We start from the raw sequence: 60,948 nt of genomic DNA on the forward strand, positions 1-60,948 counted from the left end.
TTATGTTACAAAGTATTGAGTTGTATTTTTGTTATTGACCAAATACTTATTTTCCACCCTGATTTACGAATAAATTCTTTACAAATCCTACCATGTGGATTCATGGATTTTTTTTTCACATTCTGTCTCTCACAGTTGAAGTGTACCTCTAGTGCAAATTACTGACCTCTGTCATCATGTTAGGTGGGGGAACTTGCACAATCGGTGGCTGACTAAATACTTTTTTGCCCCACTGTATCTTAGGGCACTTTGTCCCATTCTTCTTTGCAGAACATCAGGTTGAATGTGGAGCGTCTGTGCACAGCCATTTTCAGATCTGTCCTGCAGTATTCAGTGTGGTTCAAGTCTGGGCTCTGGCTGGGCCACTCAAAGACGATCACAGAGTTGTCCCAAAGCCACTCCTTTGATATCTTGGCTGTGGGTTCAGAGTTATTGTCCTGTTGGAAGATGAACCTTTGTCCCAGTTTGAGATCCAGACAGGGGTTTCACTTGAGACTTAAAGTCATGTTTTTATTTATTTATTTGATGACTTACACTACTGCTTTGTGGACAGTTGCTTTGAAAACAATTGGAAACCAAAATGATGACATCACTGCCTGCAAGTATGAGCTCCAAGGCCTCAGAATGATGAACTGTCCATTTATTATCATCACACTTTGCTTGGCTTTTAGTGGCTGTCACACTGATGATACAGACCCTCTGCAACCACGGAGTGTATTTCAGTATACAGAGAGACGTTTCGTTTTTGTAACAAATTAGCCACTTGAGTAAACAGTTCATTTAAGTCCCACGGCAGAAATATGGAGACGTCAAACAGTTTATGAATCTCCATTCTTTCACTGTGCCCGCAAGAGTGAGAGAACAGAAGCAAAGGGAGGAACTCCTCGTGGAGATCACTGAAAAAGGAGCTGTTTATCAGTTTGAGGAGTGCCTGGATGAAACCGAGTCAAACAGGAATGGCAAATAATTCTTAAGTAATTCTTTGTTTAAACTTACTTGAATTATCAGATGATTTAGTCAAACTTAAATAAGTAGTTGATTATCAAATGCTGTACAAAGCTGACGTTAAATTTGTGTCTTGAGATTGCATATTCTTTATGACCAGTATTATATCATCTGATGACAAAATAGATACAGTCTAGTGAAACTACTGGCAGCAGTGGATTGGCTACAGGGGCAAAGTCATGTGAATTTATCATGTCCTTTCTTAAATTTGGTAAACTTTGGTTGAAATTTCACATTGATCAACATTAAGTTGCTTTGACACTGGTGTCACTCAAGTCAAAATAGACTCTTAATAGAGTGCTACTTGAGAGGGGAATTGTTTGCTGACAGTTGGTTGGTGTCTACAACTGTGGAAACTTGTTACAATGTCAGTTATTTTACATGAGAGACAGGCAATTTGTATTTGGAGTCATGAACACACTCAAAGCAGTGTATAGGTCTAGGCTACGGGGGGCTCCCATGGTGTATTGTTTCTTCTTCACTCACTATGTGTTTATACACCACTTTGCATTTGATCATTAGTTATTATTAATGTGTGTTTTTTTCACACCCCTCACCTCTAACTGGTCACGGCAGGCTTCATGTTGTTGTGATTTAGCGCCATATAAATAAAACTGAATTGAGATAAATTGAATTGAATGTTGTTAGTTTTCACACTTTGGAAACATCCCGTGCTACCAAAGCAGTCATTAGTTTACATGAACAACTGAGTGTAGCTGTTCACATTTGCACTAATGTAAGGTGCTTGATATAAGAGGGTAGATTTCAAGATAGCATCCACTGAAGGCTTTGCTAATGTAACTCATACATAGACACAGGAGGAAGTCACCATTTAAACAGAAGTGGCAAATGTCTAACATATGCTATTTATGATACTGTTCAAATTTAGCAATCGAGACCATAACAACTTGAAAACATATGTCTAGAGTAGACTGACTTTCTTTGACAAACTGATACATCCATGTTGCCCACAGTTGTGAATACAGTGGCTGAGACAGACATTGACGTTTTCTGTGTCTGGCTAGAGACTGGCCACATAGGTACTAAGTTACATTAAATTTAAAGATCACAAATAGCTCTTTCAAACTGTATATGACCATTTAACATTTTTACATGTACATTTCCATCATCTCTACCACTGCTCTGTCTACTCCCTCATTTCCACCTGCTCCTCATCTTCTCTTCCTGAAATGAAATCAGGAAACACGCATAAATGTGGTTATGTGTTACAGTGTGTTACAGTTATCACAGTTGTGAGCAGATAAAACATGTTCTCTGCAGACAGTTGACATTAAGTCAACTAAACAACAACAGCCGGTTATAAGCTAACATTATGCCAGCTGATGTCAGGCTCGAGCAGAGATGGGCAGTAACGCGTTACTGTAATCCGATTACTTTTTTCAAGTAACGAGTAGAGTAAGGGATTACTATTGCAAAAACCTACTGAGCTTTCCCTGCTGCAAAGTAAGTACTGACCTTACTTTGAGTTTGATTCCATAAAAAGTGACAAAAACATTAGTGTCCGTTGTGCGTGGGAAGAAAACTTCTTTTACAGCTAAAAAAAAAACCCCCTAAACTTCCAAGCAAGCACCGAGTGCGCTACGACGGAATGGGAAATTCACAGAGAAACTCGCGGATTCTGCCACTGACCGCTGCGGCACACCTGCACCAGGGTAAACCTCTGCCTACCCCACTCCTGCTTTACAGGTGAAAATAGAGCAAAAGGACCGCTGGTCTTTGACTTTATTTATTTTCTGCTGTGTTTTACTTGCATCTATTTGAAAGAGTGAGTGTAAACACACAAAAAAAATTATTTTATGTGCTGGAATGTGCAGAAAATAGGTTTAAATGTTAAACAAATTTCTTCCAATCAGAGAATGTTGCATATAATTAAATTTTTGCTTGATGCATAAAGTTAAAAGATTAAAACTAATAAAACAAGTTTTAAAAAGAGACTTTTCCATTTGATTACATTTTGTATGATGGATTATGTAGAAAAAGTAGAATTGGGCTGAAAGACCTATCGCTTTATCACCTATTCAGGTTGTAAATCGTGTTTTTAAAAAGTAACTAAGTAACTAAGTAACTAAGTAATTAATTACTTTTGAAAATAAGTAATCAGTAAAGTAACGGGATTACTTTTTTGGGGAAGTAATCAGTAATTAGTTACTGATTACTTTTTTCAAGTAACTTGACCAACACTGGGCTCGAGTGTCCTAAAAGTCCCACTTTCCCTCTGATAAACAGTTCGATTACATTCTCACACTCAGCAAGTATATGTTGTCTGAGTGTAACAATGTTAGATCCACTTCAAAGAAAGCAGATAACAGCAGCAAAAACAGAAAAGTTCAGACGGAAGTAAAGACCACCAGGCATGCAGCATGCTTTAACAAACAGGTAACGTTTTCTTTTTATCCTTCTCAATTAAAGTCTATTAAATAAAATAATTTCTATTTCTTAGAAGATAAAGGTGAAAAGGGTGTAAACCCAGAAAGCTTGACAAAGACTAGCATGTACAAATGTTGGTTCGCTAACCTAGCAGTTCAGTATTTAGTTCTTGCCTTGCAAGAAAATGAGTTTCATATATATTATGAAGACGTATAAAGGGACTGTTACTGAAACATGACACCGGCCAAGAAGCCTTGGTTGTCCATCACAATTATGCAAACCATCTGCACCAATTGACACTGATCTCCCAAAACTATCAGTTCACCTAACAGACAATATTTCTTTTAGAATATGAGTTCATGAGGTTCCCAACCCTTCACAACACTAAAACCAACTCTTTGTTACAATGGAAGACAGCAACAGCAGACAGCTGTATTAAACAATGCCACCCACTCACTGTAGAACTTTTACAGACTCACTCATTAGTGGTCACTGTTTGCTGGAGATTGGGAGTGTGTAGGGGTAATAATAACCTGAAAGGGCCTCCTCTTCTTCTTCTCCTCCTCCTCTGCTTTTTACTTTGCACTCTCTGTATGTCTGTCTCTCCCGCTCTCTCCCTCCCTGCTGGGTTTTATCAGTGGTTCTGGTCAATGTCCTACTGTCATGTCTTGATGTGATTTATGCCACAGGCAGTGATGTTGACTTATCTCCCTACCTCTCCCCTGTTCTCGTCCCCTCCCCCTCTCCACCCTCCTCATCTCCTCCACCCTACAGAGACTTGGCTCCCTCTGTCTCAGCCAGTCTGGCTCCTCTAACAGAGACTGGGAGGAGATTTTTTTCTGTGTGTGTGTGTGTGTGGGGGGGGGGGGGGGGGGGGGGGGGGCGTTAGTGGAGGTGTGAAAGAAAAATTCCCTCCCAAGCAACCACCTGTCACCTAAATTAGGATCTATATGGGCACTTGGTTCAAGTATATTGTTTTCTGTGTCAAAAACAGGTCAAGTCTGCAGATGACTTTCACTAAAAGAGCAAAAGAAAAGCATTCTGAAAGAACATTTGCATATAAATTATATGAACAGTTGGGTGGGCAATCCTTAAATTTTCACACTGCACTATATAAGTTATAGGTAATAGTAAATGGACTAGTATTCATCAAAGCACTTTCTTCTACAAATCTCATTCACCCATACACTACTGTTATGTATACCTAAGAAACTGTATCCGACATTCGCTTAAACACACACACAAACACACTCTCCGATGGATTCATTGAGGATAACTCCAGACTGGTGATGACCCGCTCTCCCGCCTGGTCCACAGCCATCCCAAGGTGATGTCTTTGTATTTCTATACAAGTGTACTGTATTCTTAATTATGTTACATAGGAAAAAAACGTTTTCCTTAATCAGTAGCTATATTATCTAGTGGTATGACATTTTTTCTGAAAGTTCACCTATGTCATATTGGCAGGCCTTAGTGCTTTTTGTCGTAATGTTTAGTTACTTCTGTTTTAGTCTTTGGCTTAAGTTATTGTTTAGTTAGTTATATTTAGGAAAGTACGTAGGGTTCAAATTCACTTTATCACAATGTCAGTCACATGTTATTCATTACACTCCATTTTCTGTTATTAGGCATATGAGTTTGTGCCTGAAAATTAGCAAAATAGTTACAATACTTATAGTGTGGAGGAAAAAAAAACATTATTTATCTCCAGCAGACAATATAAATAACACTATTGGTGCCATCATTAGAACTTTTACAGCCTGATACAAAGAATGATGTGGGGTGAAGAGCAACACCTGCCTGAGATAGAACGTTAAAGGTGTGGCTTCTTTGACTGAAAGGTGTTTTCAGTCAAAGAAGCCACACCTTTAACTTTAAGCCTTACCACAATGCAAAGTGGTGACTTCACCTCTTTGGATACTGGATACTTTCATAATGTTATGAAAACTATCCTTGGAGGCCAAACTTTTTTTACCAGGCTGCAAACATGTTTTTTAATCTTGGCCATTTTGATGTGGGAGTCTGTAGGCTCTGACTCATTCTTGCAGTGGCCTCAAGTGGCCATAGAAGAACTGAAGTTTTTTGGCACTAACATGTGTGCATTTGTCAGGCCAGGACGTTGCTGCTTAGTTAGATCCTCACAGTATGTCAATTACTCAGTCCTGCAAATGACTGTTTGCATCATTTGCACAGGGACAGCTTTTAGCCCGATGAGGATAGGTTGAATGCTGGCTAGTTGAAAAGTAAAGTAGGCTTGAACAGGGGAGAGAGCAACAGTGGGCTTTATCATGAAGAGGGAGAAGCACAAAAACATATATATCAACGTGTCTGTGAAGGTTCTCAGTCATCCAGGTCATCGTAGTCAAAGGAGCTTGCAAAGAATGGCGTCTGGACTTCTTTAAGTTGCTTGAAGACGTTTCACCTCTCATCTGAGAAGCTTCTTCAGTTCAACATTTGATTGTGAGACTACCCCCTGGTGAAAGCTAACAGCCAAAGCATGTTTAAAGCTTCTCAGTTTTCTTGATTATAAGGCTGATGAGTTGTGTCTATGTAGGTAACACTCTACATAGCACACAACCATGTGGGTCCCTTAAGTCAATAAATGTCTTTGTTGAATGACTTTTAGTATTACACAGATGTGGCTGAGGTGGCTGTAGCTCAGGAGATAGAACAGGGCATCTACTGATCGGAAGGTTAGTGGTTCGATCCCTGGCTTCTCCAGTTTGCATGCTAGGTATCCTTGGGTAGGACGTTAACCAAAAGATGCATCCATCGGAAAATGAATGTCTGTCAGGAAACACTGAAAAGGGGATTTGGCTTTCAGTACTCCAGAAGAGTAGAGAAGTGCTATCCAAGGATCAGGCCATTTACCATGTGTTATTATTTGATACTATTCAATAATTTAGTGTCTGATATTTTTGGTTGAATATATTAGTTACCTCCTCAGTACATGGTGCCTTCTCTTTTCCATGTTTATAGGAAATGAAAGGGAATTGGGGTGTTTTTCTCACACTGCTATGATGAACTTGTGGTGCTCTGTTACCTTAAAAACTTTCACATGCTCTTCTTTTCAAAGTGAGTCTGGCGAAATTTGTGGTTAGTTTGCTAACAGCAGGTGTAATTGAGTACTGCAGCAGAACTCACTGAGAAGTTCCTTTGTCAGAAACAATGGTTTTAATAAAGTATGAGAAGTAATATTCAGTGTTCCATCATTAACTTTCAACATATCCATCCCCTCAGCATTGACTCTGGTTCCAAATACATTATAATTTGGCTTTTTCACAATAAAAGCTTCCCTGTTTTTCATCAGTTTAACTAACTTTCTAATATGAAACAATGGCAGTAGTAAAAATTCCACTACCAGTAATGAATATAGCTGATATGGCTGCAGAGTGTGAACAGTAAACACTGACGCTGATATCACTGAGATAAAACTCACTTGTCTTTAGAGAGCCAATCTGAATACAACACGCCTCTACCAATAAAATCAACTCATTAAGAGATCATTATTAATGTACATATAATGCAAAAGTGCTGACTATCTTTGATGCATTTCACATGCTTGTGATTTTCAGTTTATATCTGCACGTGTGTGTATCTTCTACCATCTACCTTTCCCCATCCTCATGCCTCTCCTTTCTGTGGCCTTTGATGTGCTTTCAAAGTGGTCCATACTCACTCTGCTTTCCCTCTCACTTGACAATTGTTTATTAGATTTGAAATGGTCTTTGAGGGCCATATGTGTCTCTCAATGGCATATTTTAAGAGAGAATAACTGGCTTTGAAACAAAGAAAGTCAAAAGATAGGAAGTGGTGGGGAGGCAAAAAAAAATGAAGAAAACTGTTTACGACTTTTATCTTGATTCTTCAGTTGAGGTTTGCTAGCTGGAGAGGCACGTTTCTCAAAGAAATAGCAAAATGTGAGGAACAGAGAGCAAGAGAAGAGAGAATAGAGAGAAAGCAGTGGAAGAGTGTGAAAGAGAGAAGCACTGATGAACAGCAGAAGAGGAAAAGAAAGACATACAAGGAGAGAATGAGTGAGAGAGATGCCTGCAGACCACCCAGGCTCCTCACTGCAGTCAGATGAATGATTTTTGGTTCACTGCCGACTTCAGATTTTCTCCTGTGAGTCAGCGTATAGAACCGTGACACTGCATATAAAAACTTCAAATCAGATGAATGACATGCATTTGCTCCTTCATAAAGAGGCATGCTTTCTATTCATTTTCCTACACTGAATTATGTGATTTCTACAGCAACCTTCAATTAACAAAATCAGCATGTGGAGCCCTGCCACAGTGCCTTGTTTTCAGCTATCTGAATGAAATCTTGTAGTTTTATCTTCTTTCTTCCCCTTATTTTAATTTTGCAGTTGCAGTTGTTTGCATAGGAATCACTAAAGCTGACAGTCAATGCCAATGATTCAACTAAAGTATTTATAAGAACTAAGAACTGTTTACACCTGGCAGTGTGTTTGAAATACACTTGCAGTAAAGCCACTTCTCCTTTGTTTCACAAAGGGTCTATATTGACTTGGCTTGGGAACTTCATCAGGATACATCCTGGGCACTGCAGGGTCCCCACAATGACAGAGTATTGTTTTATGAGGTTTGTCCATAAAAAGCCTTTACATCTCAACTGAATCCAACTGGAGCGGCTGGAAAAGACTGCTGGGGAGACCAGGATCTGGATTACCTTCCATAGTGTTCAACCACCATAACTCAACTTCCATAAGAAAATAGTAGTATGTACAGTAAGTTGCTAATAACCCTCAGAAAGCAAAACTACATCAGGCCTTTAGCATTTAACCTTTCATTCTGTCCCTTCTACTCCGGTTACTTTACCCTGTCACACCCTCTCTGAACTCTAGCACTCATTTTCCTTTCTTTTTAATACTTCTCCCCTCTTCTTTCGCGTTTGTCCTTTTTAATTCTCTTAAACCTCTCTATCATCCAGCCTTTCTCTATCCTTCTCTTCCCATTCTTCTTCTCTGCCATCCTCTGTGCCTTGGCTGCGGCCGTCTCTTATCGGCTCTCAAAGAGGCTAAGAAAACAGTGTGATGTGGGATCCTTATAGGACTAGATGGTGTAATTGCCTAATTGCTTTTTTTCCCTCCCTTCAAGGGGTTCTGCTTTCTGTCAGCCAGGCAGGAGCCCATAAACACAGTCCAGCTATTCCCAGCATCTCCCTCAATGTCACCGCTTTGTGCTGTGTGATTGGCTTAACTCAGAGTCTGAGCCTATAGCTCATTGGCTTCTCCCAGTATGAATGGCCCCGCTGACAGCCAATGGGGCCAAAGCAGGGTGAGAAGGGTGAGTGAGAGAGTAAACAGCATATTTCTGGAGTCAGGGACACGCAGGGATCTCTTTGTTGGGAATTCCAAGTAATGTTTCTAGTTTGGGTTCCCAGGAGACCTAAAGGTGTTTGGAATTGTAACTGAGTCACACAATGGTTAATCATTAATCTCTGCAATCCTCAAGATTTTAACTATTTGCACACAGTTTCTACAATTTGATGTAGAAACATATGAGACGATTCATATGGTTTAGGGCATTTTAAGTAAAAATGACTTCACAGACAACAGGGAGATTAGAAGCTGTATGGTGGTAGATGAAGGCCGTGGCCTAGAAACAGAGCATGAATCAGGGTAAAAGTCTTTGCTTCTCTCCTCCAACGCTCCCACTACTCAAGCACGCTCACTCCATCCAAGGCCAAGCAATCTGTCTGCAGAGGCAGAGAGGCCTGGGTGATAGAGGTGTCTTCTGTATCAAGTGGAAGAAAAATTTGACAAAAGCATGCCTAGTATTCTCAAAACCATCCTTTATGCCCCCTCCTTCTGAGCCAATCAATCTTCAGTCCACTTGTCAGCTGCTGTTATAGATGTCCTATATATCTCTCAGGCCCTCTGTCCTCTGTCCATCTCTATCAACTTCAATGAAGATAGATGTGAAGATTGTATATGTTCCAAGAGCCATCAATTTCAAAGCATTTTATTGACATCAATGTGCTAGTATGTCCTAAAAACTGCATTACGAGAACATGGAAAACAGAAATAGACTTGGACAGTACCATTTTATCAACAGAGCCACACACTAATCCAGGGGAGGAAGCTCGTAGGCGTCCTGTCATAGAAGCATACAGGAAACAGGCTGGTACAGAAAGGAAGTTAGCAGCAACACAACAACCAGGTTCACACAGTCCTGAAACAACTCTGAACTAAACAAGTCTAAGCTCCTGACACACAAACAGTATATGTACAGTACAGATCATACAGGTAACACTGAATAAACAACTCTGATTTATTTACAGATTTATTTATAGTGCGTACCTCAACATTGGTCCATGCCTAGCAGTAACACCTTTAGTGCTGAAAAGTTAAGCTCACAAGGAAGTGTCAAAAACTGCACACAAGTCCCCACACACTCCCATCTTCGGTTAAAATGCCCAACTACACCCATGAAAAAACATGAACATACCAATGAAATACTTTTAGTCTCTATAGCTAGTTGCAATGTTGATAACAACCATTTTAAGGCTATCCCATGGGCAAAATGTTGATACCGAGTCTTGAAAGTGCAAAGTATAGGAAATAATTGGTGACGTGCATCTTTTATATACAGTCTATATCAGTCTATGGGTCTTGCTGAGGTGAAAGGTTTTCTCTCTATATATATTGTCCCTAATCCTTTACAATGTGAAAGCACAAGCAATGAGCTACGCAAAAGGTTACCAACTGGTAACCATAAGCCAGCCTTTAGACTGCTGGCACAAGTGTGTGTGTGTTTGTGTGTGTGTGTTAAATAGATGGAGCACAAGGAGAGACCTTGAGACATCCTCAAACTCTTTGGTTCTTTCCTGTATTTCTACTGTATACACAGAACCTGATAGCTAGATATGATAAAAACAAATATCAGTCTCAGACACACATAAACAAATATGCACACCTACATAGTGAATGGCATGTCAACACCTGTGGTATTGTGCCATAAAACCCTGGAGACACCCTCTAAAATACACACAGCCATACACTCACACGTATTTATAAAAGGTTCACCACACAGAAACTCACATTTTCTCCCCTAATTCACTTCTTTTATTCTTTGTTCTTGTTATTACACACTGTCCTTCTCACCACAGCCTGTTCGGGCTCTCTTCTTCTTCCGTCCAACTTGGCTTTGGCATATTTATCCTACCTTGCTTCTTGTTTGACATCCTAGGTTTATTCATCGCACTGGGTGGCCTGGACTATGCTGACAGCTCCTGATCCTCACTGGCTCAACTATAGAGAGGACTACATTATTCACATTCACAGTAATATGTATACTTACAACAGTGCTTTTTATATCTCAGCAGGCAATACAAGGGGAATGAAATTGCATGTGACATTTGCATTTGTCATGTGCTCTCAAATGGTCAGGAGGGTGGATGTTGCTGCTCAAATGGTGAAAGAAGGTATATAATGACTGTGGAAGGTGAAATAAGTGAAATAATGAATATAAATGTGGAATCATGTTGTACATAAGTAGTACTGCCATGGCTTACCTAAAAATAAGAAGCACAAGAGTAAGTATTTTCGCTACTTAGAATAGTGGTGAAAAGCAATTATTTTTTTCTCAAAATAAACCAGGAAGTAGGCAAGCCATCAGTGAGGTGTGTTACATTAGCTTTCATAGTTAGGAAATTGTTAAGGCTTAGTTAGCATTTAGATGGGCCCAGTTTTGCCATCTACTGATTAAAATCTAAGGAAATTAGCATAAGAGTGTAAATCATCATGGTTATTGAGTTCAGTTCAATTTTATTTATATAACACTGATTCAAAACAACAGCCACTTCAAAGCACTTTATGTTGTAGAATAAAGACTCTACAGTTTTAAAGTCAAAACTCCAACAGCAAAAAATGAAGAAGTGACTGGAAAAAGTGGGGAAAAAAGCTCCCTTTTAACACAAAAAAGTCTCCAGCAGAACAAAGTTGGATCAGCTGGGGTGAGGGGAAAGAACAATAGAACATTACCAAGTGACTGTTGATCTATTATAATGATTTAATTATGATTAAACATAATTACATTATTAAAGCATTGGGTGATTTTTTTTTAAATTTAATCTACAAATTTTAAGCTATTGAATGTGTGTAATTATCAAGTTTCCTACAAATTAAAGAAAAAGAAGAAATGCTGTTTATTGACAGACGCATGTCTTGCATATTAGTAGCATTCATGGCACATGTATATGTTACAGGAGTGACCTTTAATTCATAATTTTAGATGTGTAGACAATTTTCGATTAAAAAAGTATTTTCCCCCAAAAAGTACCCTGAGATTCAGATTTCGTTTTGCCGTGCTGTTCTTCTCAAGATTCTGAAAAAAAAAATCATGCTCATTAGCTTCTGTTCTTTATTGTGTTCTTTCACCTCACTATGCTTGCCATCAGCAGAAAGTTTTATATTAATGTATATTTGGGCCACAAATTAACATTGTTGTTTTTTAATTAAATTTTGGGTGACCATTTGAGGCCATGCTCTTAAAAAAATAACTGTAAAAGAGACAGTTCTGCATATAGATTCACAGGTCTAACTGATAGATCATCTCCCACATTACAAACAAAATTTGAGGTACTGGGGTTGATTTGAAGGAGCCAGCTGTTGTTGTCCATTATCACACTATGAGATCAAGTTTGTTTCCACTGCCCTCAAGTGGCTCAGTTGATGTACATTCGGCATTTTATATTTTAAAATTCATTCAGAAAAGACCAAACGAATTAATAATACAGAAAATCATACTCCATATATTTTTAGTACTGCACCCAGTCCCTGCTTTAGTGCTGCAGTATTGTTACTGCTTTGGTGTTCAGAGGTGAAATGTTGTACCTTTGGTTCTTCCAATGTGCACATGTCACCTGGGATACCCTACAGTTTATATCTAAACAAAGGCATGGGTCTACTGTAGCAGTGGCCCCTCCCTCTCATCAAAGCAGTGTTTTAGCTTCCTACACCCATCCTCGCTCTGGTTGAGTCCAATGACCGAGGTTTGCTGCCATGTGCGCACCAAAACAAGCTTGCAAACACACGCAGAGGGTGGGAAGTATGAAGGTCAATGAACTGGAGATAATCCATGCAACCTTATCTGGAGATCAGCACAGGGACTGGCTGCCTGCTTGGCAGAAAAGCTCTTGGCACCCTCGTTTCATGAGGTCATTTATTACAGCTGTATATTGCTGGCCATTTATGTTCATTTATACTGTGTTGTACTGTATTAATGCAGTAATAGGTTCAATGCATGTGTCATATTTTTCAGAGATTTTTCAAGAGTAAATAGTATGGGCTTTAGGAGTAGAGAGAAAGAATATCTCTGTATGTTATTCAGATGTTTACACAACATTTTTCTGGCATTAAATATATGTAAGACTGACTTAAACAAAGGGGGTTAGTGTATAGGCGGGCTCTCATGTGTCCTGTAAACTTCACACTCCTATTCACTATCACCTCTGTATTAAAGTACTTTCACAGTGCACCTGTCAGATGAGCTGGGGCCTCACTAAGGAGGACAGATTTACACCATCAACCATTTAAAGCCATTACAGTGACTCCCTCACAGAAATGCAAACTCTCCATCAGATTCACGGCAGTTGTTAATTTCCAAAGTGCCTGGTCCTGCGCTGCTCGGTCACGCTCTTCTCCCCCTAGTGCCTGACATAGAGAGAGCTGCATAAACATTTATGCAGTAGTATTTTTAAAGGCCCTCTGCAGTGTCTTGTAAATCTGCCCACTGCTTTGATGTCTTATCTGTGTGTGTGTGTGTGTGTGTGTGTGTGTGTGTGTGTGTGTGTGTGTGTGTGTGCGCGCGCGCGTGTGTGTGCACGTGTGCGTGCGTGCGTGCGTGCGTGCGTACGTGTGTGTGTGTGTGTGTGTGTGTGTGTTTCTAACTATTGTTGTATATGGAGAAATATCTGTATTTTATGAGTATTTCTTAACACTCACATCTAATCACTTTAGAATTTTACAAAATCTATAACCAATATTTAAAAAAGCTGAAATAATATTTGTCTACAAGATGATTAAAATATAACAGCTAGGGATGTGAACAATCCATCCCATTTATTGGTTCCAGTTGTACTTGTGCAACAATAAGCTAATTTCAGTTCATGTGCTGGAGGAGGAAAATAGTGGCACAGTATGTGGATATGGACTTTACTGTTTTTTTAGTGCACAAAAGGATGGAGTGCAGTGTTAAAGTGGAAACTGTATCCAAGGCTGACCCAACTGCATTATGCAGCTAACACAACTTTGGTTCTTTGCTAGCACCTACCTGCTAACACTAAGGAACAATAAACTAATCTAAGAAGTATCATAACAAATTTAATTTATCCTGGCAGTAATTAAGTAACCTATGTAATATGTGCAATAATTACTTTCTTTACAGACCCAACACTAATCACAACAAACAGAGGAAATACCTCCAACATGCACAAACATTGACCACACAGTATGCAAATAAATTACATGAATGTAATGTTTTTGACATGCTGCTTAGAGATGGTGGTTACTCTCAAATGAGTCATTGAGAAGCCATTGAGGATTAATAAGAGAATCAAAAAGGAATCATTTCAAGTCTTATTTAATCCCATGTCTAATAACAGCCATCTCTTATGAGTGAAAACAACCATTTCCTCTATATTTTTTATTATTTTAAATTGCACAGTTATTGTCATTTTCTGACAAATAGATTCCTTTATTATAATCCTTTCAGGTGCCCTGACAGCCACTTCAAGTATTTTATAAATCTGTGGCAGTAAGGAGCAGGAACAGTTTAATCCACAGACATGACCCGCAACGAAGTACAGCATTCAGTTGCTGAATGCTAAAACACATTCTGGTTGCACCAATTACTGAATGGCAAAGGGAAAGGACAAATGTCTCACACATGCACAAATTAAAGAGGTTAGGGAATGGTAGGGAGTGGATCAAACCATTTGTGAGGAATATGAGGGGGCAGTGTATTTTTGAAATAATGATAATTATAAATACATATTTATATTTACTGTTTTACATATAGAATTTTTGCTTTTAGCATTTTATAAAAATATTTGTTTAAGTGTTTACCAGCATTTATCAGCAGTAATTCACCCTGTTGGAGTGTTCTTGAGCAATACACGGACTCCCCTACATGCTAACAAAAAAGTTTGACTGTGATTTATGCATGTCCAGCTTAACTGTGATTTAACCTTCAGCCAACGGAGTAAGAACAAGCAAGCAACTGTGTCGTGGCCCTGAGTCAATACAATAACCGAAAGTTTTAGTGAGACACATTGTCCCTGTGGGAGCGTTTCCACCGAAAACCACAGAAACTTCAAGCATTGATGTTATAGTCTCTTAGATGGGAAACAGATAAATTGGTTCAGTGAAAACAAACTAAAGTATCCAAACATTTTCTTAGTATTCCCAGAGAGAAAATGGCAGTGTCTGTCTGATTAGCGCCCCTCAAAGAGCAACAGAGAGAGAAAAAGAGCGAGCGAGTAGTGATTTACAAGCCTGTGAGTGTTTTAGTGATGGCTGGTGCAGGTCAAGGTAATGATCATAAATATAAGGCACAGGAGAGAAGAGGAGGAAGAAAAGAAGAAGGAGGGTGGGGGCAACAAGTGAGAGAGTGCGGAAGAACATCATAACAAGTCTAACGACAGGTTCAAATTCCCACAGCTCGCACATGTGGTAACTTGCAGCAGCATGTGGCGACCCAAAAAAAGATCTTTGAAAGTGGTTGGTGGGTGAATTGGCAATAGGTTCTTCACACTTCGTTGGAAACATCTGAGAATATATACCCTATAGCGCCATCTCTTAGTGGAATAGTTGATAGCAAAATACAAAAAAGACAAGAATTTACAAAACTAAAGTTCAAAATGGTTGAAGTCCAAAAGATGGCATTAGAAAGGGAAATATCATATTCCCATTGTGATTTTGATTTTGATGTCATAGTTTGACTAGTTTTACAGTGACATAAAAATGGAGATTAAATGGTACCATCTGTTTATCTTCAACATCTTAACTATATAACCAAACTTTTCTATTTCTGATTTTCAGAAGATTTGGTTATTAATTGGACGGAGCTCTAGCTAGTTGTTAGGTCCAACTATGTCAGGTTAAAATGTAGCTTACCTGTAATGTATCTGTTTACTAAATAACAATTTATGCACTTTTTCAAAAACAAGCTGCACAGCACAAACTAGTTGTTAGTATGAGATTGATCATTTCTTTATCTTTAAATGAAAATACCATATGACTTTTGCGTCTCTTCTTCACTTCTTTTTCGCTCCTTATGCACCACTTTGCATGTAATAATTAGTCGTTATTAATCTTTGGCTCTCTACCACAGTGTGTCTTTGTTCTGTCTGACGTCTCTTCCTGTTAAAAGGAAGTTTTTCTTCTCACTGTCACCAAGTGTTTGCTCATAGGCAGTCATATGATTGCTGTGTTTTACACTGTAATGAAGCCCATGTTTATATTCAGTAAGGAAGATCTATAGTCACACATCTGTCTGCCTCCCAGGTATTTGTTGGCTAATCTATGCTTTACATCACTTCCACTTTCCCACGCTGTCAAGCTCATTGCTGACATCACTGTAGTCCAATCATCTTTCTGCCCACCTTCCTTAGGCTAATCAGCCTCCATTCTGTGTACTTTAAATGTTACTGCTCATTTGTCATTGTCCCTTGCAGATGCCTTCGTGCAACCTACCTCCTCCCTATCTCCGCCTCTCCCATTTAATTCAGGTTTCATTCATTACTCAGTCGTCATCTCCACCACCACCTTCAAGACTCCAGGGGTCCTGCCATAATTTCTATCACTGCTGGGATTCCATTCTGTTGTTACAGGCCATTGGAGTCTGATCGCCAACTATCTCAATTGAGTTCTATGTGTCAATAAATTATGTTTAATTCTCCTTATTGAATTGTTGTATGATCTTTACCTTGCAAAACAGAGGGTGACTGTTGATTTTGCTTTGTATATAACCAAAATTGAATTGAAATGACTTCAAATCAGGTTTAGCAACTCAGCAGCCATCTCAAAATGCATCAAATGACTTTTTTTAGCAGTTGTTTTCCAGCATATTATTAAATTGACCTTAATACAAAATATGTTTTTTCAACGTTTGTGTGTGTGTTTTGTTTTGTTTTCTTCCTTGCAACTTAAAATACTACCAATATGTATGCTGCTGCAAATTTCTCCTATACATTTCAATTAAGGATTTTTTTTGAGTACCAAGTCTGTCCCTGTTATGTCTCTGGCCTGACAGGCAGAAAAGGTGGAAGCAGTTTGATAAAACAATTTAAATTTTCAGTCCAACAAGACAAAGCCCAACAGATGGAGGGTCTGTTTTCCCGTGAACAATGTATTCAACTGTAAGGCTCAGACAGGTAAACATAGTCTCACACCCACATCCATGTGCTCAGCAAGCCTGCTGAGGTTTGCATTATTGTGCCAGAAAGCCCTTGAGACAGACTCACCCTGTAAAATCCACACAGGTCCTGATAGGATTGTGTGGTTGCAGCTTTCTGTTTGTTCATGTTACTCATGCTCTTGGATTGGCAGTGTTGAATCGAGGAACAGTCTTACTGGACTTCACTGAACCTCTCCCTTATCAGTTTATGGCTGCACAGACTAAACCTGGATGGAAAATAAATACTGTACTTTTCATTTACTTGGAAACTAAAGTATACACAGTTAGCATTAGGGTGTTTTCGTGCTCAAAAAACAAACAAAAAAATGAACACATAAATAATTTTACCTTTACTTTTGTATTATTTTGAATCCAGCATTCAAAATGCTGATAGGTTTTGTTTCCAGTCACTGTTGTTACATTAATTTATTCTATTACACAATTAATATTAGTTATGATTTTCAACTCAAATATTTCATTTGTCAATGTGTGATTTAAAAATTCACCTCATCTGCTTGTCCAGATAGAAGAGGGACAGCACTAATTAAAATGTTGGCTTAACCTTTCACCTGTGACTGTCCAGTACATTCTTCATTACCAGTACTTAAGCACCAGAAAAGTGCTTATAGAAATTCAAAAACACTATATCACATTGCATTAGTCTGTCACTCTCATGAGCTCCATGTTGAGCCTTCCTCTGCTTTGTGATTACACTAACCCTAACCCAAGTGGGACCTCTTGTGGGTGAAAATAAACATTGCATTGCAAAGCTTTTAGTCGGCTTTGTTGATCCAGCACAAGATAATTTTAAAATGCTGCCACTCTGCGGTATCTCCTAGGAGACTGAGTCGTAGCACTGACAGTTGTCAGTAATTTTATTCTTGGTATCTCTTGGCATCTTGAAATGTATGCATTTATGCTCTCATATTCTATTCACTTCTATCTCCGGCTCTCTCTCACAGCATGTCTTCTATCCTGTCTTCTTTCTCTTCTCTCTCCATCTGCCATCTGTCCCAACCAGTTACGACAGATGGCTGTTCCTATTAAAAGGGAGTTTTTCCTTCCCACTGTCGCCAAAGTGCTTGCTCATAGGGGGTCATATGATTGTTGGGTTTTTCTCTATATGTAATATTGTAGGGTCTGCCTTACAATAAAAAGTGCCTTGAGGCGACTGTTGTTGTGATTTGGTGCTGTATAAATAAATCTGAATTGAATTGAACTGAACTGAAAATTCAGTTTTAGTTGTTTAATGCCAAAACACAACAGTTACCTCAAGGCATTTTATATTGTAAAGTAAAGACCCCACAGAAATGCAGAAAAAATCTAAAAATCAAATGGCCTATATAAGAAAGCACTTGGTGACAGTGACAAGGAAAAGCAGGAAGAAACCTGCAGCAGAACCAGGCTCAGGGAGGGGCATTCATCTGTTGGGTGTGAGGGAAGAGAAAAGGATGAAAGAAGTACACAGGACAATTAACGTTTTCTGTGGATATAGTATCAGTCTTCAACTCTGTCTTTTGCTGTGTCATAGAATGTTTTCAGCCTGTTGTCAGTGTTTCATAGGATTAGGTTTCATTGTCTGGATTCTATATGGAACATTTTGTATTTTGCTTTTTCACATTTTTCAAAACAGGTTCTTACTTTAGGTTTATTTATAGCATTTATACTCGGGGGTTTAAGTGGCGTGGAAGGAGTGTAGGTGGAAGGAGAGCAAGCATAAAGGGAGCAAGATTTTGGAAGTGTCAGGTAATTTCAAATGCAACGTTTCTATCAGCTTAACAAACCTCAGCAAATGCACAATCTGTTTGTATGTGGTCTGCAGTGTCTGCTAGCTAAAGGTACAGCTGCTGTATTTCCCAGGGAGGGAAAAAAATGAGCTAACCTTACACAGAGGTGATGGAAGATGTAAGAAAACAGGACAAGTGAGGAGAGGAAGAAAACTTTATATTTATAGGTAAGGACTGCTCAGTGACACTTGACAAACTGTTTATCTGAAGTTAACAAAATGGCAACACTTCATGTATGTTCAGATTTTGAAACATCCTACAAAACAAACTAAGGTGCTACTTTGTGTTATTCAAATTTTACATGAAAATACTTAGTAGTTTTGCACAGGAAAAACAGGTTAGCATGCAGTACTGCAGTGAATTCTAAGTAAAGCACTGTGTTGAAATGATGACTGACTCTAATTTACCGAATGCCACATATATATCTTTATACTCTATACAGTAAATAAAGATATTTCTCTGTAGGAAATCAACCAAGATAATTCATGAAATGTCTGCAAACATCTTATTGATTTCAGCAGGTTAGCTGTTTACAGTTTTACCCAAAGAAAATCTACTGAAGCTAACATTAGAAATGATTGTGAGTTGAGCCAGTACAACAAGTTTTAGGGTTCCCCCGCATGCCAAATCCTACTTTAACGACTGACTGTTTTAATTTCCCTATTCAGGTGTGGAGGCCAGTGAAGGAAAAGTCACCCTCAGAAAAAAGCTTTGTTTTTTTCTTTTCTTGTTTTTTCAGTTCTCTTTCACTGTTTGTGTTCTGTGTAAGAGATTCAATCTGTGTTCATTCATTAGAATTAGAATTTAAATTGGAATAACATATTTATTTTCATGCTCAAATCATTTTAGCATCATATTAATGAAGCACAAGGTTCAGGTACCTTTGCATAAAAACAGATGGTGGAATTGTGCATGTGCAAGGTACTTTTTACCTTCTTACTTTAAGTACACTCTAGAGCCTGCACCTTTTTACTTTTATTAGAGTAACGAAGTTCATTCAGCTTTTACTGGAGTATTTTTAACACTTGTCTCTGATCCTCAGAAAAAAATCAGAACAGTCTGGACAGTGAGTTACTACTTTCTCAAATTTATTATAGTAATCGGTTACTTAGAATTATATGAAGATATCTCAGAGATTCAGTGCATGGTTAGATTTCTTTACACTATAAGGAACGGGAGTTTCACTGGTCTGGGTCACTTAAGGTCAAAGTGAGCTGTATGAGGCCCAAATTGAGTTTACATCTTTGCCATTAACCAAAAGGTATAACAATATAGGGATGTAGAACCCCTGGTTTAATAAACAAAGACATCTCATAGAAGACAATAAGACTTTTCAGTAGCCTTTCCATTTCCTGCTGAACTTTGGAGCCAATACTTGATCTACACAGTCTTTTATACAGGTGAGAGGGCCGTTCAGGTCGTAGCAAATGCCAGCTTGATTGGGACAACTTGACTGAGTTCAAAAGCATTATTTACAACAAAGATTTGTAACAGAAGGTGGTCTCGAAGAAGGTCTGAGTGGTCTGAGCTTCTGGAGGAGTAAACACAAGAGTATTGGGAACAGCTGATCCAAGTAGGCTATGGCTAGGACTTAGCGACAGTTGGGAGGGCCAGTGCCTGGACCAGGAGAGCCCATTGAATGGTATTTTCCAAGTCCCAGGTTAGTGCCCCCACAGTGCAGATTGATGGGAGGACTTTTTTAGGCTCCATCTTATTGTTGTTGTCAGCCAACTGGCAATAGTATCCGTTGAACCCGGGCAAAAGCATATGTTACATTTGAAAAAACACAAGGACCAATGTGCCTGTTGAGAGTTCAGCCTTTACTATTCTTCAAAAAGGTTAGATTCTTATGATTAGTAAATGACTGCTCGGCCAACTTTCAGTGTCGGCCAACGTTGCAGTCTCTTTTTGTTGTTACTGCTTATGTAACATAGTTAAATAGAGTTGAAGTTAAATTCCGCTAAATGGGACATTGGCGCCACCTACTCTTGAAAAAGTCACCCTGCAATATTCACAAAGGGCAAGGGATTCTGGGTAATCCTCAGAATAATGGAGGATTCCTGCGAGGTAAGGAATGCGCAAATGTCGTATCATATCGCAGGCTGTTAAAGTAATACAGTCTGACCCGATTATTTTTGTTGTTTATACATCATTTGTTGCGGGTCATTTCTCCAGTCTTTATGTTGAACTGAGTGCACGTTTATGTGAGATTTATTTATTGGGAGGAGAGGAAACAAAATGGGAGCATAGTTAGCTAACTCTGTTGTTGCTTTCCCGTTTAGATTTTGTGCTGATTGCCCACGACATTAAAAAGAGAGCATTCTAACCATTGCCTTTTTGTTGTGAATGCAGGTATGTGACTGTGCCACACTGTTTAGAGAATTTACATTGTTTCATGTACAGCTTTAAAATATATTTCTATATTCCTTTCATTTGGGAAATTTAACATGCAATGTTAATGGTGTTGAAGTTTTTCTATTTTGGTTGTATAAATTTACCACTATACGATCACACTGCAAGTGGAAATGTAATCCTCAGAATAATGGAGGATTCCTGCGAGATTTTGTGCTGATTGCCCACGACATTAAAAAGAGAGCATTCTAACCATTGCCTTTTTGTTGTGAATGCAGACCAGAGAAGACACTACACAGAGGTCACACTTACAGTATATGTATATGTGTATGGCCTATAAAGCCGCAGACCTAGTTTCAGTACGGGAGTTGATTCTCCGAGCGGATGGCAGTATATCTGAACGAACAGAAGGTTTCCACGTTGCAGCAGGCCGCTTTATGGACGAGTTCGCACTCGTCCATAAAGCCAGTGTCGTTACGCATGAGCAACGTGACACCCTAGCGAAGGCTAGTGGTGCTAGTGGTGAGCCAGACACAAGGGGAGAGGTACCTGTGCCTCGTCCCAGGTCAGACCGGAAATGTTTTTACTGTTTTAAATCTGGCCATTTAATAGCGGACTGCGAGGCCTACAGGCGAAGACAGCCAGCCTCAACACCACGTAAGCCAAAAGGGATGGGGCTGATTAAAATCGCTCCTCCTGTTAACAGACCCCTTAGCACTGAGACTCCTGATGAATGTTTTAAACCCTTCATTTTTAAAGGAGCGGTGTCGCTCTCTGGTGAGCCTGAAGATGAGCGTACTGTGACCATCTTACGTGACACAGGTGGCTCACAGTCCCTCATGCTGGCCAGTGCACTTGCCTTTGATGAAAAGACTGCCAGTGGCACTGACGTTATTGTGAGAGGCGTCGGGATGACTTATGTGCCTGCCCCCCTCCATCGAATTTGGGTGCGGAGTGACCTAGTAAGTGGTATTTTTCCTGTGGCTGTGTGTCCTTGCTTCTCAATTGATGGCGTGGATTTCATAATGGGCAATGACATACCAGGTGGGAAGGTTTATCCTACCCCAGAGGTCACGAAGACTCCTGACCCAAGGCCTTTGTCAGCCAGCAGCACCCGGATGTATTTCCTGTAGGTGTTCTTACCCGGTCACACGCCCATCGGCAGGGAGAAGTGGTTGACTTGTCAGAGTCGGTGACTGGCTCTATTTTGGAAAAGGATATGATGCCCTCCGAGGAGGAGGTGGGTCCTGATGCCAAGGAACTGGCTCAAGAGGTAGCTGAGCCTGCTCCTGAACCCGCAGCCCCCCCCCCCCCCCCTCTCCTCACGCGGGGGGCCCTTATGATGCTCAGAAAGAGGACCCGTCATTAGCCAAATGTTTTGCCGCCATAGATGAGAGTGATGGTCCGACAGGAGGCAGGAAGCAGACATTTTTTTGTTTGTGATGGATTGTTAATGCGCAGGTGGACCTCAAAGCCAGGGGAGGACTGAAGTGTAGTCCAACCGATAGTGGTCCCGGCTAGTCTCCTTCAGCATGTGCTACAATTAGCCCATGATCATTCCTGGTCAGGACATTTGGGGATAACTAAAACATATGACCGTATTCTGCAGCACTTATTCTGGCCGGCAATGAAGGCAGATGTTGCAAGGTATTGTAATACCTGTCACACCTGTCAACTAGTGGGCAAACCAAACCAAACTGTGCCCCCCGCCCCACTATGTCCAATACCTGCTGTTGGTGAGCCATTTGAACACGTTTTGGTGGATTGTGTTGGTCCATTGCCAAGAACACGGGCAGGTAATCAGTTTTTATTGACCATAATGTGTTTGTCCACGAGGTTCCCCGAAGCAATTCCTCTGCGGAGGATCACCACTGCAAACATTACTAAGGCGCTAATCAAATTTTTTACCACCTTTGGTCTCCCAAAAACAGTGCAAATGGACCAGGGAACTAACTTCTTATCCTGAGCATTTAAATAGACTTTAAACTCCCTTGGCATTTCTCGCTCTGTGCCCAGTGCTTACCACCCAGAGTCGCAGGGTGTACTTGAGCGTTGGCACCAGACGCTTAAGGCGATGCTGAAAAAGTACTGCCATGACAGGGGCAGGAGTTGGGATGAGGGTGTCCCCTTTGTGCTGTTTGCGATACGCGATGCTAAGCAGGAGTCCGTGGGGTTCAGCCCAGCTACCCTTGTGTTTGGCCGCAATGTGCGGGGCCCACTAAAGTTGTTGAAAGAGGGGTTCCTTAGCGGGGGTGTTCCAAAAACTAACGTGGCAGATTTTGTGTGTAGGGATCGCTGGCAACGTGCTACCTCATTATCAAAAGAGGCCCTGTGCGCATCCCAGGCAAGCATGAAGAATTTGTATGACAGAAAGGCTGTGAAAAGACCTTTTCAGGCTGGAGACAAAGTCCTAGTGTTGCTACCGTTGCCCGGTTCTGCTCTTTCGGCTCGTGTTGCGGGACCATATGTTATAGTAAGGAAGGTGTCTGAAACAGATTATGTCCTCAGTACCCCAGAACGCAGGAGGAAAACTCGCCTGTGCCACATTAACATGTTGAAACCCTACCATGATAGGGAAACCCATGAGACTGTTGCCAGCGCAGCAACCCCCAGTTCTGTCTCTGCCACCGTGCTGAGCGTAGAGGCCAGTGCTGACGACGATCTGCATATGCTTTCTGAGGGACAACAGTGTGGGGGGTTGGCGAATTCAGCTTACTTAGCCGAGGTAACGGCCCACTTGTCTCATCTGTCCCCTTCACAATGCGAAGATGTGCTTAGCCTACTGCACTCTTACACTTCTCTCTTTGGTGATGTGCCCTCGCGTACTAATGTCTGTGAACATGATATCAATGTTGGTGATGCAACCCCAATCAAACAGCATGCGTACCGCTGTCCCATGGGAAAGCGCGAGGTGATGAAGAAGGAAGTCAGCTATCTAGTAGAGAACGGTTTGGCACGACCCAGCCACAGCCCTTGGAGCTCCCCGTGTTTGCTTACGCCCAAGTCTGATGGCACCCCACGTTTCTGCACCGACTACCGGAAGGTAAATGCAGTGACCGTCTCTGATTTTTTTCCACTTCCTCGTATGGAGGATTGCATTGACAATATAGGTCCTGTCAAATTCATTTCCAAACTGGACCTTCTTAAAGGGTATTGGCAGGTGCCTTTGACCCCCAGAGCCTCTGACATTTCTGCATTTGTCACACCCGACCATTTCATACAGTACACCGTGATGGCGTTTGGCATGAAAAATGCTCTGGCCACATTTCAGCGTTTAATGCAGCTGGTGTTGGGGGGTGTGCCTCGGTGTAATGTGTACTTGGATGATGTTGTCTTCCCACACAGACATGTGGGAAGAGCATGTGGCCATTCTACAACCAGTGTTTCAGCGATTGGCTGAAGCCTCGTTAACTTTAAATCTCGCTAAGTGCGAGTTTGCCAAAGCAACAGTCACCTACCTGGGAAAGCAGGTGGGTTTCGGGCAGGTTCACCCGGTGGAGGCAAAAGTCGAGGCTGTCCTCAGCTACCCGGCCCCAACCACTAGCCGGGAGCTAAAGCGGTTCCTGGGCATGACTGGATACTATCGCTGTTTTTGTAGGAACTTTGCGGTAGTTGTGGCCCCTTTGACAAAGCTATGTAGCCCCAAAATCCCTTTTGAGTGGTCAGGGGAATGCCAGCACGCATTTGAGTCTGCAAAATCTCTCCTTTACAGTGCCCCAGTTCTGGCAGCCCCCAACTTCTCTCAGCCCTTCAAACTGGAAGTTGATGCCAGTGCCACCGGAGCTGGTGCGGTGCTGTTACAGGACGACGCAGAGGGTGTGTGTCACCCAGTCTGCTACTATTCTGTAAAGTTCAAGCGCCATCAGCTAAACTATTCCACCATAGAGAAAGAAGCTCTAGCACTGCTGATGGCCTTGCAGCACTTCACTGTGTATGTGGGCTCTAGCTCCTTTCCAGTAACGGTGTATACAGATCACAATCCCCTTACTTTCCTCCAACGTATATACAACCACAACCAGCGACTAATGCGCTGGGCATTGCTGGTGCAGGATTATGATCTGGTTATCCAACACAAGAAAGGGACTGAGAATCTGGTGGCTGTTGCACTCTCGCGCAGCGCATAATGATGTGTTTGTTCTGTGTTTTGTATAGTGTGAATGTAAGGGGGGGATGTTACATCCTGTGAGGCTGTGGGAGTGTGTGGGCATTGTGTTGTCCTCTCCCTCTCCTCCTCCTTCTTTATTGCCCCTCCCCTGTCTCTCTCTGCCCCTGCCTTCTCCTTTTAGGACACACCTGCTGCTCATCTGCCCTCGTTTACCACCAATTACCCTCAGAGGTGAATTTAAGCTGGAGGAGAGCAGTGTGGAGGTGGGAGAGGCTTCTGGTGGATTTCCTCTGTGCTGGTCTGTGTGTGAGTCTGGTCTAGGTGTTGAAAAGGCCTGCTGCGCGTGCGTGCGTGTGTGCGTGCGTGCGCGTGCGTGCGTGTGTGTGCGTGAGTGTGCGTGTGCGTGTGCGTGCGTGCGTGTGCGTGTGTGCGTGCGTGCGTGTGTGTGTGTGTGTGAGTGAGTGAGTGAGTGAGTGAGACCAGCCCCACTGTGCGTGGCTTGTTGTGAGTAGCTCAACTGGGCAGTGGTTTTGCTTAAGTGACGGCGGCCTCCATTTCTTGGTTTGGCCTGCCTGGTTATTGCTAATAGCAGCGTTGCTGTCTTTGTCTGTTGAATCCTTGTTGTTTTCTTAGTTGAAGCGGCCACCATCTTTTTGGGTTGGCCTGTCTAAGTTATCATTAAAGCAGCGTTGCTGGCTCTTTTTGTTGTTACTGCTTATATGATTATTGGGTTAATTAATTATAATAAAGATTTATTTTGTGTTACACTCCTCTGCCTGGCGTCCTTTTCATTTCAACCCAGATCCAACTGTTACTATCCCCCACTCCCTTCACCTAGTTGTCATGTGGGGACGTAACAAAAGGGCAAACGGGCACTACCATAAAAGGAGATGGGGGTCAGGGTGTGAGCACCCTTGGCCACTGTATTAGTGTATTTCCATTGTGGGGGTGTTTACTGTAGGGGGGAGGAGGCCAGAGGTTATAACTGTAACTGTTGTGTGGAGTTCTTTAGATCAGCCTTTAACATAGGACTGCATAGGAATGCAGTGTGCTGATCTCCAGATGCATCTGTAAGAATAATGGGTAATAAAAGGATTGTGTAAAACATGGAAACATCTCAGCGTGATCTCTACCAGGACCAAAAGAATCGCAGAGACCGGTGTTGTCTCAACAATGTCCATACCTCTAGTTCATGTTCTCATTCCTAGTATTTGTTTCATGTATTGTAAATAAAACTTTCGTTCACACGTGCTCTTGGGTCCACTTCCGTTCTGGCTTCCAGCAGTACCCATATTCTTCTGTATTTCGTCCTTTGTCTCCCAGGCTGTTGTGTTTTTCACAGTCTCAGTGTCAAGCTTGTGTGTCCTTTTTGACTCTCAGTGTTCATGCTACTATTTTATTTTGGTAGTCCATGTTCATTATGTTTAGTTTTGTTTCCCCCTGTCCTGTTTTGTCTAAATTGTTCCTGCTGTGTTCCCAGCTGTTTGCCAAAGCAAAGGTGCCTTTGTCAAATGGGCTTACGTTTTCTTTTATAGTTCCCTGTTCAATTTTGGGTTGTTTGTTTTTTGTATTATTTCACAATCAGCCTTAACGGAAGGTGGGCCGTTTATTATCTTCTTCCTGCCTCCCAGCATCTGCATGCACACCTCTGACTTAATGCTTTGATCTGAATGGACCAAGTGGATGCTTTCATGGAGCTCAGTGAGGAGATGGAGAGACTGAATTAGGGGGTCTATGGACCTAAAGACTGTCGGTTGGTTTGGCAGCCATGGATGCTATCATCAGGAGGGATGATGGTGGTTTCCAATAATTGCCAAAATGTATGCTCATTTAGGTTTCAGCTGGAGAGAGGTTACAAGCCCTAGAGTTGCTTCATTCCTTCAGTAGCTCCTCATCACAACACCCTCTTTCCCAAGAGTCTCTACCCAAGCTGACTGTTTCCCCTCCTCCTGGCCCAGCTCTCTTTCTGGCAAGTCAGAGAAGAGTCTTCCCAGACCTCTCCATCCTCAGCCAGAAAGAAAGATTCTCTCCTTCTACTTTCTCTCCATCACCGCTCGGCTCTCCAGCCTCGCCACTGCCATTCTGCACCCCAGACATCCCGCTGTCTGGCCTGCAAGCTCTCCTCCCTAAGGGGAAGCAGAGCTTCCAATGCCAGTGCTCCAGGGAAATTGAGTCTGGATTCCAGTCATTGCTTGTTGGCCCTGGGTTGCCTCAGATAGTCTTAACAGGCAGTAAGACACATGAGTAAGATCCCTTCTGTTAACACTGTTTTAAAAGATTCAATATTCATGACACTCATTCCTGAGCTTAATCAAGCAAAGACAATGATTTGCTCTTGCATCTGCCATTCATGAAGAAGGGTTGTGCAATGTTTCAGAGCCATTTGCAATTAAACAATTCTGCATTTCTGAGAAAACTTAAAATGAAATCGCTCAGGTTATTAAGACTGTGTAATGAAGTGGTGTCAGAGGTTTTTAAGCCAGCTGCTGTTTCCTGTGTTTCCAGCTCAGCCATTACTGATACTAAAGGTTTTATTAATGTTGACCTTAAGGACAAGTGTTTTCTGCCTGCTCTGATATTGAGTTCATGTTTTCTGTTTATAAGCCAACTTTTCAGTTGGGAAAAGTTGAGAGTGCAAATATCCAGTGTTGGGGAGTAACGGAATACATGTACCGCCGTTACGTATTTAAAATACAAAATATGAGTAACTTTATTCCGTTACAGTTACCGTTTAAAAAGGTGGTATTTAGAATACAGTTACTTTGTTGAAATAAATGGATTACATGGCGGTACTTCCCTGTTTCGTATTGTCGCGGATCAGGACTGTTTGAGTTTTGTTTGACAGCTATGTTCTGTTGTTTCAGGCGGCAGCGTTACGGTTGCCATGGTTACAGGGTGACGCTCTCTCTCTCTCTCTGTGTGTTTCCTGGGTGAGAAAGCGCCTTTTTGTTGTTGTTGTGCTAAGCTAATAGGCAGAATGCTACAGGCATAGCTCTAAAGAATGTAGCATTATAGACAGTGTAGTCCGTGCTGCAGGGAGAATGGACTGCCATACCCGTTATGTGTCTGTGAGCGAGGGAGGGAGAAAAAGGAAAAGTACGAGTTGTAATCAAGCAAAAACGGGAGCTGGAAGCATATAAATATAATAATAACCACTGCAGCCAAGAAGAGTGCCTGACGAGCCCAGTTGTAAGTAAGCTATTAAGACTCGACTGTACACCGTGTTCGTGTTTTTTTTTCCTCCGAAAACAATAAGTTCCGTTGGAGCAGTCTTTCAACGCCTCTCTGTCTCTCGCAAGCAAAGTTGACCCAGACAACAAAGTAAAGCTATTTTTCGGCTACGAGCCCGACACGGAACCCGACGTATTAGCCAGAGGTTCCCTTACTACGGTTCGGAGCCGCGAACCTTCAGTAACAGTATTAAATCACAGCAATAGTACATTCACGTAGTTGTAAACAGCATGATAATATATTAAGTAATCCAAAGTATTCAGAATACGTTACTCTCATTGAGTAACGTAACGGAATACGTTACAGAATACATTTTGGGGCATGTATTCTGTAATCTGTAATGGAATACATTTTAAAAGTAACCTTCCCAACACTGCAAATATCCCAGGCTGCCCAGACCTAACTGAGTTTGTTCTGTGTCATCCAGTCATGTGTGTTCCGAACCCATTACCACAATTTGTAGCAGGAGTGGGGCCAGTGGAGGATTGCCTGGTCCTCGAGTATTTAAAAGAAGAGTGGGAGGCAGAGAGTTCAGTTTTCAGGCCCCTCTTCTATGGAACTAGCTTCCAATTTGGATTTGGGAGACAGACACTATCTCTACTTTTAAGATTAGGCTTCAAACTTTCCTTTTTGCTAAAGCATATAGTTAGGGCTGGACCAGGTGACCCTGAATTCTCCCTTAGTTATGCTGCAGTAGGTGTAGGCTGCCATGATGCATTGACTATTTCTTCTTCAGTCACCTTCTTCACTCACAATGTGTTAATAGACCTCTCTGGATTGAATCAAACATGTTATTAATCTCTGTCTCTCTTCCACAGCATGTCTTCTATCCTGTCTGCGGCATCTGCGGCAGATTTACTGCAGACTCTGATCAGGAAAGTGAGACGCCGAAAGAGAGGAAAGCGAGCCGGCGCACTCGTGCATCTGAGGAGACGCGGACTGCGAACTGCTCTTCCTGGGATCTTCCTTTCCAATGTATGCTCACTCAGGAACAAGATAGACGAGCTGGCCCTGATGAGAAGCATGAACAGAGACTTTGCCTCCTCCTGTGTCTTATGTTTTACGGAGTCGTGGCTCTGCGAGGACATCCTGGACTGCGCGCTCAAGCTGGAGGGTTTTCATCTGCTGCGCGCGGACCGGTAGGCCTCTCTCTCCGGTAAGACCAAAGGTGGAGGTGTCTGCTTCTACATTAATAGTGGCTGGTGCACAGATGTAACAGTGATTGCTCAGCACTGCTCTTCCTCTCTGGAATACCTTTTTATTCACTGCAAACCGTTTTATTCTCCGCGGGAGTTTGCTTCATTCATCCTGGCCGCTGTTTACATCCCGCCAGATGCAGATGTGCAGGCAGCTCAGTGCGCACTCGCGGAGCAGATACTGCACATGGAGCGGACATTCCCGGACTCTCTCATCATTGCTCTTGGGGACTTTAACAAAGCCAATCTGAGCCATGAGCTTCCCAAATACAAGCAGTATATTAAATGCCCGACCAGAGAGGAGAGGACATTAGACCACTGTTACAGCACGATCAGCGGGGCCTATCGTGCGGTGCCCCGCGCTTCACTCGGACTTTCTGACCACGTCATGATCCACCTAATCCCCGCGTACAGACAGAGACTGAAGCTCTCCAAACCTGTCGTGAGGACCAAAAAACTGTGGAGCAATGAGGCTGTGGAGGAGCTTTGCACGTGTTTGGAGTCTACAGACTGGGACACAATGAAGGCTGCTTCTAACAGCTTGGATGAGTTTACGGACACTGTCACCTCCTATATCCACTTCTGTGAGGACAGCGTTGTGCCATCACACACCAGGGTGAGTTATAACAATGACAAACCCTGGTTTACTCCTAAACTCAAAAAGCTGTGGCTGGAAAAGAGAAAGGCGTTCAGAAGCGGAGACAGGGACTGCTACAGAGAGGCCAAGTACAGGTTCACTAAAGAAGTGGACGTTGCTAAACATCAGCACTCTGAGAAGAGCAGCAGATCTCAGAGAATGACTCGGCCTCTGTGTGGAAAGGTTTTAGGAATATCACCAACTACAAGCCTAAAACCCCCCACTCCACTGATGGCTTGCTCTTGGCCAACACCCTCAACGACTTTTACTGCCGTTTTGACGAGCCATCAGGCAGCCTTCACACCTCCAACGGCCCCAACAATAGAGACACTTTGGACACTCATTCCCCCACCTCTCCCCCCTCCATAGAGCCATCACCACCTTCAAACACTTCACCTACAACACCCCCCTCCTCACCCCACACAAAAGAGGATTTCACACCACCTCCTCCCACCACAACTCTTCATATTCATGAAGAAGGTGTGAGGAAGCAGTTTAAGAGTTTGAATGCTCGACAAGCTCCCGGCCCAGACGGTGTGTCTCCTGCCACCCTCAGACACTGTGCAAACGAGCTGGCCCCAGTGTTTTCTGGCATTTTCAACTCCTCACTGCAGGCATGTCATGTGCCTGCCTGCTTCAAGTCCTCTACCAAAATCCCTGTCCCCAAGAAACCTAGGATCACTGGACTAAATGACTACAGACCCGTGGCTCTGACATCTGTGGTCATGAAGTCATTTGAGCGCCTGGTTCTCTCCTATCTCAAGACCCTCACGGCCCCCCTCCTGGACCCCCTGCAGTTTGCATACAGAGCCAACAGGTCTGTAGATGACGCCATCAACATGGCCCTACACTTCATCCTGCAGCATCTGGACTCCCCAGGAACCTACGCCAGGATCCTATTTGTGGACTTCAGCTCTGCCTTCAACACCATCCTTCCAGACCATCTCCAAGGCAAGCTTTCCCAGATGAATGTGCCTGATCCCATCTGCCGGTGGATCACTGACTTCCTGACGGACAGGAAGCAGCATGTGAGGCTGGGAAAGAAGGTCTCGGACTCCCGGACCATCAGCACCGGCTCCCCTCAGGGCTGTGTTCTTTCTCCTCTGCTCTTCTCCCTGTACACCAACTGCTGCACCTCCACCCACCAGTCTGTCAAGCTAATCAAGTTTGCAGATGACACCACCGTTATTGAACTCATCTCGGACGGGGATGAGTCTGCCTACAGGAGGGAGGTTGAACGTCTGGTGTCCTGGTGCAGCCACAACAACCTGGTGCTGAATGCCCAGAAGACAGTGGAGATTATTGTGGACTTCAGGAAGCACACAGCCCCACTCCCCCCCATCATCCTGACTGACACCCCCATCACCTCTGTGGACTCATTCCGCTTCCTGGGTACCACCATCACCCAGGACCTTAAGTGGGAGCCCACCATCACCTCCGTCATCAAGAAAGCCCAGCAGAGGATGTACTTCCTGAGGCAGCTGAAGAAATTCAACCTGCCAACACGGATGATGATGCAATTCTACACTGCAATCATCGAGTCCATCCTCACCTCCTCCATCACCGTGTGGTACGCTGGAGCCACTATCAGGGACAAACAGAGACTGCAGCGTGTTGTGCGCTCTGCTGAGAAGGTGATTGGCTGCAGACTCCCATCTCTGCAGGACCTGTACACCTCCAGGACACTGCGGCGTGCAGCTCGGATCTCAGCTGACCCTTCTCACCCTGGACACAGTCTGTTTGACCTGCTCCCCTCAGGCAGGAGGCTCCGGTCCATTCGCACCAGAACCTCTCGCCATAAGAACAGTTTCTTCCCCTCTGCTGTTGGACACATGAACAATAACCGTATGACTGTTCCCACCACTAACACATGACCCTACGCTGTGTTCACTGCATCATTCCATGTTTGGCACTGATCACCACCTGCACTCATGTATATATCTATCTACTTAGCACTTTTAATTCTTATTATTTTTATTTATTTTTTTATTTTTTTATTTTTTCATGTCTATTTAAGCGTAATTTATGACAGTATGTTTGCACTGAAGCACCGCAGCAATTTCCTAATGTTGTAAACCTGCTCAACATTTGGCAATAAAACCCTTTCTGATTCTGATTCTGATTCTGTCTTCCTTCTCTCTCCCCAACCTATTGTTAATAGGGGGTCATATGATTGTTGAATTTTTCTCTGTATGCATTATTGTAGGGTCTACCTTACAATATTAAGCACCTTGAGGTGACTGTTGTTGTGATTTGGTGCTGTATAAATAAAATTTAATTGTAAATTTAATTGAATCGCTGCAGCCCTCATGTCAGTGGGGGGATCCGGGGGTTTCTCTGTGAATTTCACATTCTTCTGGCAGCGTGCTAGGTGCTTGCTCAGATTTGAAGTTTTTTTTCTCTAGAAAGTTTCCTTCCCATGCAGAGTGTACGGCAGACACTAATGTTTTTGTCACTTTTTACAGAATCAAACTCGAATAATGTCAGTACTTCCAAGCTTTAAATGCTGCATAGTCGTACTCTCTCCTGCACTCCATGTTATCCATTGTTGATCTGCACACTTCTTTTGTTGCCAAGGACGTCGCACACTCGTACGTCATTGTCATTCGACACTCTCACAAACAAAACCACAGTTTAGTAACGCAGCGTGCTTACAGGAAAGTATCAGTAATCTAATGACTTTTTTGCAATAGTAATCCCTTATTTTACTCGTTACTTGAAAAAAGTACTGCCCATCTCTGACAGTTACCTGCAATGCCATTTTCTGACTAACAGATGGCACTCTTACAAATACCAAATCTCATTTGACTGCAGTTTGTATCAGAGGAGTTCTTGTGTCCAGTCACAGGTATCAGTGACAGTGAGAGATGTGAGTAACTCATGATTCATAAAAATAAGGTGCCATTTGGTCTGCATAGCATAATAAACATGTATATTTGCTTATTTTTCAAAGGAAAGGTCCATGTGATTTCTGTTATCATTTACTGTATTTTTCTTTATTGTTCTGGATGAGGCATTGATTAAACTGAATGCCAACAATTTACTGCATTTTTATTATAAGAATATGGACTAACAGTGTATATTTACATTATGCTCACATGGCTGTACATTGTGCTTCTGGCATGCCAGAGTGTCCCTTATTTGACAGTTAAAAAGTTGGCAACCTTACCCCACACACATTGCCAACTTCAGACTTCCCGAACAATTCTTTGCTTTAGTCTTTAAAGTGAAACTCTCAGCACAGACTATAAACCTTGTCTGATCTCCTGCATTTCTCACCTGAAAATCTACCACGTGAAAATTCCTGTCCAAAACCTTTTTCCCCATTCTGGTCTTCTTAGGCACCAAATGCTAATAATCACACCCATATGTCAAAGGGTAATCATCAGCCAACACGGTGGTTTCCACAGCGGGTTTCAGTTTTTGTTTATATAAGTAGTGTTGCTTCATTATTAATTAATCATGTTGTGATTTTGTATCTCTTCCTGAAAGTTTTGTGTCTCTTTATGGTTATTTTGTGTGTTTCGTGGTCATTGTGCACCTACTATGGTGCACAATGACCACGTTTGGACTGATTTTGCATCAGTGTGTAATTTGCATTTCATTGTAGATGGTTTGTCTAATATTGGCCCTCCCTGTGGCAGTTTTGTTTATCTTTGTTTAGTTTTTCCCTTTGTTTGGTTGGGTTTTTTTGTTTGTTTGTTTGTTTTTCTGTTTGAACCTTTTAATCATTATTTGAATGACTTATCAACAACAGTGTTGAGAGGTTCAGGACTTGAACCACCAACTCGTTTGGTCCCTTGGTTAGGTTAGCGTCTGAAGAAAAGTATAAAAACTCTGCACTCACCCTGTGTTTGGTGTATAACAGCCATAATCACATCAGAATTGGTATGCCTCTTCTCCCTCTCTCCACATGTTTTTCTTCTGTGCGATCTTTCTTCATAATGGGAGGAGCTCATGTGGCTCAGTTCCAAACTTGATGGCAATACCTGGAGGTTGCTCAACTGCTTCCTAGAATTATATTCTTCATTCATTGTTTTGTTTTTTTTACATTCAGATTGCTGTTCTTTATCTGACTCTCTAGATTTGAGGATAGCTTTTTGTACCTTCTTCTGGGCCAACTGTTGATTTGAATGGATGTGCACACAGTACATGCTGATGTTTGATAAAAATGGAACAACAGTGAGTATGAATGTTTCTGTCAGTTACCAAGCATGACAACACTGCTCTGCATGCAGATGGGTTACATTTTCAGTATGAGTATGAATGAGCTAAATGTCAGCATTAGTCATCCAAGTTTACAGGCCTTAATTAAAATGTAGGTTTGCATTGTGGTTTTCTCAAGAAAACTTTCACTGAAATGATTAAAAATCAAGAGTTTTAAAGGCACCACCACATGTGGCTGCAGTGTATATTATTGAAAACGGACAACAGAAATCAGTGTTAAGTGTTACATGTTGATATTTATGGTACCTGGGGCTGCAGGAGTGGCAGCTTGTAGGAAGAGAAACTTGACGATGATGACGACGTTGATGAAGATATCCATCGTAACCCAGTCAGGCCAGTCATAAGGAATCTGGTTTGGGAATCAGGAAGTGGCATCGCATCTAGTTTCCGAGACGACACATGGGCCTTCGCTATTGTCTGTTGTTTGCCATCGAATTTACATACCAGTACCACTGTCAATGAGTCCACCACACCCTGCTGCTCACTTCACACACACAGCTGCCCATGTGTCATTCACAAAGGCACCATTCAACATCGAAGTTAGAACAATGGACACTGCAGACTGATCAAACTTCCATACAGCTGTTAAGAAGTTCATTTACAGGTTCTGCTATACTAAGAACCTGCTATGCTATGCTTACGAACCATGCCTTTTTTTTCCTGTTTATTTGTATAAAAACTCTCAAGTCTCTGACTTCTACTTTAAATATACAACCACAGGTGTCTGCATTGGACATTTCTGTTCTCGAGTTAGTTGTCCCTCTATTACCACAGGGCTTTAGGGGACCGGTTTAGCTGGTTATGTGGGATTTCAGCAGAACAGGAATATCAAGGGAGAACTTGCCCAGGCCTCTCTGTTTCTGCTCCTCAAGGGGACGACCGCCCTGACCGGTTTTCTGGGGTGGAGAGAAGAGATAGAGGCAGAGTGTGAAGAGGAGGAGGGTGTATGTGGGGCGTTCTCCTTCAACTCATTCTATTCTCATTCTTTTCTTTATCACACTTGGTCTCCCGCCGCCTGCATTTCACTACGTCCAGCTGCGGAAAAGAAGCGTTGGCTAAGGTAGAAGCGGCTGAGAGAGAGGCAGTCACCGGCTGTTTTGGTAAGTGGGAATTGATTTGGCTCTGAGTTGTTGCCTGAGGACGAGGATAGACTTGCTGACAGGTGAGCAGCTTTGGCAGGGATTGAGCCAACACAGAGAACAGGAAACAGTCATGACCTTACTTTGGGGGCAATTACACATTTACTTCACATTGTGTTACACAATGTATTCATTTACAACCCATAAATATAAATAAATACAAAGGCACAGAGTTCTTTCATATAGACACCTCTAGGGTTTATTTGAGGAGTTCAGAGAAAAGATATGTATTTAGAAGCTTTGTGGTCTTGAATTAAAATGTCTCTGTAATCATTCAGAATTAGTTCAATCTAAGTATATGATCTTATTACATGCACAGTTAAAGCTAGCTTAGCAAGCAGAAACCCTGCCTGCTCTTATTTGTTTCGAACAGCATCAGCTGACATTGTGCGACAGCAGTGACTGAGGACTGAACCACAAAACTTCCTGTCTCTCTCTCTCACACACACACACACACACACACACACAGCTCACCTCTGGTTTTGAACAGAAAATGTCCTGTGCTGATGGGAGGTGTTTTTAATCCCTGTGTTAAAGCTGCAGTAGTGAAATGTGCCTCTAGTGTGCTCTTTATCTCTCTCTTAAGGTGTGTGCCATCTAGAACTACGTGTTTGCACATAACGTGCTAATGCTTCTGTCAACAGTCAGAAACGTGTGATGCAGCTCGTCAGAGCTAGTGGCCTGGAAATTCAGTGTAATTTCATAAATAATAATTTGTGTATGTGTGTGTGTTTACATGCATGCGTAGGTGTGTGCATGTAGGGGTGTGTGTGTGTGTGTGTGTGTGTGTGTGTATGTGTAAGAGTGAATAATGATCTACCGATAGCAGAGCAGGAACATAAAAGCAGACAGGTCTTTTCTTGCTCTGCTGAGGTGATCTGAACAGCCAGTTGCCTAACATATCCTGACACGTTGAGAGAGCCGAATCCACGCCGATCAAAATGCTAAATCACAGTATTTGTGCTGTTAGCGATCATGTCTATGCATCTGAATAAATATGCAAACTTGTATGATTCATGTTAAATCTCTTCACACTCACTGTGCCAGTAAACTGAAGTGAGGTAAATTGTGGTATGAAAACTGGGTTTGATAATAGGGTTTTTGTTACGGTCCCAGGTCTAAGGCTAGGGTTTTTGTATTATTAAATGAATAACCAGAGGGAGAGCCGAATGTCTGCTGGACAACAGAGCCCTTTAAATGCATCAGTTTTAGCTACCTAGACATACTTGTCTAGGTGGCTATCTCTTCTGTCCTTTCAAGTTTAAGTCTGACTTTTGTTTCAGCCAAAAGATGAGCATCTCATTTTGTCAGTTAATAGCTTTCATTCCATTTATGTGGTCAAAGGGGCAAATATTCTATAAAAAGATGTGTACATTTACCTAACCCTAACCCTATGATAGACAGGTTAGTGGTGACCTGAGGGATATACTACAAAGTAATTTACATAGTCAGGCTTTCTTATCTGACTTTCATAACATGACTTGACAAAACCTAAAACTCTAGTCAGAGATAACGGGTATTGCAGTCATAGTTGTCGGTTTCACTGTTCAGCTTTTTGGCACTGTCACATCAAAAAGAGCTTCTGCACAACATGAGTGCTGCCTACGGCAATCAGATGGTAACTAAATGATGATAAAAAGAAGAAACATAATAGTTAATTGCAACACTTTGACAAATAAGAAAGTAATGTTGCAGCCATGTGTAAATCTTGGGATTTAGAGCACAGAGCAATAAAAAACTGTAAACTTTTTAACGCTGCATATTTATTTCCAATGTGGTTGTTGTACATTAGACCTCTGCAACTTTAAAATCATTTATATATTTTCTGCATCACCAACAGACTGCATACAAATTCCTGTATGCAGCTGTAACATTACAGCTGAGCTTCATTTACCTCATTTTAATCAGGTACGGCTTATCAAGTTGCATTTTTAAAAAGTGCTCCTACAGCAGGGAATCTATAACTAAATCAAACTTCAGACATGCTGCACAAAAAAATAATTAATTAAAACATGGCAGTTCCAGACAATTTTAAACTGAAACTTAGAACATAACCAGCTTTTGACCAGTTCATGCGTTCAGCATTAGAAACCAGGGTGATTTAGCCAGGTAAAAAAGGAACCAGCTTTGATGATATAGAAAACTTGACTTTAACCCAGCAAATCTCATCTCATTAATCTTGTTTTGTAATAGTCTGATTTTAAGAAGTTAAGCCCATTTCCACCTACTTGGCTCAGCTCGACTTGGTTTTTAAAGTGGTGGCACCTGGTACAAGGTACTTTTTGAGTACCTATTCAGCTCCAAATAGTCGGAGACCATCCGAAAAAGTCACATCCACAGACTGCATGCCACCAATTGGCAGTGACTTCACTCAGCGAGTCATGAGAGCGATTCCTTCACAAAAATCAAGACTGCCATTTATAAGCAAGGAAATGATGGAAATAGCCGTACAAAAAGCAACGTTCATACTCTGATTAATGCATTAGAGAGCAACTTGGGGTTAGTATCTTCCCCAAGGACACTTGGCATGCAGACTGGGGGAGCCAGGAATTGAACCACTAACATTTCGATCAGTAGATGACCTGCTCCCGATCTACAGCCACCATAGCCACGCACTAAAGCATACACAAACTGCTTTATTATGTTTCATACTCTTAATAGGATCATCATGTACAAAAATCAATACTACGTTATATTAAAGAAGACATAAAATAGGTAACTGAGATCACAATCTAATTTAATACATAATCAACATCTGTTTTTGTACTAAAGACATCGATTCTTGCTGGCCATTTAAAAAATGCTCTTCAAACACAGAGGCTATGACTTCACCACCCGAGTAACTTTTCTTGGTCAGTTTTTTTTTTTCAGATTAATTCCTTACAACCTTTTACAATGACCTCCCTATCATGTTTCATAAAAAGCTAAATATCTAGCTAAGCTAACTTTTGTAACCTATCACAAAAATATAACCACAGATAACCAGTGCTAACATCTAATAATTCACATACTGTTCATAATATAAAGTGAATGTGTAAGGTAAGAAATCTCTGAGTTCATGTGTTGGGGAAATTACTTGGTAGTTTTATAAACTACGAAATTCTTCACACAAAAGTTAATCTACAGCTACTCCAGAGAAGTCTAGCATGATTAGCTAATGCTACTAATGCTAAAATTAGTTTGCACTATGAAAATTTAAATGAAATGAAGCCATGGGGCAGAGTTGTTGAAGCTATGTTAGGAAAATTGGTGACAATCAGTGAGCAGCAATATGGCAGAAAGAGTTTTCTGGGGTCTATGATATTTGCAGATGGCATTGTGATCTGTGGTGAGAGCAGAGTCTGGAGAGTGAAAGGGAACGTTTATAAGACACTGCTGAGTCATGCTCTGATGTATGGTTTAGAGACGCTGGCACTGACAAAAGAAAAATAGGAAGCAGAGCTGGATGCGGTAGACTTGAAGGTTTTTTAAGGTTTTCATGTGGTAGTAACCAGGATGGACAGTACTAGAAACGAGTATATCAGAGGGACAGCTCAGGCTGAATGGCTTCATATACGAGTTTATTCATTAAGTGTCCAAGCCCACCTATGTTTGATCCACTCATAGAAAGCACCACTAACACTGGATACCAGCAGTTAACAGTAGAAAAGCAGTGCTTACCAAGAGAAGGTCCTAAACAACAATTATCAGTATCACTGTCACGGAACAGAAGTGAGCTTCAATGACTCCTTTCACAAAGTTTTACAGCTTCCTGAAGACTAAATAGATGTGGACACATACTGACAGCTGAGGTAAACAGTGGACTGACAGCATACACTTACTACAGATAAACCCTTAAAGGCCAAGTGTATATATTACCATGCGCCTTCACAATAGTCATGATAAAAGAAAAAGGGTATGGCTCTGATTAAAGGAGGGTCAAATACACCACCCCAAAACTGTTATAGTGTGAGTAGTGTGACACTATGTCAAAGTATGTCGCACTAGTGTCACACTATAGTGTGAGTAGTTAAGTATACATAAAAATGGAGGCATACGTATTTGAACTACATTAATAATAGGTCTTTGATTACTCAGTAAACTCAACAGACAAATTCAGCGTATTCATTGGCATAGCCATGTAGGTTTATGACCTTCCCTACTCTTTTCCAATCATGGAATATATTTTTGTGTAGTCTTTCTGTCATTGAGGTCATACTTCTTTAGTTTGGTGCATTTCAGGAACCAGAACTGAACCAAGACGAAATGGTATAATGTCTAAACCTAATGATGAAGAATTAAGTTCCCCAAAAAAGCAATATGTATTAGTATCACTTGTTGTTTACAAAGTATTTACAGTGGTAAAACTGTAAGTTATTGCAAGTACATGAGCACTCAAAAGTTTCAAGGCTGTTTTTCATATACTAGAAACACATACTGCAGAACTAAATCCCATGCCTCGCAGGACCGGTTGAACTAGTTTTAATCAGACCTGAAATAAGTAAGAATTTGCTCCCACATGTGAATAACAACAAAGCGTCCTATGCTCAGTTCTCACATGCACAGAAAGTCCTCCGGCTATAACGCCTGTGCACTTCAACTGACTTGTTTTACTGTTTTCCCAAGTTTTAGTTAAAAACATTCGATTTAGAATGTGTTATGTTATTCATAAAAAATAGCTAAAATTAACAACTCTAACTAACTAAAATCTTGCATGTTCTGTTGTGCAAAGGTGATTGCTGTAGAAATGGAGTGTTTCAATGACCTCCTCCACAAACTGAAGGAGGTCCACGAGCGAGAAATAGAAGGTAAGTGGAATAAAAAAATAAATAAATGATTGCAATGGGTATCCAAGAGTTCCATAAGATAATTCCAACACATGTGCTCCTTAAAAGGTCTTTTATATTTTTTTCTTCAAGGATGGCAGGTGAAAGTTCAAGAGCTGTCCAACAAGAAAGGCTGGTGAGTCATTATGATATGGGCAATCACATTTAGACAGTGCTGAAAAGATGTATAAAAAGGTTCATCCAGAGTAGGCCTCAAGTCTTTGTTGACTAGACAGGCAGGTAATCAGACAGGTAGGCATGCTGGTCCTACGCCCCCCGCAAACATCACATTTCACAAACTTGGAAGGAAGCTCATGTTGCAACAAGTTATTCTGTGAGATAATGACTCACAAAATATTTGCTTAATTTCTATGGAAAAGTAAGTAAAGAGAACTTTTTCTTTTAAAAAAACAAAATATTCGTATATGTATTTGTTTATGCAGTGTATTTGTTTATTTTTGTGATTTTTCAAAAGTATGGCTGATTGTGTGGTGATATATTCAAAAATGTGACTTTTATTCATTTTTTCCCCCCTTAAAAAGCTCTATCTACTTGTCTTGAGACACTTTAACATATAAATATATAATGTTCATACATACATTTTTGTTAACTGGCAGGTCAGACTCAGGCACACACTGAGTTCTTTATTTTTCAACACCACGTGCAATATATACAAGGTGGGGGGAATAGTTCCAGGGGTCCATGGGTAGACAGGGAAAAAGGTGTTCCACTCGCTTCATTCCTCTCACTCTGCTTTCTGCTCACTCACTGTGCTCCTGAGATCCTCTCCCCTCTGTACTGACACGTTTTGCCAGACTGTCACACTCACGTTCAGGCATCCAGGGAAACAGGGGTTACAGGCCGGTTCCAGGGAATCTGCTCTGGAGCAGGGTGGACCAAGTGGCTCACCAAGCGCAGCGGCACCGGCGGAGGTTATGCTGCACAGAGGTGACCCTGTGCTCCTATTTCCGAGAACAGGGGGAGGTTGGAACCCCAGGAATGCTTCAAAGGGCGACATCCCCCTGGCAGATGGGAGGCTATTGTGTTCATACAAGAGCCACGCCAGTTGTTCACTCTAGGCGGCTTGGTTTTGAGAAACGACGATAGAGCAGCTTCCAGTTCTTGATTGGTCCACTCTGTCTGCTCTGGGGGTGACAACCAGAAGATAAACTGACCTTTGCGCCCAGGGTGGAGCAGAACTCCCTCCATACCCAAGAGTTAAATTGGGGTCCTCGGTCTGAGACAATGTCCTCTGGAATGCCATGGAGCTGAACACGTGTGTGGTGAGCAGCTGAGCCATTTCTATGGCTGTGGAGAGCTTTGGGAGGGCGACAAAGTGGGCAGCTTTGGAAAACCAATCGATTATTGTCAGAATAGTGGTGTTACCTGCGGAGGGAGGGTGAAATCAAGAGAGATGTGGGACCACAGTCGGCCAGGCTTGGGAAGAGGCTGAAGTAATCCGGACGGAGACTGCTTGGAAAGTTTGTTTTGAGCACAGGTGGTGCAGGCGGTCACATATTCCCTGGTGTCCTTTGCCAGTGTGGGCTACCAGAAGTAGCGCTGGACCCCAGGGTGGCAGGTAAAACGTGCTGTGTGGGCCAGACCCAGGGTCGGGGTTAGTTTCTTGTGCCTCCCACATAATTGACTCTCCCAAGTTACTGCTCCAACCAAGCAAGAGGCGGCTTCAGGATCAGGGATCAGATTCCTGCGGAGGCATCCAGTTTCACGTTCCACGAGCCAGATCTGTAAGTGATAGAAAAATTATAGCGGGTAAAGAACAGTGCCCACCTGGCCTGTCGAGAGTTAAACCTTTTGGTACTCCATGTTCTTGTGGTTAGTTCAAACGCTAAATGGCTGTGCAGTGCCTTCAAGCCAATGTCTCCATTCCTCCAGGGCGAGCTTAATGGCAAGAAACTCCCCATCTCTGATGTCATAATTGCTTGCTGGGGAGAGACGATGAGAGTAAAAATCCCATGGGTGGAGCTTACCGTTTCTCTATTGTAACAGTCTGATGCATCCACCTAGTTCATGACTTGAGGACTGAGATCTGGCTGTCGTACAATGGGAGCCATGGCAAACCACTCCTTGAGATGGGAGAAAGGCTTTTCGAACAGGCTGAACCCACTGAAAGGAAACTTTGGGAGAAGTATACTAGAATCTAGTAGAGCGATTTTGCTAGAGTCCCTTATAAACCAGCGATAAAAATTGGCAAACAAGAGAAAAAACGCTGGAGCTGTCGGCAGTTAGTGGATTCAGGCCATTCAAGCGCAGCTTGTATCTTTACTGGGTCAGGATTCCGGTTCCCCTGCTCAATAATATACCCCAGAAAGGCCACCAAGTCCACATGAAATTCACACTTCTCCCCCTTCACATATAGCCTACTTTCCAGTAGGCGTTGGAGGAATTGCCTCACATGAATTTCTTATTTTCTTATATCTACATTAGGTTACTTAATAAAAAGAGTTTGTAAATATAAATTCACATCAACATTAAAAAAAATTATACAACATTTTTGTAATGTTCAACATTACATTTCTGAAGCTGTAAATAGTAACATTAAACAAAAGTAAAGACAATGACTCGTTTAATAAAAAGAAACAGAAATCATTAATATTTGTGGATTTTAGCTCACAATTAGCACAGTTGACAAAACTGTATGTCTTCCAACAAAGGCTTTCAAATAATGATCATGTTGGATGCAGTGCACATGTGGAATATTTAATAGAATTCAAATATATTTTTTGAGCCAGTCAGTGAAAATACAACACACTATTAATGTTAAATCAGTACTCTATCAACACATGGTGCAACACAAAACAACACTATATTAAACTACGTTATTACATGACGACAAATATTAACAAGGAACAATTATGTTTCTGCAGTTTCTTTGCATTAAAACACACAGACGTTAAATTTAAAGAAAACAAGAAATGTTTCCATGTGGCTGGTAAGCTGCTGAGGGTTCTAGTTAGCTAAAACATAAGTAGAAAAGTCCACACTGCAAAATGTTATAGATAACAAAAACATAACACTGGCATCAATGCATTGACTGCTTGGGGGTATAACCCAGCCATAACTAACATATGCAACATTAGAGCACTAATTTTATTGAATTAGATTTTTCATGTGGTGAACCTGAACAATCCTGCTAGCTTGGTAAACATCTCCTGATCTTTCACTAATATGACCGGTATTGAAATAGTTTATTACTTTGCTCCATTCTGCTCCTTATTCTCATTTGAAGTTAAGCCATCATAGTTTACCTCTATTTCTTCTTCCAATGTTCTTTCAATGCATACTGATGCTTAAGTCATTGAAAATCATAACATGACACTGTATAAGATGGATTTCCTTCAGTATTCTAGATAGGTGCAGCAATCATTTTATTTCAGGATGTGTAAAATAATTTCTGTCCCTATGTATGTGACTGTACTTTATGTAGTTTTCTGTGAAGTATTTTTGTTATTTTCTTGCACAAATTAATAAATACATTGCTAAATATGCAGCATCACAAAAAAAAATTCAGAATCATGAAAAACTCAAGGCCCTGCCTAACACTTTCCACTTTGTTTATTTATTTATTCATTTATGTATTTTTTTCGCCTGTCTCGTTTGGTTCTTTTGCCATCAGAATTATTGTCTAAAGGCAAAGAAAGATGCCGAACGGATTTACTTTACCAAATGGACCATCCCAGCCTTGCCGTATTGGTCTATTTGATTCACCTTTTCTTTTATTGTTTTTTTTTTTTATTTTCACTTGCTGCACACGGGACAGACATGACTGGGGGAAAGAAAAGGGAGAAAGAAAGAGGGAAAGAAAAACAGCGGGGAAGAGAAACTGTGATAAAGGGCAAAAAACAAAAACCAACAAAATAAACAGACAAAAAATACATTTATCAATCACCTGGATCACCTGTTGAGAAAGAAAAAAGAGAAAACAAGCAAAAAAAACAGAGCAATATAATAAACAACATCATCACAATGATCTGTGTGAATATAACAGTAAATACTAAATATTGAATATTATTGCGCAGCATGTAGGACTGACAGCGCACAGTGTGCTTTGAGGTAGGAGCCAAAAAGGGTGTAGTTTGTGTCTGTGAGCACCCGCGTGTACACCTGTGAGCATGAGTGCGCTTGTATTTGAAAGGTTCCTTCATGTAATGAAACAGCAAATTGTATTGATATGACTGCAGTATTTAAAAAGACAGCTGCTTAGTTTTAATTGTGAGCATCATTATTGATCAATTAGCCCAGTGGTCTTCCCCACATTCTCCAACCACACACACCCATATATAAACTGCAATAAATTACAGATAGCAATAAAATAAACTATTAACTCTTTTACGCTATGTCCACACCTACACGGGTATTTTTCAAAACGCACATAACACACATAACACACCTCCGAATTAGCCAACACATAACACACGCGTTTCGAATCACCGAAAACTGATATATTTTTTTAAACTCCTGCCAGGTTGGAGATTTTCAAAAATTCCTTTTTTGCGTTTACGTGTGGACAATGAATGCGGAGTTCGTCATGCAATGTCAAAGGTGTGTGCTTTTTTCACATCAGCTGTGCTCCACATTATTGTTTACATGAGATGAATTTCTAGAACGGCGGATATACAAAATACTGTTACTGTTAATTCTACTCTCTGCAGTTTTTACACGCTTACATATTCACACTCAATTACTGTCCCTCCATTTAGAAAGACAGAGGCGTCATGGTGTAATTAGTTTATGTGTAGCTGTTTTTTTTCCTGAGTAATAATATTCAAGATTGCTATCAATACTTTTTCCCAAAAACAGCCTCTCTGTGAAAAACTGAGTTCAGAAACATAAACAACTGTGGGATACTGTTTGTCCGTGATTTGGAGAGCCCAGCGTGTGTTCCTGACGCAGGGAAACCAATTCTGCCGGGGATCACTACCTTGGCACTTGTGCAGGTGAAGCCAAAGGCAAGATATGCTTCATCATATTTTCTAGTCTTTGGCTTGGAAGGAAGTTGGTTTGGAAACATATTTGCAAACCCCCCCCAGGCAATGGCTCTGCCCACTAAGGGACGTGCCCCCCACATTGCGGACCTCCGAATTAGCCAATCTAATGGCAATTTTGGTCTGCATCATTTATAAAAAACAGCAGTTTAAAAAAAAAACCAAAACCATGTGGTGGCACTTACACTAGATGATAAAGGATCCAATTTCTGTATCACAATGTCTTTCTTATTTGGTGGTATCCTGAACCAGTCGCTCTGTAATGTTTCCCCATGGCACATCCATGTTTCTGCCTATAGTACTACTCACCCTTGAATGTCAAATATTTAGAATGAAGATACAGACCTCTCTTATGAACTACCTACACTGCTTCAGTGACTGGAACACAAGTAAAGAGAGATGTAACATAATGAAAGACCATTGTTTCATCCACCTCCATAATAACCTATATGATGCATATACGACTTACATTTATAACATAACTACCTTTCTCTTGGAAAGAGGAACATTATGTAGGCTGGTACGGAAATACAAGCTTATGATAATATTTAAACTATGAGGAAATACAATCTTTCTGAAACACATTTTTTTAGTATTGAAGCCTAACCACCTTGTGTTCTTTTGCGTCAATAGTGACACAAAAAGAATGGAAGAACTTTTTACCAGAAACCAACAGATGAAAGAACAACACAGATTACTCACCGAAAACATTAAGGTTCTGGAAAACAGGTATCAATGTTACATTGCATTTTTCTTTTCTTGTATAAACCACTAGAAATAAAGTGGTTTGCTCACTAACAAAAAAGTGATCTAATGTTTATGGTAATTTCTTTTTATTGGAAAGAGATCGCATATAACATAAAATTAGCATCAAAATTCAACAGGTACTTATTAATTACCTGTAAGTTATATAAAATTGTTCTCTCTAGTTTTTGTGTAAATTATTTAATATAGACTGATTAATACAGAAAGGCAACATGCTGGATTTAGACTCATGACCATTATGCTATGAAGTTGCAGTCATAACCAGCACTCCACAGGGGTGCCTTCTGCTGGCTTCCTTCCATAATCCAAAGACATGCTTGAGGTTAGGTTAACTGGCAATTCAAAAACCAACTAACCCAACTAATGACTAATTACAACTGTTTTTAGTTTTGTCAAAGAAAAAAAACTCATTTCAATTGTTGCATAATGTGAGCTACTGTCACATCAGTCTAGTTATTAGGTGTGCTACTAAGTGACTTCTTCCTGCCTGCGCAGGCTTAGGGCTGGGCTGTGTGACAGATGTACGGTCACTCAAGAGGTAGCCAAGAGAAGACAACAGGAATTTGAAGCCTCCCAGATTCAGAGTCTCCAGCACATCTCTCTACTTGGTATTCTGCCTTCTTACTCAATAATCCATCTATCCATCTTGCATCTCTACGAAACTCCTTTACAGTGAATTTCCTGTCTGTTCTTTAACCTTTGACACCGTTAATGTTTCCCCAGTTTATTTTCTACTAAAAATGCCGTTTAAGGACAATTCTACTGATGTGTACTCTGATCATGTCGTTTGCTTGTGTTGCAGCTGGAGAGATGAACAACCTGAAAAAAGAGAACAAGAAACTTAAAGATGAAAACAGAAACTTAAAAGCAGCACTTGAGTGAGTAGATGCTATTTAACGATATACAGTGGGGCAAAAAAGTATTTAGTCAGCCACCGATTGTGCAAGTTCCCCCACTTAAAATGATGACAGAGGTCAGTAATTTGCACCAGAGGTACACTTCAACTGTGAGAGACAGAATGTGAAAAAAAAATCCATGAATCCACATGGCAGGATTTGTAAAGAATTTATTCGTAAATTAGGGTGGAAAATAAGTATTTGGTCACCTCAAACAAGGAAAATCTCTGGCTCTCACAGACCTGTAACGTCTTCTTTAAGAAGCTTTTCTGTCCCCCACTCGTTACCTGTATGAATGGCACCTGTTTGAACTCATCATCTGTATAAAAGACACCTGTCCACAGCCTCAAACAGTCAGACTCCAAACTCCGCCATGGCCAAGACCAAAGAGCTTTCGAAGGACACCAGGAAAAGTATTGTAGACCTGCACCAGACTGGGAAGAGTGAATCTACAATAGGCAAGCAGCTTGGTGTGAAAAAATCAACTGTGGGAGCAATCATCAGAAAATGGAAGACATACAAGACCACTGATAATCTCCCTCGATCTGGGGCTCCACGCAAGATCTCATCCCGTGGGGTCAAAATGATCATGAGAACAGTGAGCAAAGATCCCAGAACCACACGGGGGGACCTGGTGAATGACCTGCAGAGAGCTGGGACCAAAGTAACAAAGGTCACCATCAGTAACACACTACAGCGGCAGGGAATCAAATCCCGCAGTGCCAGACGTGTTCCGCTGCTGAAGCCAGTGCATGTCCAGGCCCGTCTGAAGTTTGCCAGAGAGCACATGGATGATACAGCAGAGGATTGGGAGAATGTCATGTGGTCAGATGAAACCAAAGTAGAACTTTTTGGTATAAACTCAACTCGTCGTGTTTGGAGGAAGAAGAATACTGAGTTGCATCCCAAGAACACCATACCTACTGTGAAGCATGGGGGTGGAAACATCATGCTATGGGGCTGTTTTTCTGCCAAGGGGACAGGACGACTGATCCGTGTTAAGGACAGAATGAATGGGGCCATGTATCGTGAGATTTTGAGCCAAAACCTCCTTCCATCAGTGAGAACTTTGAAGATGAAACGAGGCTGGGTCTTCCAACATGACAATGATCCAAAACACACCGCCCGGGCAACAAAGGAGTGGCTCCGTAAGAAGCATTTGAAAGTCCTGGAGTGGCCTAGCCAGTCTCCAGACCTCAACCCCATAGAGAATCGAGATCTAGAGATCGAGAAGATCTGCATGGAGGAATGGGCCAAAATACCAGCTACTGTGTGTGCAAACCTGGTAAAGACCTATAGTAAACGCTTGACCTCTGTTATTGCCAACAAAGGTTATGTTACAAAGTATTGAGTTGTATTTTTGTTATTGACCAAATACTTATTTTCCACCCTGATTTATGAATAAATTCTTTACAAATCCTACCATGTGGATTCATGGATTTTTTTTTTTTCACATTCTGTCTCTCACAGTTGAAGTGTACCTCTGGTGCAAATTACTGACCTCTGTCATCATTTTAAGTGGGGGAACTTGCACAATCGGTGGCTGACTAAATACTTTTTTGCCCCACTGTAGTTGTTCTAATCTTTAATTTAAAAATAATGCTGATACATCTTATATTAGTATTTTCTGTTTATGAGGAACATTGTTTTAGGCATATTTGTATTTTTTGATGCATGACGAAATTTAAAACCGTCGTCATTCTGTGCCTGTGTGTGTGTTTGTGTAGCAAAGGTCACAGTGACAACTCTTCTAATAGTAGCACCACCACAGAGGTCAAGCCCAACTCTTCCCCTGCCCTTTCACCCACATCTGGAATCCTGTCCCTTATCAATACAACAACCAGCAGGCCAAGCAACAAGCCAGCAGATGGCAACATTTCAGTAAAGCCTGATGTCGAACTGAAAACTGAAGGTAAAAATGAACAATAGTGGTGATTATATTCTGTCATCTTACTTAATAAATTCATGCAGTTTCTGGCTTTGATCAAACAGAAACAGAAGGCAGACAGTTAAGAGGAATCAACCGAAGCCAGTTTGTAAGTTTGTTTTTTCATATTTTTATCATACATTTGTTTTGAATAATAATCAATTTCAGTATTCAATTAATTGCTAGTTTCACTATTCTATTAAGCAAAACGATTCAGATCACAACTTGTAGCACCAAGTGTAAATAATCCAAATTTGCAGATAGGTATGAAAGAATAAGATATAAGATCTAAAATAATATTAAAGTGAAGAGAACAAATGGGAAACAATTACCACCAGAAAAATATGTATGCTTATTTTCTATCATCTTAAGGGACAGTGATGCCATTTGAATTACATAAGAGAAGCATGTGGCACAACCTAAAACTTATTGTGTTTTTCTACGGAATTTAATAATATTTGAGCTCAAAAGAAGCAAAATGTATTTCTGCTAAAATCAAGACACACATGTTTAAGTTGTTTTTTGTACGATTACACTGTTAGTGACAACAACTTACCCAGTAACCAGTGATGGAACATTAGCTCTAAGATGTCTTAAAAAGCTTTCAAGTGTTATTATTGTATCTATGATTCTATGCATACATGATAGATAAATAAGAGATGTAGAACTGCCAAACATCCCTCATCTTACCATTGACCAACCATGAATGGGTTATAATCAGAATCAGAATCAGAATACTTTATTGATCCCTAGGGGAAATTCTTTTTCGTTACAGTGCTCCATTATAAACAGCCATTAACAAAGACAGACAATACACTAACTAAGAATAGCACAATATATACAGGCATATATATACATAAAGGTCACTTATTAATAAATAGCTGAAAAAGGAAGAACATGTGCAAAAAGGGTGTAGCTGTTGCCATAAACAGTGTGTTAAGTGGATATGTTGTACAGGGAGATGGCCACAGGCAGGAATGATTTCCTGTGTCGTTCAGTGGTGCTTTTCAGTCTCTCACTGAACGTATAAAACCCTACAAGAAGATGTATTGTTCACCTTAATTATTTTTTCATTAAGATGAATGCTTAAATTTATCATTATTTATATTTATATTGGTAATTAGTTTTTTTTCCTCTGCACCAGTTAACATCAACATTTTTCTCAAGCCTTTTATATTACAAATTAAAACCCCTACAATACTAAAGAGCACTTGGCAGTAGTGGGGAGGAAGAACCCCCTTTTAATGAAAAGAGACATTCAGCAGACACTCGGTCAGCCATCTGCTCTGACTGAGTGAGGGGAAAGATCAGCTATGTTTCTTTTTATCCGTCAGTATTAGTCTGTTTTCAGTGGATTTTCCAAATCATTTGAGCTACAGATGTTGATAGAGCCACATGTCAAAAAATGTGGTGCTTTCATATCACCATCATTATACTGTGAAGGAACTTGTAAGACTGTGTTGTACCTAACCCCTCTATGTGGAGTTTTTCTTAAGCTTAGCTAACATTTTAGTTACAGGTTCCAAAGGACATTTTGGCAATAGGCTGGTTATTATGATAATATAAGGTTGTACTTGTACTTGTGACACAGCTCAGTAATGAAAAAGCAAATACAGAAAAGTCCATTAGTTCATTTTCACACTAACAATGACACTTTAAATAAGAAGCTGCCTATACACATGTACACTGCTTCTTTACAACACTCCGTCATTGAGTCTCATATCATAGGTTTATGATTGTTCCCTTTCTTTCTGGAAGTTCACATTGCCTTTTACCTGCAACTTGTACAAGCTTAGCACATGAAATACTATGAATCAGACTGATTACATTATATTTTCTGGTCTCCTCTGTAAAGCATTATCATGAAAATCGAGCCAAAATGTTGCTTTAGGTAGTGCACACAGTAAGCTAAAGACTGAAAATCGTGAAATCCTAGCTCTCCTCAACCTTAAATATTAACATATTTTGTCTTATTCTATTTATTCTGTGATGGGTACAAAGACAGCTACCTAGGTAGCTTAGTTTATTTTCTTTCTTTTTTTCTTTATGCTAAGCTAACTAGCTACAGATTTTGCATTTACAAATTAGATAAACCAAAAATGTTTGAGGATAATTCAAATTGTTCTCTGAACTGACAAAACATTGGTTAATGTAATATGGTGACTTCTTTTGCTGCATGCCCTTCTCTGCTCAAACAGGATGCTCTTCCATTGTCAGCCCTCACATTGCCGTCATGGAAGAAAGAACACTTTGTGACTCGTGCTGGGGAGAAGAGGTAAGACATAGGAAATCACGAAATGGGCTAATCTGCCACTGTATGAGGATATGTACTGTGAGTAACAGCAGATTCATCAAATTAGTGATTATGTGCTCCAAAGTCAGTACTTTTTTCTACATATAGAGTCTGAATATTACACTTTCCCACATTTCTGCACCAGTATTGATCCATAAAGGTTAAGGAGAACACAAAACTTACAGTTTGCATGCTTTACTTGCCAAAAATGAACAGCTACATCACCTTTCAGACATTCCCTCATTCACTCCATTACAATTTTGTTCTTGTATTGAGTCATTATGCCAACATCTGTATGGGGTAATTTAAGCTCAATTTATTTTCCTTTCTTATTTTAATAACAAGAGTCTTGCTGCTGTTTTATAAGGTTTATTCTACTTTGCAATAGAACCTCCCCCTTCCCAACCTCCCACCACTGCCTTATCTGACACTTTCAACCAATCCAACAAATAATCTTTCCACTTCTGCTTAAGATTCGGGACTTTAGTTGTCCAAGATTTGGGCCTCTTTAGTTTTCCTGGCCTGAGCAAACATCTTCCCTCAGATAACACATTTGGGCTTGGGACAGTATACTTGTGCTCCCAGTCGGAGCTTACCATCTGAGAACTGTGAAAATGAAGTTGGGTTTCATTTTACAGGAGCTCTTTAACACATTAGTTATTTTATTCATGATGTGCACCTGTTGCAACATGTTACGGCCTCATAGCCTCATACACCAAACCATTTAGGAACCACTGTCCTCATCCAACCATCCATCCATTCATCCATTTTTACAGTAATTACAGCTATAACAAGGCAAGAGGCAGCTTCTGCTCTAATCATTACTGAAGAAAAATAAGTACTGCATCACATTACCAATTAAACCTTAACTGCCAAAAGATTTTCCTACAGACTTGACTTTCTTTCTCATACCTTAGAATTCAAAATGTTGAAGAACTCGACCAGTGTTCCTCCATGCCTACTAATTCTCTGCTTAGGAGATCTTCTGTCCCAGCTGCTGGAGATGTGCGACCCGGCAGACATGTTGTCCATGCTCCTGTCGCCCGACATCCTCAAGCAATCAACAGCAACTCTGCTTCTCTTCGCTGGTCTCTATCTGAATCATCTGATTGGATTACTGCCGGCACCAACCCAGTAGTGCAAACTTCACCCAATCCACACTCACAACATTTTCACAGCTTGAACCCAATGAGGCAACAGGCCAGCCCCAGAAGGCAGGTTTTCAGTCCTCCGTTTCCTAAGCAGAGCAGCGTTCAGCCCCCTGCCAGAGAGCCAACTGTGGTTTTCCGATTGACAAATCTGCCAGAATATGTGGAGATTCAAACAAAGCCCACAGAGAAAACAGAGAAAAAGGAAAACCTGCTACCCAAGGTTGAGAGGGTGTCTGAAGAAGGGTTAAAAGAGTTAAATGATGGGCCTTTGGACTTATCTGATCGGGGGAAGTCCATATCCAGTCAAGTGCCAAAAAGTGATTCATCCTCAGCCTTACAAGATGGAACAAGAGTTCAAAAGAGCCCTGAATTGGAAGTAAACACAAATTCTTCTGCAGACATAGCAGAATCATCATCTTCATCTATTGTCATTCCTTCATCATCGTGTGCAACGACAGAAGAGCAAGCACCTGACAAGGATCCTAACCACAAGGTAATTTAAGGTCTTCTACTTCTTACAGCAAAATTAGAAGAGGCTGAAGTAAAGAGGGGGCAAATTAAATTCATGGTGTGGGGATGTTCTACCTGCAGGTAGTCAGAGAGCAGGATCAGAAAGAGGAGGTGAATGGAAAGACAGATGAAAGCAAGGGGAAGAAGGTGCCTATCCTCACTCTATCATTACGGCCAGGTAAAGTGGGATTTGTGTCTGTGATTTTTCCTGAAATTCAGTCAAATATTGCTTTTAAACCAAGGTTACTAAAAATTGACAATGCACAAGTGAATAGTTTTTATTATGTTTTTGTAGCAGTAGTGGTGTTGGAGACTCTGAACCCAGCTCTACAAAAGCAAGATTCCTTATCATCAAATGGCAAGGTAATTCGCCCAAACAAAACAGAGAACGTGAAGGTTTTGTTAGCACATTAACTCATTTTGTATTACAATTTTTATTGAAAAAATACAACAACAACCAAAAACAGCTGACTTTAGTTTATATACAGTTCTTTCTTTTGTGAACAATTGTGCATCCTTTTCTTTTTAACAGACATCTTCGGCGACAGATGAGCCAGAAACCAGCTCTGATGAGCAGGACGAGGAAGCCAGCCGGTCAGGACACGAAAGCAATCAGGGCTCCAAAAGGAAAAGGGCATCTGTGGAGACAGATGCAGACAGAGATTCCAACACAGACAGCAGTAATCACCTGTTTATTTTCAGATATTTTTTCCTTTCTTCAGTTTTGTTATCTCTGTCTTGAGTGTGGGCTTTAAACAGATTTCTTTTTTTCTTTTTTTTTACCTCATGAGGTCTACATACATTTTGACTTCTGTGCCCCTCGCCCCAATTCTAACCCTACATTTCAGAGAAAAAGTACTTTTGATAATGAAAAGACATTTGATAATTAGGAAAAAATGGGAGAGTAACGTCAAAAAGAACTAAAATGATAGGTTTAAGTTTAGGTCATCATCAATGTAGTTCTTTCTGCCTTTTTTACACCATATCTTTGGCTTGGCAATTTATATTAAATAAATTGACAGAATTAATTTTTTTTATTATTGTTGCTGTTGTTTGTCATTGTTTACATTTTGCATTTCTAAATATTTTTAGAGTTTTATGTCTGTCAGCCTGTGCATAAGTTTTGTATCTGCTGCCTTACACCATACAGACGTACATACATTTTGCATGTTCTCTCAGTACCTGTGTGGGTTGTTTTCCATAGTCCACATCTTTGAACTACGGGAGGAAGTTTTAATTGATACATCAATTAAAAGTTTAATTAGTTATTCTAAATTGGCCATGGATGGATGCATGGATGGAAAACCTTCTCAACAACTGTCACCTTTATGTCTTAATTTTGCTGAATCTATTTACAAACATACACAGCAACAAATGACCAAACAACAACAAAAAGACAATGTGGATAGTAAATTGTATCACCTTCAGTATAAGGCTCCATACTAATCACTACGCCATACTTTTCTCTTTTTTTCAAAGGTTTCTTAGAAATAGCTCTCCAGAGATCTAACAGGGATGTTTCACTAGAGTACACTTTGGTCAGAGTAGGGCGAACAGATCTCCTGCTGTCTAAGGGATTGCAGATCATTTATGTCTCTTTTTTTCTGGTATTTTAGCTCTGTAGTTCTGAAAAGTCAATACTGAATTGACAGTTCAGTTTTCTAAAATCTAAATCAAATCTGACTCAGTGTCTGTGAAAAAAGCAGGGAAGGCTGTTTCCCTAGATGCACCATTTAAGTGAGTTAAACTATACGCACTTGGATTCAAGCACAAGTTAACCAGTTACAGAGTGTGCCGATGCGTCATCATACCTGAAAAATCAGGAATAAAGCCAAACCACAAATGTTATGCGGGTTTTGATGAGATGTGATGAAAACTGTCACAAAGAAAAAGAGACACTACTACGGCATAGAGTGGAAAACTTTATACTTTGGTCAGCTTGGTACAAAGCGATGGTCCAAGAGTTGGTCTTTATAATTGTGCAGACATACTCAGACAAATATGGTAGTAGTGGCTGAAATAAGTGTTTACTGCACTATGCAGCCTGTTTAATCAAAAAGATCAACAGACTGTGGTAGTAAGCTACCATTTTATCACTTTCCAGCAGAGAGTACAACTTCTGCTTTAGTCGTTACCTGGCATAGCCCCAACCCCAGCTCTTAAGCTTAACCCTATGTTTCAAACAAAAAATGTACTTTTTTTGTAAAAAACATAGAAAAAGTACTTTTCTGAAAAAAATGTAGATAGTTTTTAATCCATGTGTCACGGTACTAGGTCGTGTGACCCAGTGTTTGAGTTTTATGTATTTTTGTATTCATTTTCAATCTAGTTAATTTCTAGGTTGCTGTTCAGACCTTATTTCTTAGTTATTTCTGTCATCTCCCCTTGTACCCAGTCTTCCTGGTTCCTGCGTCTATGTTTCATGTCTATGTGGTTATGTTAAGTTCATGTCGTGTTTTATCTCCATGTCTATGTCTCAGTGTTTCCTGTTTTATTTTGTAAGGGTCTGGTGTTCTTTGTTCATTGTAGTAAGTGTTACTCTCCCCTGTATTGTCATTATGTTTCATTCGAGTCAGCTGTGTTCTCATGTGTCTCCACTTCCCCTGATCACCTCATGTGTGTATTTAAGTCCTCTGTTTTCTGAATGTTGTGGTCAGGTTGTCTGTTATTGCCACCATTGTCTTAGTCATAGAACTTAATAGTATTTGTTTCTTAGTGTTTTTTAGTTTGTTTAGGATTCCATGTTTAACTCCTGCTATCATCCAAATAAAGGATCGCTTTCTGTTTAAACCTGCAACTCCTCGTCCACATCTGCTTTTGGGTCCTGTTTCAAAAAACACACCGGCGCACCCCGCTGTGACACCATGTCAGTTAGAATGATTACTTTCTTTGTCTCTCGCCCTGTTGGAGTATGGCATAAATACAACCAGTTGTTTCACATTCATGTCTCAATTGCACTTGTGTCTGACAAACAGATTTTTTCCAACATATCCAGATTGTTTTTTTGATGATTTAGGATCCGACCTCTCTTTAAGTTAAAAACCTATTACCTTCTCATGAACTACTACTTTCTGTTGAGTTCTAATTCTGTTATTTGTCGTTCACACAAAAAAACCACTCTGAAATGCTTTCTGTTTTTGTTCCCCCCAGACAACCATCGGGAGAGGAAGCTCAAAATCACAATGAGATCAGAGGAAAAGCCCTAGATAAAGAGGATGTCACACTGACTTGGTAATTTTGTAAGAACTCTTCATTAACCATTTCAGAGTAAAAAGTACAACAAGCCAGTACAGGTATAATTTACAGAGGGGAGAAACAGAGTGCAACCATCATCAGCCAATCTGATTCTGAGTCTAGCCGGATAGTTTTTGATTTAGCTCTGGTTCTCCACATATTGCTAAGGGAAATATCTGACTCTTTAGCTGCTAAACTCTCTGTTACTTTCACAGACAGCTTTCTGCGTGGTAGGAAGTACATTTTGGGTATAGATCTTCATTTCCTTAGAACAGCTCTCTGCTGTGGCTAAATATTAAACTGATAAGAATGGCAAATCAAAACTGTATTTTCAGTGCAGTTGTGAGCCGTAAAATGAATATTTTACTTGCTAAATTCTAACAAAAACTCCAGATTGCTACAGTAACAGAATCTACACCATCGGGTTATTATTATCTGCAGTAAGCAACTGTTTTCATCCAAGTAGTCATGTGATCCAGTCGTCAAAGACTATTTGGTAATGAGCTTCTGCTGATTAAACTGAATTTTTCTGCCAAAATTTTTTTGTTTTGTTTTGTTTTTATCAGCTGTAAATTAAAGTTTTTGTCCACTTGGGGGCAGCAACTGCCCCTAAGGAACATAGGCATTGTGAACATCCAGCAGACACAGTAAAACTTCTGTCAAAGGGAATTCATTCCATTAGTTTCCAGAGAGTGGGGTTTAACTAAGCATGACACAAAAGCCCTGACTGACAGTGAGGATGCAGCAGTATGCCAACTTCCATAGGACACTGGCTAATGTTAAGATTGGGTCAAGCAAGCTAAAGTGGCACCTGGTACCAAACATCCTTTCTGACAGAAGGTGTGCTTTTCAAAAGAGCTACACACTGTAGCAGTCTTTTGTATTTGCAACTTTCTCACCCAAACTCCACCATTTTCTGCTGCGTTATATTTTTAACATCCCTGTGGTCATAACTAGTTCAGGTTTTTCAGGCCATGTTTCCTTCTTAGAGCAGTGGGCTGTAAAGCTCTACAACTTCCCTTTTCACCAGCTGTTAGATATGAAGTTTAATGTTTAGCAGAGTATTATATAAGTGGCTGTTGGTTTTGGTTAGTAAACCACAAAGGTTTCATTTTCATCAGGGCATTAAGTCTAAAATGATGAAAAAGATTTGTGCACAAAGAATAAATACAAATAACACAAACATGTGACATTCTTTATCAGAATAAGTCTTTTCCACATGTCACCATGGAGCTAAAATCTTCATATTTGCTGTGGTCTGAGTGGAAATTTTAATGTAAGCACAGGGTATATCGCAGCTATTAGCAACTGGGTGGGAAACTGTCCAGCCTGACAGTCAGGCTTAGAAAGTCAACCATTTTCTAACATTTTCTAACACCTACCAACCCATTTTCACAGTGCCAAAACACCCTCCTGTATGACCAGCTGAAGAGACTAAAATCTGCAGAATTCTCTTTTGTTCCTCATCTTCGAGCGAAACAAAACACGGTCTGCGCTGCTAATGCTTAAAGAACTTCAGTCTAAATGTCCTGGCATGCCCGTCACTGCTTGGCTAAAAAAAAAAACCCACATAAATCCTCTTACGTGTCTAACTTAGAAGAATATAAGAAAGAAAGTCCGAAGAGTAAAAGAAGTTCCTCTTCCTCTTTTCTCATTTTCAGACAGCACATATTTTGCAAGTATGAACTTTCCACTAACAGCTGTGACAACAACCTTTGCTTAGCTGGGTGATAGATGGGAAGTGTTAAAAGCAGGGAGACAGCTAAAGAAACTCTTGTGATAAAGCACTGTGAAGCTACTGAGTCCATTTTGTATTGATATAAAAATGGATGGACTGGCAGAGTCAACTAATCTCAAATCTACTTATTTTTCCTTCATTTCATTTTTTAGATGTCCCTGTGTATGAACCCAGATTTGCAGTCCTAATGCTGTCATATTGATTTCTCCTGTTTCTGTTATGCGTGTCTGATGCCATTATAGTCCATTAAGTATGGTATTTTATCAATGGTCAGTGGTCTTTCCCTGCCATTTGCATCTCTTGGTTAAAAAAAATGTGATTGACTATCCTACTGTAAGTGTCCTGCTATGTTCTGACTTTTAAACTGTCAAGCTAGACGATGTGCTGTTGAGAGTATTTTTTTACAATACTACACTGTTAGAAACCTTTTAATGAATGTACTGTTACTGATGTTGAAATAAATTTCCATTCTTAAATGTTGGTCCGGTTTGATTAATTATATTTTAGCACCATAATAAATGTAGTAATCACCTGCCACACACACAGGACAGAAAGTCCTCTGCAAATAACAGGAAATAGAATATGTAATAGAAGTCAAATAGAGCATTACATCTAATGTTTGGTTTTCTTAGGGACGTTATGCAAAAGGGCTGTGCTCCATTGATCGACCTCATTGATGAACCTTAACTTACTGTCAGATAGTAGTTATGGTATCGTGTAAACTCATCTAAACAAGAAAGAAGTGCAATACAGCTGATCATTTCAAGACTGCTCAAGAAATTTTAGATTTGTTCTAGCTGCTCAGGCGAAACTGGTTTAATGGTCACATTTCCCCAACAGGAAGTGATGGATGGAAATTTACACTATTTCAGTGTGAGATTATGCTTCCCTTTTCTTTTTGCAGTAACCCTCATTTTAATGTGAACTGAGACGTTGTATTTTAAGACCAGAAACAAACATTAAATGCTGAAGTTTTAGTTTCACTGCTCAGGCTAATTCTGGTTTCAACACAGAAACATCATTTGAACAAGAGAGCCCAGGAGCTAACTACTAATTTAAAAAAAAAAAACAAGTTCCAAATAAAAATAAAGCTCCAATTAAAGAATAACTATTTAGCATAGGAAAGTCCTACATTAAAAATAGATACTTAGTGTAAAGAACCTGAGACCCACATCAAGGGGCTGTACTACAAAACGAATTCAAGATACCCAGAATATGTTTTGATTTTCTGGCTTCACTAATCTTAACCTTGACTAATGAATAATGTATAACATATTACACATTAACACACACTTTTGGAAGCACAACCCCAACACTGTCTGACAGAGTCACAACAGATTAGTCGTTCCTTAGCCTGTGAGCTTCCTAGTTCAAAGCCCTGACTGCACTCCGTGAGCTGAGCTTGGGTCCTCTACCAGAGGCCTGGGAGCTTGAGGGTCCTGCGCAGCATCTTTGCTGTTCCTAGGACTGCGCTCTTCTGGACAGAGATCTCCAATGTTGTTCCTGAGATCTGCTGGAGCCACTCGCCTAGCTTGGGAGTCACTGCACCATTACCACTGGGGCCACTGTTACCTTCACCCTCGACATCTTCTCTTCTCTGAGCCCTTGGAACTTCTGCAGCTTCTTCTGTTTCTTCTTCCTGATGTTGCTGTCATTCTGCAACACTACATCTATCACAACGGCTATCTTCTTCTGCTTGTCTACAACTACCATGTCCGTTTGGTTAGCCACCGCTATTCTGTATTTCTATATCTAGAAAGTCCCACAGAATTTTAGCTCGGTCATTCTCAACCACCCTAGAAGGTGTCTCCCATTTTGACTTCAGGACTTCCAGGCCATATTCAGGACAGATGTTCCTGTCTACTATGCCGGCCACTTGGTTATGGCGTTCCATGTATGCCCTGCCCGCCAGCATCTTGCACCCTGCTGTTATGTGCTGGAATGTCTCAGGGGCATCTTTATGCAGCCCGCACCTGGGGTCTTGTCTGGTGTGATAGAGCTCAACCTCTATGGATCTTGTGCTGCCATGATTAGTGCCTCTGAGCTGTCTTTCAGTCCAGCTTTGTCCAGCCACTGGTAGGATTTCTGGATGTCAGCCACTTCCATCTGCTGGTGGTGCATACCGTCCAGGGGGGCCTCTTTCTTGGGTTTCTGCTGCCTGAGGTATTCACTGAGCATGCGGTCGCCCATGTCCAACACCCTGAGGGGGTACGCTAAGCAGAAAGAAGGAGGCCGGGGACTAGTGAGTGTCAGTACCATGGTCCAGGATGAGACAACGAACATCCACAAGTACATCAAGAAGATGGCCACAACCGATGGCATGCCCAGGAACTTCCTGGTCTTGATGTCAGTGGCTTCTATCTCCTCCTTTGGCCAGCTTATTATCCCAGCAGAGTACCTGATCACGGGCTGGGCGTAGGTGTTGATAGCTAAGATGTTGTTCTTACCATTCAGCTGACTCCTCGGGACTTGCCTGACCCTTTGCAGGTACTTGGTGGTTGCAGCTTTCCTAGCGGCCTCTTCATGGTTCCCATTTGCCTGTGGGATCCCCAGGTACTTGTAGCTGTCCTCTGTGTCTGCAATGTTGCCTTCTGGTAGTTCGATCCCCTCAGTTCTGACTAACTACCTTCCCTCTCTTTGTTATCATCCGACTACACTTCTCCTGTCAGAATAACAGCCGTTGCTGTATATCCAGGTTGTGTGGATCAGTGAAATGATATGTCATTCACTCATGGCATCTCTCTCTCCATAGATACATAGATACATGCAAACCTGATTCTCCTGAAATTCTTTGTTCACAACCATCAGGTGTCAAGTTATGACATATAAAGCCTGCTTCCAGGTCCAAACTACACTGTGTTAAGGTCATTAAGGTTGTCTTTTTAATGTGTGTTAATGCTTTGTATCTTGTTCTATTTAATCTGAACAAGGTACTAAAATACTCAATGATCACAATTGGCCTGTCTGGGTTTTTGATCTGAATAATTACAATAATTACACCTGTATGTGTCATGAACCGCTGTGTGCCAGGCAGGAGATGTGGACCCAAAATGCAGGCGCTCAGACTCAAGGTGTTAACTCAAAGTCACAGCTTTATTGGCTGGCAGGAAAAACATACAAACTAAACTAAAC

General features: G+C 40.9%; 1 protein-coding gene and 2 long non-coding RNA genes across 6 annotated transcripts; 1 reads left to right on the plus strand and 2 right to left on the minus strand.

Annotated features, from left to right (window-relative positions):
• Positions 1-26,304: 26,304 nt before the first annotated feature.
• Positions 26,305-43,582, minus strand: LOC120722715. Its single transcript, XR_005693573.1, has 3 exons — positions 43,465-43,582; positions 29,529-29,538; positions 26,305-26,315 (listed from the first exon to the last, which is right to left on the minus strand). It is a non-coding gene; the product is annotated as an uncharacterized LOC120722715 (long non-coding RNA).
• Positions 34,232-36,155, minus strand: LOC120722714. The gene is made up of 2 exons (XR_005693572.1): positions 35,969-36,155; positions 34,232-35,251 (listed from the first exon to the last, which is right to left on the minus strand). It is a non-coding gene; the product is annotated as an uncharacterized LOC120722714 (long non-coding RNA).
• rbbp8l (retinoblastoma binding protein 8-like) lies at positions 35,300-58,292 on the plus strand. 4 transcript variants are annotated; one of them, XM_040013816.1, is made up of 15 exons: positions 35,300-35,455; positions 40,206-40,281; positions 40,393-40,435; positions 44,783-44,859; positions 45,936-46,031; positions 46,563-46,675; positions 46,870-46,945; positions 48,691-48,875; positions 48,956-48,999; positions 51,089-51,165; positions 52,161-52,827; positions 52,926-53,022; positions 53,140-53,240; positions 53,377-53,524; positions 55,995-58,292. In XM_040013816.1, exons 3-15 carry the CDS (start codon positions 40,394-40,396, stop codon positions 56,048-56,050), a joined length of 1,779 nt encoding a protein of 592 aa, XP_039869750.1. In that variant the 5' UTR covers positions 35,300-35,455; positions 40,206-40,281; position 40,393; the 3' UTR covers positions 56,051-58,292. The 4 variants fall into 4 exon arrangements, with proteins under 4 accessions (XP_039869750.1, XP_039869747.1, XP_039869748.1 ...); XM_040013814.1 differs by having other exon boundaries at positions 35,301-35,455; positions 52,101-52,827; positions 53,140-53,207; XM_040013815.1 differs by having other exon boundaries at positions 35,301-35,455; positions 52,101-52,827; positions 53,143-53,207.
• Positions 58,293-60,948: the final 2,656 nt, after the last annotated feature.

Source organism: Simochromis diagramma, unplaced genomic scaffold (assembly GCF_900408965.1).
Source record: "Simochromis diagramma unplaced genomic scaffold, fSimDia1.1 OVJJ01000705.1, whole genome shotgun sequence".
NCBI classification, from domain to species: Eukaryota; Metazoa; Chordata; class Actinopteri; order Cichliformes; family Cichlidae; genus Simochromis; species Simochromis diagramma.

What these genes read in the sequence shown, in the direction of transcription:
- rbbp8l (XM_040013813.1), top strand. Translation starts at nt 40,221, where the DNA reads ATGGAGTGTTTCAATGACCTCCTCCACAAACTGAAGGAGGTCCACGAG. An exon ending in CCACGAGCGAGAAATAGAAG is followed by an intron (nt 40,282 to 40,392) that starts GTAAGTGGAATA and finishes TTTTTCTTCAAG; the next exon opens with GATGGCAGGTGAAAGTTCAA. An exon ending in ACTCGTGCTGGGGAGAAGAG is followed by an intron (nt 51,166 to 52,100) that starts GTAAGACATAGG and finishes CTCATACCTTAG; the next exon opens with AATTCAAAATGTTGAAGAAC.